Source organism: Pipistrellus hanaki, assembly GCF_964339955.1.
Source record: "Pipistrellus hanaki genome assembly, chromosome: 9".
In the NCBI taxonomy this organism is placed as follows: Eukaryota; Metazoa; Chordata; class Mammalia; order Chiroptera; family Vespertilionidae; genus Pipistrellus; species Pipistrellus hanaki.
The window spans coordinates 27054246-27115193 of record NC_140511.1 but is presented as its reverse complement, the minus strand read 5'-3'; the positions used below and the strand labels follow the sequence as shown (position 1 = coordinate 27115193).

The window sequence follows — 60948 nt, the reverse complement described above, 5'->3', positions numbered from 1 at the left end:
GATGCTCAGCTACTAAGACACATTGGCCAGGCAAGAAACCCTGTCTCTTTAACATAAAGCAAGTGTTCCATAAAGTCAGTGACCAGAGCTTAGACTTGGTTCTAAAGTTTGCCGTTCCCTGGTTGCAAGTCCATTTCTAGGAATGTATCCTGTAGACGGATTTCACAAAGCACAGATTCACAAAGTTCATTGTGTAAGGACAATTGAAGGCGTGACAAAGTGAACTCTAGTAGAGGAGCCCCAGATGCAGGCACTCATGTTTCCTCTAAATGTGGAGCTCAAGTGGCTGAGTTTTTCTGCTCCTGATCTTCTGACTTCCCTTGCTTCAGAACCAGAAAAACTCCCATGTTACACTATTTTCATTTCCCTATTTACTAATCATGAAACATTTACTGTAAAACAGACTGTTTGACTGGAAACTTGATAGATGAGAGAGAAGTTTGAGATGTAAAAGTAATATACAGTCTGAAAAATTTCCTGGTAACTTAGTGAGTATACCAAGGAGATGAGGCCAGTGGCAGAACCTTCTTTCACCCTAACCTACTCATGCTTCTCTTTTAACTGTCTTTACAAGTTCTTCCCATCCAAATCCCTTTGGACCGAGGAGGCAGTATCAGACAACTGTGATCTGTGTTTGGTCTTTGAGAAAGCCTAATGGAAATCATATACTTATCCTCTGAAGTTTCACCAGCAGATTTGTTTGCCAGAACCCTCATCAAATCAAAGTGATACCCTGATTTTCTCATGTTAACCAGAAATTCTAACTGGCACTTCTGTATTGTTGGTGAATAAAAACAAAACTGAATTATTTAATAGGTGTGCTTTGTTTAGTAAGAAGAAATCCTTTCAAACCATGAGGTACCTGAGGGAATAATAATACTTGTAGCATTTTTAGGAATCCAATGGTCTGAACAACCACTGGTCGGCTGCTGCAAAGGAATTTAACCTACCTGTGTGTGTACTTTATAAGATCAAATCCATAGCTAAAACTTTAGACTTATTCTATATTAGAAATGCTCTTTCTCCCTTTCCCAAAAGTCAATCTTTGATAAACCAATATTATAAAACATTGACTCTGAATTCCCTGAAAGAGGAAGGGATTCATAGAAGGTAGAGTTGAACATACACACACACACACACACACACACACACACACACACACACACGCCTAAGCAACTATTACAATGGAACGATAGAAACGAGGAGTCACTATGACATGTACCAACCACCAGAGGGCAGGCGCTTAATGGAGGAGCTGCCCCCTGGTGGTCAGTGTACTCCCACAGGGGGAGCACCACTCAGCCAGGAGCCAGGCTCACGGCTGGCGAGGGCAACTGTGGCAGCAGGAGACTCTCCCAACTCCAGAGCAGCACTACTGAGCAGTGGCAGCAGTGTAGTGGGTGGGGAAGAGCATGAGCAGCGTGGCACCTGGCCCGGGTTCAGGGTTCTCCCTCCCTGGCCACCTGCTGCTTGATGCACTGCTACATCCCTCGGGGGATATCCAACTACTGGTTTAGACCCAATCCCCACAGACCAGGCTGGGATTGGGCCTAAACTGGCAGTCGGACATCCCTCAAGAGGTCCCAGATTATGGGAGGGTGCAGGCCAGGTTGAGGGACACCCCCCGCCCACCCCAGTGCACAAATTTTGTGCACCAGGAATCTAGTTAGTTAATAAAAGGAAGCCGTCTTGATTGAGACAAGTCTGATGTAATAAATTGCCTAAGATATTTATTTTTAAATAAAAAGTACTATTTTAGTGAACAAACTATTATAATGTATCCATGCTATGAACTGCATTGTGCAGGCAATTAGAATGACATTTAGGCATAGGTAGAGACACACAAAATGATGCCCAAGAAACATTCTGGGGAAACAAGGAAGTTATAGGTAATATGTATAATAGAATCCCATTTGCCTAGTAAGAAAGCAAATTAAATACATATATTGTCTTATATGTTTAAGTAGACTGATACATTCATGTATGCATGAGCAAGTCTAGAAGGATTAACACAAGATGTTACTATTGTTCCCTCTGGGTAAGATTGAAGGAGGAGTATTTTTTACTTTATATATAGACTTCAGTATCATTTTAATTTTTTTTGGAGGGGGTGTCTTTTTTATTTGTTTATTAATCCTCACCCAAGGATTCCATTTATTTTTAGAGAGAGTAGAGGGGAGGAGGAGAGACACACACACAGAGAGAGAAACATCAATATGAGAGAAACATATAGATTGGTTGCCTCCCGTACACCCCTGACCAGGATGGGACTGAGCTCACGACCGAGGTTGTGACAAGAATTGAATCCAGGACCCTTCAGTCTGCAGGCCAACGCTCTATCTAATGAGCCAAACTGACTAGAGTAGTGTCATTTTAATTTTTAAAAAAATATATTTTATTGATTTCTTACAGAGAAGAATAGAGACTTAGAAACATCGACCAGCTGCCCCCTGCACACTCCCCACTGGGGATGTGCCCGCAACCAAGGTACATGCCCTTGACCGGAATCGAACCCGGGACTCTTCAGTCCACAGGCCGACGCTCTATGCAAAATCGGTTTTGGCATCATTTTAATTTTAAAGAAGGTTTTTTAGCACCTTTGTAATTTAACCAAACCGAAAACATGCACCTAATTTTTAAAAGGCAGTGGAAATAGTGAACTCAGTAACCTTATTTCAAGGATTGGAAAAGCTGACAGCAGGGACGGGCTTGGGTGTGCAGAGAGGTGCCCACACTGGCAGCCCATACCATTCTTTAGTAGAAGCTGTGTTTTGGATAGACCTGTGGTTACTGTTAGCATGTCTAGAGATGTTTCCCTGGAATTCGGGCAGAAGGAAACTATGCTGGCTATGTACTAAAAAGAGGGTTTGTTTCCAATGTGTAGTCAAGGAAACTGCATTTGAGTCACAGCCCTAGGATTTCACCCCATCATGTTTAGTTCCTGGTCTTGGTTACATGCCCTAGCATCGTATTCTGTCACTTCTCCACCAAGGTTATGGTTACCCAACCTTACCTGATATACTGTCAAGTATTAACCATCTCATGAGGGCTTCAAAGGACAGAGGTTTTCTGTCTCTGCCCTCCTTGCACACCCAGACTACCACGAAGTGAGAAAGGAAAACAACACAGTAGATCTTTTGCAGCATGGGGCTTAGGAATGATGACCTGCCACACAAAAATTCAAGTATAACTACAATTGGCCCTCCACCTATGTGGATTCCCAACCGTAGATGGAAAGTACAGTTTATTCTTGAACATCACTAGTTTGAACTGCATGGGGGCACTTACACACAGATTTTAAACCGGTGCTGTTTAAGAATCAACTGCATATTATTAAAAAGACCTAATGTGGATTCACCTTTGTATGCACACCAAGACCTAATACCTGACCTAACTGCAGTGTTAGCCTCCCCCAGGAGAGGACTTTTAAATGAATCAGTCTAGAACCTCGTGGTCATCACCAGTGGGGTAACCTGCCTGATAAAACCCCTGGATCCACTAGGAAAGGTAACTGCCTGAAACAATCCACTCTTATTTCTTGCCCCACTCTCTTTTTGCCTAAAAAAAAAAAACCCTTCCATTTTGTACAAGCCCTCTGATTGCCCTTCTAGTTACTACATGAATCTATAATAATAAAAGCTTAATATGCTAATTAGACCAGACAACCTTGTGGAAGAAGCCAGGGCTGGGTGGGAAGCCGGGTCCCAGGTGTCGGAGGGAAGCCTGTGGCAGCAGCAGGGGGGAAGGAAGACCTACTGTTGCACGGATTTCATGCATCGGGCCTCTACTTATTTAATAAAGCCTGTTAGATCAAATTCACTTGATGGAATTTTGTTCTTTAAGGACACCTTTTTGGTTTCTTAGATCACAATCTCTGAGAGGACATCCTATTGGCAAAGCATGTACGTTCTGTCGAGTGTCTTAGGCACTGCTGCACAAGGTGGTACAATGGTCTCATCCATGTTAGCCCTTTTCAGGAGCAGAAAGGACTCCATTGAGTTATGATTTGTATTCTGGAAGCAAAAACTTCAAATAGAAGGAAGAATGATGGTAATAATAAAGTGTTTTTCTGAATTGCTAAAGAATGTTTACCGTTAGAAATAATGTGATCCATTCCATTGTCATTTTATGCCACGAGAAATAAGCCAGCCAGAGAAAGACAAATATCATGATATCACTGATATGTGAAATCTACACTTGATCTTAGCCAAAAGGCTGAGAAGCGATTGATATGTGAAATCTAATGAACAAAATAAACTGACGAACAAAATAGGTCCAGAGACACAGAAGCATGGGACAGGCTGACAGATCTCCAAAAAGAGGGGATGGGAGGGGCTGTAAGAGAACATATAGGCTTATATGCATCACCCAGACAATAATGTGGTGACACTATCTACTGGTATTTAAAAAATGAATGACAGCCAAAACCGGTTTTGCTCAGTGGTTAGAGCATCTGTCTGCGGACTGAGGGGTCCCAGGTTTGATTCAAGGGCATGTACATTGGTTGCGGGCACATCCCCGGTGGGGGGTGTGCAGGAGGCAGCTGGTCAATATTTCTCTCTTTGTTGTTTCTAGCTTTCTGTTCTTCTCCCTTCCTCTCTGTAGAAAATCAATAAAATATATATTTTTAAAAATGAATGACAGGCTGCCTGCTTCAAATCACATGGTATATAGTTGGGGAGAAGGCAAAGCTGAAACAAGATTGGCCACACGTTGATAATTTTATTGAAGCTGGGTAATTCGTACATGGGAAGTCATTATAACTTTTCATTTTTGTGCATGTTTGAAATTTTTATAATAAGAGGTTTTTAAGCCTCTTCTCAGAAATAAGTAAACGAAAACAAATAAATAAAAATGTGCCAGACCCCTGACCTTAGCTGAGGGTTTTGCTTATGCAGCAGCTGATGGGACCCTGGCCCTGGGGCCTCTCTCCACAACAGTAGTCTCACACACAAAGGAGAACTTTATTTTCAGGTTTTATTTCCTTCTTTGAAACACCTTCACAGTTTGAAGCATAATAACTTTTAGCTTAACATTTACAGGGGCTAACCTCTCTGATGTTATATTTTCCTGTTTTTTTTTAAAAAATGGAAAAAAATGTCAGGCTCTATAATCAAAAACTTTCCACAGGAATGTTCAGGATGGAGGGAGCTTTAAAAGTGCAAAATAAAGAAATGGAAAGCCGAAGGGAAACCTTTCATGACATATTTGGGGGGTCAATGTAATGGACATCTGGGTTTGCCCCTGAGGCCTCTCACTGGGCATTCTTCCTCATTTCTCCTTTTATTATAAAGATTCCCACCTCTGGCTTCTGACGAACTGAGAGGCAGAGTTCTGAAAAGCAGGTGGTAAAAAAGGACTCAGACTTCAGCAGCTACCAGATCCAAACCGGTTTCCCGCTGATGGGCACAGTGTGTGAAAGGAGAAAGACACAAGCAGGTCCTAGACCCCCGTCCTCCCCAGTTCTTCACCCCGTGCCTCTCCAGGGCACTGGAGACTGGTACAAGGAACCTGTTCTGGCACAGGCCTGGCTCCTGTGCTGCCCGGGGAAAGGGCACAGGGGTGCCCGTCCACACGTGTGTGTGTGTGTGTGTGTGTGTGTGTGTGTGTGCGCGCGCGCAAGAGGTGGCCTGAGGTGGGAACTTCTGTCAAGAGCTAGAGCTACAAGTCACTTGTGCAGACCAATTACTCCCTGGCCTTTTGAGTCAGGTGGTGCCTTCGGAGCCCTTCTCTAGATCACTGGTAGCTCCTGTCTGAATATTGCTAAAGATTTCTTCTCGCAACCCTGGGTTCATTACTCAAGGAAACATGACATACTAACTTGTGCAGACAATTCCTTATTCTGCCACATGGGAAGTAGAAAAGATGTGGATGTTGAGGACATGAAGTGGGGGGTAAGAGAAGGGAATATTATTTTCTTTTTTTTAAAAAAACACATTTTATTGATTTTTCACAGAGAGGAAGAGAGAGGGACAGATAGTTAGAAACATTGATAAGAGAGAAACATCGATCAGCTGCCTCTTGCACACCCCCTACTGGGGATGTGCCTGCAACCAAGGTACATGCCCTTGACCAGAATTGAACCTGGGACATTTCAGTCCGCAAGCCGATGCTCTATCCACTGAGCCAAACTGGTTTTGGCAGGGAATATTATTTTCTTTCTTTCTGTCTTTCTTTCTTTCTTTCTTTCTTTTTTTCTTTCTTCTTTTCTTTAGCTTAAGAGGAAGGGAGAGGAGGAGAGAGAGATAGAAACATCAATGAGAGAGCACCGACATCGATCGGCTGCCTCCTGCATGCCCCCTGATGGGGATCAAGCCTGCAACCTGGACATGTGCCCCAAGCGGGCATTGAACTAGTGATCCCTTGGTGCATGGGATGATGCTCACCCAACTGAACCGCACCGGCTGGGCAGAAGGGAATATTCTTACTCTGCTTTGCATGGGCGAGTTTGCAGCTAAAGCCTGGGGACTCAGCTAATAACTCCAGCCTCCACCAATAATTGAGATGGCACCTTTGGTCTGTAGCTAAGAATACTGGAGAGAGACAAGATAATGGGGAATAAATGCAGACCTGCTTTAGAGCTTGCCCATGGAAGCTGGGATGGAGAAACTTACAGGTAAACATGCTCACCCACACCTGAGAGAATAAGGCCAAAGCCAGCTGAGATCCAGTCCCCCATTTCACCTGGAGCCCAACACCCCAGGGCATTTTATCCATTTCCAGGACTCAGTATGGTTCTGTCTGCTTTCAAAGCGCCGAAGAATCCTCATGCTGACTTCCTGTTGTGCCACCCGTTCACAGGCCCGGCTTTCACACAGCCGGGCAGGAGGCCCCTTCAGGCCACATGCTGCCCACAGTGAACATTGCGCTCCTCGCACCGGCCGCAGTCGGGGCCACAGGAGGGAAAATTCATTAATGTTGGACCAAGACAGGAAAAGAAAGATAATTTTCTTCTATTTCCTTGTTCCCAATGCTGGTCCCTCAAGAACAAATGAAATGCTTCCCCCTAAAGTTCCAGGCCATGGGGGTGCTTGCCCTTCTCTGAACAACTCCCTAAAGCACAGCAGCACCCCTCGGTCTCATCCGACCTCTGTCTTGGGCAGCAGATGGTCTAAAAGCCTCCTGTTTTCTCACAGCAGCTCCCACAGCAGAGGATTGGCGGGCAGAGCAGAGGAGACAGGAGCACAGACAGCCTGCTGGCTGCACATCTGACCTCGAGTAGTCTGGCCTCCAACGGCTCTCCTGGGCTGAGCAGTGCACAGTGAGCAAGCAGCCAGTGCCTGCCCCATGCCTTTGCCCACATGTTAGCGCAGCTCTGGGCTGCGGCCACGCAAAGCACTCTTCTCCTTGACTTTCATGCACATACAAGAACTGACTTGGGCCAATCCAGAGTCCTCAACTCCTCAAGTCCACTCTGTCCACACCGGCAGGCCCATCAGGAATGGGTGGCTGCGGCAGGACAACAGGAGGCTCTCACCATGGATTGGTATGCTTGCCCTTCCACTGGAAAACAGTTTTCCTCTTGAGGTAGGAATGTCATTGGGCTCAGCCTTGGCTAACACTCAACATCCTGCAGCTCAATCTCCTCCGTTGTGCTCTCTGCAAAGCAAAAGACAAGCTAATGAGTTGCAAATTAGCCATAAGGTGAGTTATTTTTGTTTGTTTGTTTGTTTGTTTTGGTGAGAACAAGCTAACATGGGCTACCTCCAGCCATAAAAGCATGAACTGATTATCACAAGGCCAGAGAATTACCTTTGAGCTTGTGTCTCCTCTTCCTCTGGAATTTATATGCACACTTATTACAAACCCACATGAGGCTAATTAACACTGCGGCCACAGCACCGAGAAAAGCGAGGAAGACAGCAACGAAGTGGAGGTCTTCATAGAGGAGCTCTGTGGATGGAATGGGGGACGAGGAAGAGGAGGGGGAAGATAAGTCTTCTTTAATGCCATGAAGTCGGCCTCCCACACACAGGGCCCCTGGAGCCATCTTACCGGACACGTGCAGCATGATGGTGCCAAACTGGCTGCTCCCCAGGCGCTCGGTCACCGTGATGACGTAGTAGCCGGAGTCCCCCACGCCCACACTGAACAGCTGGATGGAGCCATTGTCAAAGGTGCAGACTCTGTCCCTGTGGCTTTGGGAGATGTTGGCCTGAGTCCCCGGCTTCCACTCCACGATCTTCTTCTGCACCCCCCAGGGGGATGTGTACTTCCATTCGATGGTGGGGATGCCAGGGCAGGAGTACTCCACAGAGAGCAGGATGTCTTCTTGCACCGTGGCATTGATGGCAGGCTGGGGGATGTACAGTGACACACCCTGACCTGCGGGATGGAGTGCTAGATGTGGGGCAACTTATATGGACTTCCAGTGGAGTGAACTTCTATAATCCATTGATTGATTTATCAAATATTTATTGAATGCCTATTACATGCCAAGCTCTCTCTTAAGTTCTGGTGCTAATGCTACAATGGTGAGTGTTATAGACTGAATGTTTATTAACCCCCTCCCTCCCCCCAAATTTCTATATTGAAACACTCACCCGCAATATGTTGTATTTGGAGTTGGGGCCTCAAAGGAAGTAACTAAGGTGAAATGAGGTCATACGGGTATGGCCCGGACCCAATAGGATTAAGGTCTTTATAAAAGGAGACACTAGAGAGTTCGTACCCTCTCCCTGCAGGGGCACACATGGAGGAAAGACCACTTGAAAACACGGCAGGAAGGCAGCTGTCTACATGCCAGGAAGAGAGCTCTTACCAGGAACCAAACCCTGCCAGCACCTTGATCTTTCCAGCTTCCAGAACTGTGAGAAAGTAAATTTCTGTTGTGTAAGCCCTCCTGTTTGTGTGTTTTGTTCTGGCAGCCTGAGCTGACAGACAGTGAACAAGACGCAAGGTTACCGTCTACCGCTCCCTGGCGCTTTCATCCTGTAAGGGAGACGTATAAGGGCTGAATGAACCAACGAGAGCATCTGAGAGAATGATAAGTGCTTTAAGGACAGGGAAACAGGGCATGGTGGCCAGTGGGGATGGAGTGGTACACACCCTTACACAGAACGGCCACGGAGGTTCTCACCAAAGAGCTTTTGACTGAGACCTAAGGGAGAAAAGGAGGCAGCCGGATAAAGACACGGGGAAGCACATTTCAGGCAGAGGGAATGACGACAAAGGCTATGAGGTGAGAGTGAGCATTGCTGTGTTTGAGGGACAGACATAGGCCAGTATGCTAGAACACAGAAAGCCCTGAGCGGAGCTTACGAGATAAGGTTGGAGAGATGGGCAGGACCCATGAGATCAAGGTCAAGGTCAAGGTGAAGTTTTTTACTCAAGGGTGATGGGAGGCCATCGAAGAATTAATTGGAAGGGTGACATTCTCCATTCATCTTAAGAATGTTTGCTGTGGAAAACATCTGGGGGAGAAGGGACCAGAATAGAAGCAGGAAGAGCAGTCAGGTGGCTATGCACAGGACTGGATAAAAGATGGAGATGTTGCCCTGTTTGGTTTGGCTCAGTGGATAGAGTGTCAGCCTGGGGACTGGAGGGTCCCAGGTTCGATTCCAGTCAAGGGCACATGCCCAGTTTGTGGGCTTGATCCCCAGTAAGGGGCATGCAGGAGGCAGCGGTCCATGATTTTCTTTCTTAGTGGATGCTTCTATCTCTCTCTCCCTCTCCCTTCCTCTCTAAAATCAAGAGAGAGAGAGAGAGAGAGGGAGAGAGAGAGAGAGAGAGAGAGAGAGAGAGAGAGAGAGAGAGAGAGAGATGTAGCCTTGGAGAGAGTGAAGAGTCTGATTTAGAGGATATGGAAGATGAGGGGACATGCTGATGACTTTGATGTGAGGATGGGTGAGGCCAAAAAATCATCAAGCAGAGATTTCTGCATGAAATGGATATATTGATAGTAGTGCCATTGACTAAGGTAACATGTATGTATGTTGTTATACTGCATGAAGTAGGTACCCGGCATAGGCCTATGCTAACTGCTTTACACACATTCTCTCAGCCTCATACAACCTATTGCGAGTCTATCAAGGATTTACATGTAAGAATCCTCAGGTTCCACAGGACTAGTCCAAGTTCACTCTGCAAGGCTGAGGGTCACACAAAGACTGCCGACTCCAAAACTGACATATTTATCTTGTATGCTCAAAGGTAAGTGGTTGGAGGGAGATGCCTCAGAATGTGACAAATGCCCCCATGCTGAGAGGAGAAGTCAGGGCTGGCTGGAGACCACAGAATGAATAGGGCACGATTCAAGCTTGAAGGCCATCCCTTGGTTTCCACCTCCACTTCCTGTTTAGCCCTCTCACTCTTTGGGTGCCCAGCTGCCCTGGGGCCCCTGCTGTGGCTCTAGGTAACCACGCCTGTTACTTTTCCAAGCCTTTCTCATTGTCCTCTCCCATCCCCAGCATATCACATTGGTGCTGCTCTCCTCAGACCTGGCTAGGTGACTGATAATCTGATAAATTCCATGCTGAAAAATTGAAATAATGGCTTTCAAGTGTTATAGCTATCAAATTACAGAAATGCATTTTCTCTCCAACTCTATTTAAAAAATGTTAAGCTCACAGAAAGGTTGAAAGACAAGCACAATCCATATCTATATACCTTCTCCTAGACTCACCAATTATCAACACTTTGCTATAATACATTTGCTTTTTCTCTCTTTTTCTCAGGAAGAAAACAGAGGCCAAATTCCAGCACAGCCCGTGGAGGGCAGGAATTATGTGTTTTCTTCGTCTCTGTTGCCCTCCTGAACCCAGCATAATGTCTAACATGGTTATTGACTAATAAATGTTTGCTGAGGAAATGGGTAAGTGACTGACCAAATATTTATAGAAGCAAGAAGAAGGATGATCCATTGCTTATAGGACTGTTGCTGTTTGGGTAGTTTAAAAATTAGGCACATCTGGCCCTGGCCAGGTAACTCAGTTGGGTAGAGTGTCATCCTGATATGCCAAGATTGCTGGTTTGATCTCGGGTCAGGGCACATACAAGAATTAACCAATGAATGCATAAAGAAATGGATAACAAATTGATGTCTGCCTGTCTGTCTCTCTCCTCTCTCTTTATCTCTCTCTCTAAAATCAATCAATCAATAAAAAGTTAGATACATCTAAAAGCTAAGAAACATTGGAAAGAACTACAGTCAAGGGTTTTCTATGCCTGTAACTATATATGTTTTACTTACTAGTGGCCTGGTGCATAAATTCGTGCACATTGAAAGGAAATTAGAAGAAATATTTTAATATCGCTATTCACCCTTTCTAATAGAAGTATCAACCACATTCACGATTGACAATGACAGTTTGAAACACATGTGTGTGACTGGCACCAGTGAGAGCTTTATATGTATCATGCATGCGTGAGTCAACTTAGCTTTTTACATATATAAAATAAACTTGCTTAATTACACCTGCTTTCGGATTTAGCTAAACTTTTTCCAGCCCAGTGAAGCACTTCAACTTCTCTTTCAGGTAATTGTCAGCAACACAGCAGTAAATATCAACATGAAGCAGCTTATTATTGTAGATCACACAGGGAGAACAAAGCATAAAATATTTAGCTGCAGCAGTGTTTGACTATATTCTGTGCAGTGAGAAAAACTGAAGTCATTTTCAAGGTCCACCATTTATTACTTCTTTTCAGTCGGGTCAAGTTTCTAAGCTTTCTAAATCTCCAATTTCTGGCTAATGAAAAGTAATAGGATTCTACCGAGTCTCCTATCTACCTACTCCAGGACTTCTGTGAGATCAAATGAGATGAGGCTCAGGAAAATGCTTCACAGATATTTGGTTAAAGTGTGAAATCTTTGCACCTGGCTATAAAGCAAGTTGTGCTTTATATCTGGACTGAAGAAACTGCAAGGAGGCTAGTTGTCCCTAGGGAGAGGAAGCCAGGTGTTGCTACGTGACATCATTATTTGGCACCACAGCCACCATTTTGAGGCTCGGCTTGGCTGGGAGCTGCATTTTGTGCCATGGGGTCTCAGGAGTGTTGGCTGTGATTTGGTGAGGTGTCGCTCCGGGTGGTGGCAGGGCCTGTGTCCCACTTGGGGGGATCTGAGTGTTGGTTTGTCAATGGCAGGCCCGTGGTACTTGCCAGTGCGCATCACAGCAGCTCCTGCGTTGAGTGCCTGCCCCCTGGTGGTCAGTGTGTGTCACAGTGACTAGTCAGATGGCCAGACACTTAGCATATTAGCCATATATATCACGAAATTCGTGCATGGGGAAGGGGGGGGCATGTCTCCCTCAGTTCAGTCTACACCCACTTCAATCAGTTCCCCTTGGGGGGACATCCCTCTTACAATCCTGGACCACTGGCTCCTAATCGCTCACCTGCCTACCTGCCTGGTTGCCCCTAACTGGCCGCTCACTGTCTCCGCATGCCAGCCTGATTGTCCCTAACTGCCCCCAGCTGCTGGCCAGATCACCCCCAACTATCCTCTCCCTGCCAGCCTGGTCACCCCTTATTGTTCCCCCGCCAGTCTGGTCATCCCCAACTGCCCCCCTCTGTCGGCCTGGTTACCCCTAACTGCCCCCCTCTGCCAACCTGGTTGCCCCTAACTGCCCCTCTGCCAGCCTGGTTGCTCCCATCTGTCCCCCTATTCTAGCCTGATTGCCCCTAACTAACCCTCCTGCTGGCTTGGTCACCCCATGAGCCTGCTTATTTAGTAGTTTGGTTAGCCCTCACTAACCACTCTGCCAGCCTGGTCATAGGCAGCCACCTTATGAGGACGTGAGGGTCAATTTGCATATCCTCTTTATTATATAGGATATATAGAGAGATAGATAGACATAGATTATGTGCTTTACAACCCTTATCTCTTTTATTTTTTACATGTGAGTCAGCAACATGCCTACATAGCTAGGAAATGGCAAAGGTGGGATTTGAATGCAGTTTCTGTATATGATACAAAAACCGGTGTTTTTCCCACTCTACTTGGTGACTATCTTTATTTATCTATCTATATTTTCTGATTTCTCTGACCACAAATATGAGCATTTGGAATAGTGATTACTGTAAGATCTGGAGAGCCATATTTAGAATGAGTGACACCCTGCATCATCACATATGTGTATTTCATATCCATCCTTGGTTAACCATGCTGACCATTATTTGAGCCTTTCAATTACTTTGGCTCAAGAAACAGGAAAACTGAAAAACAAACAAAAATAAAACAAGCCCAAATTTCTCAGATGTTGTTGTAAAAAATAAAATAAAATAAAATAAAATAAAATAAAATACAAAAGCATTCACTTTAAAATGGAGCTGCGAGGCCATGCCAGAGGAACTCAGGCCTCAAGCCTTTGGGGGGCTAAAACAGGGCAAAATAACCTTTGGTGGGGGCCTAAAGCAACATTGTGCCCAAAGAGCAGTTTGCAAAGATAACAAGAGGCAGATATTGTGACTACCAGACTGGACAGAAGAGTACAGACTGAAAATGAAAAACATTCTTTAGAATTAACATCACTATGTTAGCCTTCTTACACCAATAGAAATGCCTTCTTTCACCAAAACTGGTTTGGCTCAGTGGATAGAGTGTCGGCCTGCAGACTGAAGGGCCCGGGTTCGATTCCGGTCAAGGGCATGTGCCTTGGTTGCGGGCACATCCCCATTAGGGGGTGTGTAAGAGGCAGCTGATCGGTGATTCGCTCTCATTGGTGTTTCTAACTCTCTATCCCTCTCCCTTTCTCTCTGTGGAACATCAATAAAATATATTTAAAAAAGAAAGAAAAAGAAATGCCTTCTTTCTATTGATATAATTGTGCCCCTTCCCTTTCTCATACCCCTTTCCTTTGTCTTCTAATCAGAACACTATTTAAAATTTTTTAAATTTTATTTCTTTTTTCTACACTACATTTTTTTAAATATATATTTTATTGATTTTTTACAGAGAGGAAGAGAGAGGGATGGAGAGCCAGAAACATCGATGAGAGAGAATCATCGATCAGCTGCCTCTTGCACACCCCCTAATGGGGATGTGCCTGCAACCAAGGTACATGCCCTTGACCGGAATCGAGCTCGGGACCCTTCAGTCCGCAGGCCGACTCTCTATCCATTGAGCCAAACCGGTTTCGGCTCAGAACAATATTTAGATTTCTGCCTGAATTAGTGCATCCTGAATAGCTCCTCTTTTTTTTTTTTTTTTTTTTTTTTTAAATCTCAAATAAGCACTGTTGCTTTTCACTCTTGGCCTTTTATTTTTAAGTTAACACTGATACAGCTGTAAACTGACCAACTAGTTCACTTTGGCTTCTGTCTTTTCTCTTGATCAGAAAAACCTCCTTCTAATCAGACAAACTAACCAGGTATTTAAACAGGTTTTAGGTATAACAAGTTTCTCCTCCTGTCAATCTACCACACATAATTAGAAATAAATGATCCATAGCAAAGATGGAAAACTAACAAGTTCTAAGAGTTAAAGGCAAACTGCTTGTCAACTGTTTAAAAGTTGAATTAATGAGTAACCACCTGTGCACCTCATACTAAAACTGTTCCAGAACAAGTCCAGAGAAACTCAGTGACTAGACCAACATTCAGAGCTGGCTCAAACGTTCTACTCAAGGAGGTTGGTTCAATAAATCAGGTTCTACTTATACGGTGGATGCCAGGCAGCCACGGGCAGGAGACGCTTTGTAAGAACAAGGAAAGATGTCTATGATATGTTCCCAAGTTACAAAATAAATTTATAGCCCAGGCAGTGTGACTCAGTTGGTTGAGTGTCATTCCATGCACCAAGAGGTCGCCAGTTCAATTCCCGGTAGGGCACATGGCCAGATTGTAAACTAGATCCCCAATAGGGGGTTTGCAGGAGGCAGCCAATCAATGTTTCTCTCCCTCTCCCTTCCCCTCTCTCTCTCAAAAAAAAAATAAATAAATAAATTAAAGCATATTAAAACATAACTTTATAAAACAGCATAATATGATCTTATTTATATTTGTGTAAATATTTGCTAATATGTAGAAAAATATTGCAGTAATATATGCTAAACTGTTAACAGGAATTTCTCCTTAGAGATTGGATGACAACAAAATTTAATTTTGTTTTTATAGATTTATACATTTATATAATCTTTAACTTTTCATAGTTACTCATTGAATAAATTAAAAAAATTAATGTGTTATGCTCAGTGAAATAAGCCAGTCAGAGAAAGATAAGTATCACAGGATCTCACTCATATGTGGAATCTAATGAAGAAAATAAACTGATGAACAAAATAGATCCAGAGATATAGAAGCATGGAACAGACTGTCCATCCTCAGAGGGAAGGTGGAGAAGGGTGGAAGGGTGGGAGGAGATCAACCAAAGACCTTGTTTGCAAATATATATAACCCATGGACACGGACAATAGGGTGGTGAAGGCCTGGGGTGGAAGGTGGAGGGTCTGGCTAGAAGAGTTCAATGTGGGGAGGGAGGACAAAAGGGACATCAATAATTTTTTCGACAATGAAGATTTAAAAAATATTTTTTAAGTTCTCCGGGTTAGAACAAACAATCTCATTGGCAAAGTTTAAAGAAAAGATCAGTGTAAAACTTTACCTTACTTCTCATTATTTAGAAGTTTTGGGATGTTTTTGCCAGAAATATACCGAAGGAACCTAACTCTTATTTGTATCAATTAGCCTAGGGCAGTGGTCAGCAAGCTCATTAGTCAACAGAGCGGCAAACCTCGGCTCTCAAGCCTAGGGTTCAATGGGTTTGGTCATAACATTGTTTTGTTTTAAAGTCTCAGTTTCCAAGAATCTATTGACATGGTGAGAACTTATACTCAAAATGGTTCCTTATTTCTTTTCTTACAAATAAATTACAGAGGTAGAGCTTTGTTGCTTTTAAAAACATATTATTTGACCCAGCAATCCTTCTCCTGGGTATCTACCCCAAAAACTCAAAATCATGTATTCACAAAGATATATGCACCTCCATGTTCACTGCAGCATTATTCACAGCCAAGACATGGAAACAACCTAAGTGTCCCACAATAGAGGACTGGATCAAGATGTGGTATATACACACAATGGAGGCCTACTCAGCCATAAGAAAGGATGAAGTAGCACCATTTGCAACAACATGGATGGACCTTGAGAACATGATGCTGAGCAAAAGATGTCAGCCAGGAAAAACTAACAACTACATGATTTCACACATATGTGGGATATAAAACAGAAATCTGTGAACACAGACAGTGGTGTGGTGACTGCTGCCAGAGGGAAGGGGTTGGGGGACGAAGGGGTCCTAATGTAAGGTGACAGGAGCAGATCTGACTTTGGGTGGTGGGCACACTTTGGTGCAAGATCCAAATCTGGTAACCCAGAAACCCACACCTGAAACCTATAGGTACATGTTGACCAGTGTCACCCCAATTTAATAAATAAATATTACAAATAAATAAAAATGTATTATTTAAAAAGGATATATTTCATGGGGGATAGGAATGGGGGTGATGAGGACAAATATGTGATTCCTTAATCAATAAAGAAATTTAAAAAAAGAGGATTTATTTCCTGATCACATCAAAGGTCCATACTGTTCAGAACACAGTTCCGGTGGACAAGAGTATCAGCTAATGGTGACAGGTACATTGCCCACGTGGCCTCTGAGTTTAAGGAGTCGTGGAGGAGACACCTAATCAGGACATTTTTCACCCTTATCTGGAAGGCCATTTATTTACCCAGCCCTGAGATTATCAGATATAGCTGAGAACCAGGAAATAAGTATCTCTTTGATGCTGTCTTCATCCTTATCGAGCCTGGGAGCAGTTAAGCCAGGAGTCAGAAAGCTAGGGCTCAGGAGTGGGTAGTGGAGTGATGAATCACCCTACAAAAGCGTTATTTCCGTTGGCAGTGAGGTGTGGTGGAGACACCTGAGGCGGGCGGGACCCACAGAGGTTCAGCCATGGTGTCTCCTTCTGTGAGACCCGTAGAAAGCGCCTTCACTTCCCAGAGCCTCAGGGTCTTCCACTTAGAACGAGGAAAAACCGGGAGGAAGGCTGTGAGGATGAGGGACACGTGGAAGGCCCAGCAAGGATGAGCACTGAGTGCTGACCCAGGATCTGCAGCCCCACCACTCGCCCTTCTCACAATAGTTCTGTGTTGCTGGCCAGTGTGACCAACCTTTCTGGTTTGCTTGGGGCTGAGGGGTTTCCTAGAAGGTGAAGAGTGTCAGTGCTAAAATCAGGAGAGTCGTGGTCAAACCAGAACAATTGAGACTCAAAGGAATGTCCAAGAGCCAAGAGTGAACTCCAAGGTGTACAGCAGCTGATTTCTAAGGCACCCAACGCTCTCAGCATGGTGGCTGTAGGACAGTGGGCTCTGGGTAAGCTGAGGGTGGACAAAAGCCATTCCTCCCTTAACTCTGGCTCTGAACACACCTCCCATGGGTCAGCACTCCCACTGCCAGCCCATCTTAGTGGGGACCTCCCACATTTCCTCCACAGCCTGCTCCCAAGTTATTCTGAGTATTATTATCATCCCCATTTTACTGAGGACAATTCCAGTCTGCAGGAGTTTGGGAAGAGGCAAGACACTCATCTAAGCAGAGGCTGGAAGAATAAGATGTTAAAAGCATGGAAAAGAAACTCACTACACACTGATTCATTTGCCTCTCAGCATAACCATTATTGCTTATCTCATTTTCGGTTCTTGTAAGTGTATTTCTAGTATCACATGATCTCACTCATCTAGGGGAAATAATGAACAACATAAACTGATGAACAAAACAGACCTGAAGACAGAGAAACATCAATCAGACTGTCAAACCTCAGAGGGAAGGTAGAAAAGGGTGGGGGTAAGAGGGAAGAGATCAACCAAAGGACTTGTATTCATGAACATAAGCCTAACCAGTGGTCACGGACAACAGAGGGGTGGGAGTGTGTGTGTGTGTGTGTGTGTGGGGGGTGTTTTGGATGGGAATGGGGGGATGAGTACAAATATGTGATACCTTGATCAATAAAGAAATTTTTTAAAAAATAAATAAAAGCATGGGAAAGGGAGGAAGCACAATCCCAGCAGCGAGAAAAGTATACCCACCCCAGGGAGCCACGGCAGGTCCTCAGGTTTGGGGCCTGCTGACTAAGAAGTGCAGGTTGGCTGTAGTGGGAGGAACTGACAGGTTTGGGATCCTTCCAGTTCTCCCTCGGGCAGGGAGAACACAGAGTGATGTTTGAATAGAGGAATGTAGGATCGAACATGGCTCCCAGAGGGGCAATCTGGCAGCAGAATTCGTTATCATTTACACACACATCACCCACACTGCACCATGTGTGTTTGTCCTGTGCACCTTCCGGAGAACCCCTGGCTGGAGCCCAAACCATTGGGAACAGCCGGGTGTGGCCGTTCCTGAGCCTGACCTGGGGAGCAGAGAGGGAGCAGCAGGAAGTGCACATCTGTGCGGTAGGCCGTGAGATTTTGCTTGGGGAACTCATTTCCAATCCAGCTCAGAAACCCAGTGCCTAGCACAAGGCCTAGCACTTTGTAGGTGGTCACAATATACTTATAATCCTTGTGGGACATTTGGCCCCGTGCAAAATGTCCAGAGACACCTGGTCCACACCAAAAGCTGCTTGCTATTTGATCCTGTACCAAAAGGTCCAGGAGAGACAGTTGGTCTGTAGTTAACATTAATATAAATCTGCTGGAACCGGTTTGGCTCAGTGGATAGAGCGTCGGCCTGCAGACTGAAAGGTCCGGGGTTCGATTCTGGTCAGGGGCATGTACCTTGGTTGTGGGCACATCCCCAGTGGGGAATGTGCAGGAGGCAGCTGATTGATGTTTCTCTTTCATCGATGTTTCTAACTCTCTATCCTTCTCTCTTCCTCTCTGTGAAAACTCAATAAAATATATTTTTTTAAAAAATAATATAAATCCTGCCCTTCTGCAAGATTTGAACCCTGACCCATATATCTAATCCCATGTACCAGGACCAGTTAGGCTACCGAGGTGAGAAGGGTTATGACTGGCAATATAGCCACAACAGAATTATTGGAGCAATAAAACATAATGGTATTTTTCTTTAAAAATCATACAAACCAAACATAGAAATAAACATTATGGGTCCTTGGAACCCAGGGGCATTTTCTAAATGTGGACATTTTTGACAGGACCAAATGCTGGATAACTGTATGAAGAAATGAATGAATGAATGAATGAATATATGTATGTCCTGCCTGTCAAACTGCTGCCTATTTGGAGAGGTCAGGAAGGGAGGATCTATTTTGAGCTGAAGGAGTAATGGTTCTGGCTGAGGGAGGTGCTGGCAAGACCCCTTTCCCAGCCTCAAGTCTGCAGAGAGCTAAATAACTAGGAGTGGAATCGGCACAGTTTTACAAAACTAAAATATCCCTGTCCCTGCCTCATTCCTGCAGTTCTTAAAACAAATGAGCTTGGAATTCTGGAAAATCGGCTGTGTAGGAGGCCTCACAGCAACCCCAAATAATGGCCCTTGGGTTTAAATGCCATGAATAGTGCCGATGACCGACACTCGCACATATTTCACAGGGTACCTATCCCTCCAATTAGCTCAGGTATCTAATTCCCCACACCCACCAGCCTGATTACTCAGAGACCAAAGTTCAGCTCATCTCCAAGGGAGCTTCCCCATGATCTTTCTGTTTAACGGCCTTGGAAAGTCAAACCCAAACAACATGGACAGAGACAATTGTAGATAGAGGCTGGCAAGCTGCTCCCCTAATCAGGTTCCTATATTTGTAGCCCAACCAGAAAAATCACTCCAAAATAGCAATAGCCACCATTTCCATTGGTAGCGCCTGCTAGGTACTGGATGTCACACACTATTATCACAGCTCAGTGAAACCAGGCCGGGGAAGTTGAATGACTTGCTATCAGACTGGTAAAGAGGAAGCAGGTTGATAACACTGTGTGGTCAGTTGTGTGCAGAAGTTATACTCACACAGGACTGTGGGGATTGTAAATGGGTGTGACCTGCTGAGAGGGCAATATGATGAAATCTAGAGAATTATTTAAATAGCACTCACCTCTTGACCCAAAATTCCACTTAAAGGAACTTATACTACTAGTAGTAATAAAGGCATATAGATGCAGAGATATAAGTGAGTGTTGTCACTGAAGCATGGTAGTCAATTATAGTAAAAGGCTGGGGCAATCCATGTGTTCACCGGTGAAGGAAAACTGTTGGACTCTCGCTACTTGGAGACAGCACAGACCCCACAGGGTAAGGGCTCTGTCTCACAAGACTGCCCCCTACTTCAGACGCCAATCACAAGTCCTGGTCTCTCCTACTTCTGACCAACCGGCTACACATTAGGGATTCCCATCACTCACTCCTCAGGTTTGATAACTTGCTAGAACAGCTCCCAGAACTCAGGATAGCACTTTCCTTACTATCACCAATTTCCTATAAAGGATACAACTCAGGAATAGGATGGGGTAAGGCACATGGGAAGTGGGGGGAGCCTCCATGCCTTCTTTGGGTGTATTTCCCTCCCAGGACCTTGATGTGTTCACCAATCCAGAAGCTCTCTGAACCCCTTCAATTTTTTATTTTATTATTATTATTATTATTATTATTATTATTATTATTATGCAGGGAGGTAGAGTGGAGGGGTTGCAGGGGAGAGCGGGAGATTCCATTACAGAGGCATGATTGAATAACATCACTGGCCATGGTGACTAACTCAAGTCCCAGTCCCTCTCATTTTGGGGGGGCTCTGCAGGTCGAGGGGGGTGGAAGGCTGAAAGTTTCTACCCATGGTCAGTTCCTCTGCCAGCCAGCCCTCAACTTCCAATGTCTCCTCATTAACAAACCAAAACCCATTCTTATCACTGCTGGTGATTCCAAGGGTTTTTAAAAGCTTTGTGTCGGGAACTGGGCACTCACACCAAATATTATAACCGAAGATGTTCCTGTCACTCGGGAAATTCTAGGGTTTCCAGTGCTCTGTCTCAAGAACTAGGAGCAGGGACCATCTACTTCTTCTTTTTTTAAAAAAATTTTAATTTATTTTTATTGAATTCAAAAAGGAAGGGAGAGGGAGGGAAAGAGAGAAACATCAATGATGAAAAAGACATCATTGCTCAGCTGCCTTCTGCACGCCCCTACTGGGGATCAACATAGGCATGTGCCCTTGACTAGAATCGAACCCGGGACCCTTCAGTCGCAGGCCAACTCTCTAGCCACTGAGCCAAACCAGCTAGAGCCTATCTACTTCTTATAATTGCTCATAACCAGTTAAATAAATGATCAATATTTGTACTTTGAATTATCGACGTTCATACTTTAGTTCATATTACAGAGACATTAAAAAATGAGGCAGGCCTATATGCATTGGTATTAGATAGCCTCAAAAATAATAAAAAGGCACAGGGCAGACTATTTCCTTTTGAGTAAAGTAATGAATGTATATACACACACACACTTATCCGTGGAAACACACAGAATGCCTCTCTGCACACACTAAGAACCAGGAGCTGTGGCTGTCTTTGGGGAGGAGACTGGGTGCCTGGGGTGGAGGGAAGCCTTGTATTTTCTCTAGACCCTTTTGAACATTTGGAATATTTTAGGAAGTTTGTGACTGACTTAAAAAAAAAAAAACAGCACAATCCTAACAATAAATGCATGCCAACATTGGGTCTGAGTCCCGGCTTCTTCTTGTTTGAAAATATTGTGATTCGCATTTACGCCATAAAGCACTTTCCAAACATACCTTGACCTGTGAAGCAGGCAGGAGACTTGGGTTAAGAAATAATGCTTTTTGCTTCACAGGGACTTGCTTATTGGTTCACTGAGAAAACTATTTCCAGTTTATTATAAAGAAAACAGCTCAGGAGCAGCCCAATGGAAGAGATGCATAGGGCAAGCGCGGAAACTGAGACTCAGAGGCATAATGAAAGTGCCTAAGTCCTTGCCCAGTAGAAAATCAAAACTGAAACTGGAACTCAACTCTCTTTTCCCTGCTCCACAGTTGCCTCCAGTAAGATTATAGAGGTGAAGTTTTTCACTTATTTTGTTTCCCCAAAGCGCACATTGCTCCATGGTGGTAAAGACTTGGGAGATATATGGGGTAAGAGAAGCAAGAGTCTAGACCCGGGCTTTCCAATACAGTAGCTGCTAGGCACGCATAGCTGTTGAGCACGTGAAATTGCCTAGTCCAAACTGAATGTGCTCCAAGTGTAAAATACACGTCCTATCTTGAAAGCTTAGTACTTAGGATGTAAACTAGCTCATTAATAATCTTTACATTGATTATACATTGAAATGGTAATTTTGGGGTATATATAGGGTTAAACAAAATACATTGTTAAAATGAGAACGTGAAAAGAAACAGATGAAGTTAATGTGGCCACTAGAAAATTTAAAATTACATAAGTGGCTTGCAGGTGTGGCTCGCACTATATTGCTATTGGATAACACCGGTTTAGACTTTCACTCCTGCACCCTTTTGGAAAAAAAGGTATTTATATAGATCCTGTTCCTTCGAGGGTATTCCACTTTCTCCCCTTCTCAACAATGTGAGCACTCTGCCCCCCAGTTCCAGCATTCCCATGGACAATCCATCCAGCACCCTCTTCTACAAGAACATTCTCGCTCCACCTATCTTGGCCTCCAGTAAAGCAGCCTGCTCTGACCACAACCTTCTCTCTTCCCTGTTAACTGTTCAACCTCCCCCCTCTGGCCTCCTCCAGCCTTCTACCGGAAGATTCCTTTGCTTTTCCCAATCCTCACCCCTCCCTCCCTATCCAGCCTTGGTTCCATCAATTCTTTAATCTCCATTGACCTCTGATTTTTCATCAGATTTAGCAGGTAAATTCCCAGCCCTGGATCGACCACTCTCTTTTTTCTCTCTGCCCAACCTGAGCAGTCAACGCTGCAGAAGCATGTCCCATGGCAGACACTCTCCAGAACAACAAAGCCCACTGTTTCCAGTGCACCTTCAATCACTCCTTTAAAAAAAAAAAAAAAAAAAAAAAAAAAAAAAATATATATATATATATATATATATATATATATATATATATATATATATATATTGATTTTTCACAGAGAAGAAGGGAGAGGAATAGAAAGCTAGAAAAGTCAATGAGAGAGAAATATGGACCAGTTGCCTCCTGCACACCCCCTACCAGGGATGTGCTCACAACCAATGTACATGCCCTTGACCGGAATCAAACCTGGGACCTTTCAGTCCTCGGACCAACACTCTATCAAATGAGGCAAACCGGTTTTGGCTCCAGTGCACCTTCAGATCACCAAAATTCAATACTCCCAATCTTACTATGTTTTTTTCACATAAATTTACTCGTATTTGTCTCCACAATTACTAAGCCAAGACCCCTCCCATTTCTTTGGACCTACAAATTCCTCCTTGTTCTCAGTAGATGACCTTCACTTCCTGGGACACTGCTGACCAATGTCACCTGCTTGAAACATCCTGTGGCTTCTGGGCCCCCGTACTCACCTGGTGTTCTTCCCAGCTCCTCTCTGATGGTAGAGTGGACACTTAGCAGGCGTTGTGAGAAGTCTGCTCCACCCTTCTCCTTAGGTGCCAGGAAAGCAGGCCTACCGGCCTGTGGGAGCAAAGGGTGGCAGAGGAGGGCAAGATGCTGCCCGGGGAAGCCCTGGGAGAGCCACGTGCATGCTCTGTGGAGCCAAAAGACCCAGGTTCTATTTTGGCTGCACACATCCTAGGGGTGTGATTGGGCAAATCCCTTGACCTCTCTGGCCCACCCTTTTCTCATTTGCAATTAGGGATTACCGTGGTGTGCTGTCAATGATAATAAAAACACAAACCAAAAAAACATGTGGGTGAAAGACAGGAACAATTTCAGGGGCCAGAAGCGCTCCCTCCCCCGATTTCTCACCCAGAAGAAGCCCCAATGCCAGGTCATGAGATTTGAATTCAGCCTCGCTCCATTCAGTGAGCATTTGGGAATGGAAGCGAAGGGGATTAACATCTGCGGGGCACCGACTCAGTGTCACCTGCTCCACATGGAAGTCCATTATTAGTTAATGTGATGCCCATCCAGCTCAGCTCAATCTTTTCTCAGAGCCCCTGCAGAGTGGGCCTTCAGAACCAAGGGACAGGTGAGGTGAGCTAAGTAATTTTGTTTGCTCCCTCCGTCTTCTCGAATGCTGGGACACAGTGTTTCTCCTTTAGCTGCATCAGAATCACCTGGAGCCCTTGTTCAAACACAGTTGCTGGGCCTTAGCCTCGGTTTCTAATTCACTGGTTCTGAATGAGATCAGGCCCCTGCTGGAAGGAGCAGGCAAGCAGGCATCATGCCCCTAGATCTGACTAACCGGCCTCCAGCTGTGTGTGACATGACAGCTCACTCAAACTTGGCTGTCAGGTTGAATTATAGTCTACCTGACATGCAGAAATAATTCTGCTTCAAGATCACTGGAATTCCACCCCACGTATGCAGAAGGTTTGGTTAATGGTGGGAGGAAGAGCACCTCTGGTGTTCTGCTTCTGGGCGTGGCTCCTAAAAGATGTGACCCTGCCCCGCAGTGAGCCTGGGGCAGGGATGATACATTCGTACACGAGGGCAAACAGTCCATGGAGCCTCACGTAGGGTCCCCTGGCCCCGGCCTGGTGCTGAGGGACCCACTTCTCCCTCCTGATTCTTTGGCAAGGCTGCTCCCCGCATCAGGTTCCTAAAAAGCGTACCCCAAAACCACTTTGTTTGGCGGGTACATTTATAAGTTAGTCTGCAAGTTCAAGGATCTATCAGAGCAACTATTCCCACACCTTCCACCTAGGATCCAAGACCTTCCCAAGCCACATTCCTTTAACTGTTAGATGACTTATTAGATTGGATAGGAAGAAATTGGCATAAGTTGAAAAACCTGGTATTACTAGAGAATTGTCACCCTGCTACTGGCCCAAAGGGAGGGAAGATGGCCACACTAGGTGCTCATTATTTCCTGCAGGGAAAGAAAGAACTCTCTCTTTCCCTGCTCACCTGGCCACCCCCTACTTTGCCTTCAAGACTTCTTCTTCAAGAAGCTTCTTCCCAACTCCAAACTGAGCTTACTGCCTTCCGCAGTGCTCCCAGGGCATCTGACCTCCCTCCATGCCAATATTTCCCAATCTTCTCTCATGATGAGAATCACCTGGTGGAATTGTTTGGGAAACACTGCTCTATGCCATGTGACCCCCACTGCAGGGACCATGCTGAGTATCGCTGGCTCCTGGCTTGGTGTGTCTCACACAGCAGATGCTCAGGAACTATTTATCGAACCAAACAAAACTTCAACGCAAAGCAATCTTGTCTCCTGTCCTGATCCTGGTGGGGAAGTATCTATAGTAGGGGTAGAAAATGTCTGGCCCACAGGCAGTACAAGGCCCACAAAATCATTTGGTTTGGCCTTGCCAAGGCATTAGGGGTGAATTAATGAAATATTTGAGCAAATACAGCAGGCTAATTTTTAAGTAGATAATTTTGCATGGCCCTCGAACGATGTTATAAATCTCCAAATGGCCCTTGGTAGAAAAAGCGTTCCCCATCCCTGATCTATGGGTTTGTCAGGGTAAAACCACAAATAAGACACAGGTGAGACTCTACTGCACACGGTGATGGCGGCCTGAGAACATAAGGGGGAGAAACAAGCTGTTTCCATACGATGAGCCTAAAAGAGGATCGCAGAAATGGCCCAGTCCGAGAGCTCTGTGCCTGTGGCCACACATTAAATGCGAAACAAAGGAGTGCTGGGTCCTACCCAGCGATTTAACTGTCTTGATAGATCATGGGATCTGTAGGTGTTACCTCCCTCCCAGGTGGGTCTAACATGCAGCCTTGGCTGAGAAGCACTGAGCCAGCCCACCCTTTTTGTCCTGTGTACTAAGGGAAGGGAGGTGTCCTGATATACAGGGCTTACCACCAGCACTGGGAACAGTTCCCCAGGCCCTTCCCCTTCTGCCGGCTGAGGTTCCTCAGGAAGCCCCAGAGCAGCTGAGCTGCCCCCGCCCCTGAGATAAACCCCAGCAGGGGGAAGACCAATGTGCTTCCGGGACCCCACCTTAGCAAGGAATGTGCTGTGCGCGCTCTACAGTCCAGTGTGTCGATTCCCCTTTGCCCACAGGGCTGACGGGTGCCTTCCCAGCCCAGCAAACCAGTTATGGGAAAAAATCATTCTCCAACTTTGAACCTGCCAATCCTGCCTCTCTCCTACTCCCATTTTGGCTGGATAAGTAAATAATTCCCTGGCCCAAGCCCATTTTCCGGGAAAAAGCCATATATGGGCAGTCCAGGGCCTGAGAGCACTGGACTACAGGAAGTGCAGTGTCCGTGGGGTACCAGTGAAATCCCAGGTAACGCCTGCTAAGGCATCACCCGCTTCCCCTTATTTTGTTTATTATGTCCAGGCTCAGCCAGGCCGCAAGATAAATAGTGCACCTTTTTTTTTCTTTCTTTCCTTTTTGAGCACTTGCAGTATGTCTAGCATGTGCTTCTCCACCCAGTCCTGCTGAATACACTTAGTCATCCTTCAAGACTCAGCCTCTCTCCATTCAGAACTGATAGCTCCCAGCTGTTCCCTTCCTCCCCAGACCCAGACTGAGCCCCCTCTCTGTTCCTCTGCTGTCTTGGGCACCGGGCTGGGAGCCACTCAGTGAGGCCAGCTCCCCCTGGTAAAGTGGGGATGCTAAAGGACACTCATATGTGTATTCACGCATGTGGATGAGTATGTGTGGATGTTGGGGTAGCAGGCTGCTTCTCAGAAGCTGGGGTTGGAACACAAGAAGCAAGCTGACAAGGACCCAGGCCATTCACTAAACTTCCCTGCTTTCGTCTCTGATCACCTGCTTCTAAATGAGAGGGAGCACCAGACACTCACAGCCCTGACGGCTAACTTACCATGCTGAGAGGTGAGAAAGGAAATGAACAAGGATCCTAGAAAGGCACTCAGCTTGGCCTGCTGCAGGAGGCCTGCCAGCTTTCTGAGTGGACAAGCTTTTAAATCAGTCATAGTCAGCTCAGGCTGCTATAACAAAATACCAAAGAAGGGGGTGCTTAAACAACAGACATCTATTTCTCACAGTTCTGGAGGCTGGGAAGTCCAAGGTTAATGTACCCACAGACTCAGTTCTTGGTGAGGGCTCTCTTTCTACTTGCAGACAGCCACGTTCCTAATGTATCACATGATGGAGGGGCAGACGCTAGCATCTTCCTCTTTTTTTTTTATAAGGACACTAAATCCTATCATGGAAGTTCCACCCCCATAATCTCATCTACACCTCATTATCTTCCAAAGGCCCCACCTCCAAATCCAGCACATCCTGGGGGGTTAGGACTTCAACAAAGGAATTTCAGGGGGGCACCAACATGCAGTCCATAGCAGTCCATGTATAGGGAAAATGCTTCAGAGGCAGGGCTGTCTGTGAGTTCGTGTTTGTGGGGTGTGCTTTAACAGAACTTCAGTGTAAGTGACGAACATCACACTTTCTGGGTGGCAGTGTTTGACAGAGGCTGAAAAGGCAGAAAATGCAGGGAGCTGGTGAGAGGGAGCCCGCTGCATCACCAAGGCTGGCCCCGAAGCACTGGCCTCTGTCAGGCACGTGTACACCTACTCAGTGACTTTTAAGGTCGGAAGCCTGACTGGCACTTGGTACATGCCAGGGACCCAGAGCCGGAAAGTGCCTGCCGCCTGCACTGTTGTTCCGGAGTAGCTGTTCATTTCCTTTCTCACCTCTCAGCATGGTAAGTTAGCCGTCAGGGCTGTGAGTGTCTGGTGCTCCCTCTCATTTAGAAGCAGGTGATCAGAGACTAACACAGGGAAGTTTAGAGAATGGCCTGGGTCCTTGTCAGCTTGCTTCTTGCGTTCCGGAGTAGCTGTTCCGGAGCCAGATACTGAGTGGAGATTTGCAAAACTTGTACCTGTCCTCCAGGTTTCCCACGTGCTTCCTTTGTCTAGGACACCCTGTCTTCTCTGGTGCCCCTGTACATCTGTGTCATGTCTCAGCAGGAGTAGCTCCCTTTGGGGGAAGGGGGCTCTCCTAGTCTGATTTTGAGTCTCCTAGGGCTCGCCATCCCAAGCTGGCTTTCCTGATTCCTTGCCTGTGGACAAGACTGTGATCCATGCTACCTCCAGTACCCACCGTGGCCTGCGTTTTGCAGGTGGGCAGTGCTCTGAATGAGTGAGTGAATAAATGAATTCTACATGGTGGTGAATGGCAGGCCCTTGGCAGTCAGGGAGAGCTGTACAGATGTGGCCTGAGAACGGCGGCTGGAAGTATTAATATGTGGTGGAGGGTTGAAAAACAATGGAAAAGGTCCTGCAACTCCACCCGACGGACTCCCAGCAGTGCTTTCTTGCCCCACAGACAGCTAGGTGCACACGTCTTATGCCTGTTTTTTTCCCCTGGGCTTCTGAGTTCTGCAGCTTCTAAAGCTGATCACTAGCCAGAGAGGCATGAAGGTCTTACAGTGTTTCCCAAAATGTGGTATGCGTACCCCCAGGGGTACGGGAAGAGTTTGGTGGGGGTACGCGTTGCACTGGAGTTTGGTGGGGATATGCACTGCACCGTGCTTAGCTGCGCCTAATTCTACGTTCTCATGAGTACGAGGGGTACTTAGCGTTACGAAAATTATAGAAGGGGTACACATATGTCAAAAGTTTGGGAAACACTGGTCTAGAAAGTGCTCAATTGCCCAGTTTTGAATCCTGGCGGTACCCCCGGCTAGATGGGGACTTTGTGCAAGTAACAGCCACCTCTCTGTGCCCTGGTGTCCTCACTGGTGAAACAGGGATCAGAGCTGCAGCACTTATCTCTTAAGGTGCCCAGGGGACTAAATGCCAGAAGGCTTGTCAAGTCTGAGGGATGGCGAATGCCTCGGGGCTTCACAAGTGCTGGCTCTACCTTCCTGCTTCTCCCCGCGCTCCAGTGGCCCTGCCCCGGTCACTCTTTACACCTCAGCTGACTAATCTGTAAAATTGAAACGATAATAACGCTAATGATTAAACCAGAGAGTCAGGCTGCCTTTTCATTCTGCAGTTTGTGCCTGGGCGAGTTGGTGGGGTTGTGCATTGCCTTCAATCAGATTCATGGAGGGGGCGGAGGGGGGGGGGGAAGAGACACGGACGGGACGGGGACGGACGGGTCGTCCAGTGCCTACACTCCGCTCGCAGCTGAGAGGCTAGACCACCTGCATTCAGGCCCAGCACCCAACCCGAGCCCCCAGCACCCCTTTGCACGAGGGGGGTGGGGGTGGGGAGGAGGAGTCCCAGCAGCAGGGGCGGGGCCCGTGCGCCCTTGAGGTCTCCGGTGGCAGCGCAGGGGGCGGGCTGGTTATTCCAGGAAAAAGAAATGAAGCCGGACGGCTTCCGGCTCCGATAACGCGGCTATAACTCCCCAGCATTGTCCCAGGGGCTGCCCGGGGGACTCCGCGCTGCCCGGGTCCCTCCGGCCCCGGTGGGCGCCAGCCCCAGGCCGCGCCCCAGCCCCCAGGAAAGGGAAAGGGCCTGCCGGGGTGCAGAGGGCCGGCGGCCGGGCAGCCCAGACACCCAACCCTCCCTCCCTCGCCCCGCCCCGAGCTTACTCTGCAGACAGCAGGCTGCGGCCAGGCGGAGGGCGAGGAGTCCCAGGGAGATGCCGCGGTGCTTCCTGCTCCGGCTCCGTAGGGGCCTCATGGGCGAGCCCGGGGGACGCGCCGGGCACGGGCTTCCCCGCGCGGCCGGCTGAGCGCCGCCGCCCCTGCCCGCCCGGCCGCCTCCCTCCGCGCCTCCTGCGCCTGCCAGTCCTCGGGGCCAGACGCCGGTGAGCTAGCTGATTGTGCTCTGGTTGAACCAGTTCCCTAGGATTTGGAAAGAGAGAGGACAGGGAGAGGGACGGAGAGAGAATGGGAGGGGAGGAAGGGGGAGGGAAGAAGGGAGAGAGAGAGAAAATATGCACACACTTAGAAGTAAATACTGGCGCACAAGGAGCAGTCTCCTTCCGTTCACACCCAGTGGACTGGTATCGATTCAAGATTCAGCTGGATGCGGGGCGGTGGGAAGAAGGGAAAGGACTAGCTGTGGCCTGGGCACCAAGAGGGAGCATATAATGGCTCCGCGGGAAAGGAGAAGGCTTTTAGGAAACCGAAATGACCACCTGAGGGCAGAGGAGTGAGAGGAGGGGAGCAAGGGAGCCCACAGGCTGGCTGCTCTGGGTGGAGCCTTTGGGCAGTGATGATACTCATCCAAACCCATTTATATCCACCATCCACCCATTTATCCATCCATCATTCATCCACCATCTACCACTCAAACTTCCACTGCCCACCCACCCATCATCCATTTATCTACCTCCCATTATTCATTCATTCATTCATTCATTCATTCAAGAAGAGTTCACTGAGAGTCTTTCTCCTTATTTGCCCAGGGCCTGACACATAGTAGATGGAGAATGCTGGTGGAATGAAGCACTATGCTGGCATAGTGTTGGGGATACAGATATGAGCAAGATAGGAATGGCCTGTAGCCAGTTTAGTTCAGTGGATAGAGCGTTGGCCTGCTGACCGAAGGGTACTGGGTTCAATTCCAGTCAAGGGCACGTATCTCTGTTGCAGGCTCCTCTCTGGCTGGGCCTGGTAAGGGCTTGAGCAGGAGGCAACCAATGGATGTGTTTCTCTCACATTGACGTTTCCCTCAGTCTTTCCCTCTCCCACTCCTTCTACAAAACAATGGAAAAATATCCTTGGGCAAGGATTAAAAAACAAAACAAAACAAAACCACAAGATTCGGTATGGACACCTTTTTAGAAATCCTAGCAGAGGGTGGGGCTGGAAAAGTGAGCAGCTGCTGTACAGTGCATATGTCACTTTGATAAAAGAGACCAGAATGCTAAGGGGACTCAGAGCAAGAGAACTTAATCCTAGGGGAGAGGGAAGGAGACAGAGTGGGAGAGGAATTAGGGTTGGTCCCAGATAGTCAAGAAATTCTATTCCAGTATGTTAAAACTAGATTTTCTAGCCTTCCTTACAGCAGGGGGCAGCAGTGTGATCTAATGCGGTTCAATGATGTTTCAGGGAAGCCTCCTCAGGGTGTTTCTAGGTAGATTTTTCTTTTCCTGAAAATGGTGATGGATAAGGCTAGGTCTGCTGCCCCCTTTCTTCCTGCTTTGAAGACAATGATAATGTTTAGATTGTGGTACCTATCTTGCATCCATGCATTTGCATGGATGAGGACAGATGCCATCATGCCAAGTAAGGTGGTGGAACAGAAAGGTGGAAAGATGGAAGAGCATGGAAGTCCAGCACACTTTCCTAGCTCCTTCTTCTGGTTCCTAAGGGGAATTCTTTGCCAATTCTGTGAATTCGAAATGAGGCTGACAATAGTGGTACCCTGCTGACAGCCGCAGGGTGTATTGTGAGGCAGTTTGACCAATCAGAGTACACTCTTCACCAGCCAAGGTGTTTGTTCAAGGATGGCCTGGTCTTCCCTAGAAATCTCATGAGGCTGTTGTTGGGACTTCTAAAATCAGAGGATATGAGGAGCCATCTTCACTGTCATATGGAGAGGCCCTAAATTAAGAAAGAAGCTGAGATGACACAAACAGCTGGGAACTGAGAAGAGTGGTGGAGCCCCAATGACATTGTGTCTCTGGGATTCTACACTTGCCTTTCCCAGTTATGATCAAATAAGTATCCTCTTTTGTCTTGGGAAATTTAAGTTGTATTTCTATGACATAAAATTGAGAAAGTCCTGATTAATATAGGTGATCTTTCTGACATTTCTCTGTTGTTGTTTTTTAAAATACATTTTTATTGATTTCAGAGAGGAAAGGAGAGGGAGAGATAGACACATCAATGATGAGAATCATTGGTTGGCTGCCTCCTGCACGCCCAACACTGGGGATTTAGCCTGAAACCTGGGCCCTGACTGGGAATTGAACCGTAACCTCCTGGTTTATAGGTCGATACTCAACTACTGAACCACACCATGTTTTTTTTTTCTTTTTTTTTTTTTTCTGTGTGTGTGTGTGTGTGTTTAACTTGAGATGATCTTTGTCATTTTCTTTTTCAATCCAGCCAAGGATATGCTTAGAGAGAGGAAAGGAGAAAGAGAGAAAGGAGCGGGGGGTATTAATCAGTTGTCTTCTATAGGATCAAACCTACAGTCCAGGTATGTGCCCTGACTGAGAATTGAACCAGCAACCTTTTGGTGCAACCAACTGAGCTACCCTGGCTGGGTGACATTTTTCTCTTTTCTTTATTCCATGGGAGGGGATTCAGGAACCACTTGTATCCATTTGTTTATTCCTCACATTTTTTATTAAATCTGCCCCTGTACCAGGCCTGCAGCTCCAAAGATAAATCACTCATGGCCCCTCGTCCCAAGAAGCTCACAAATAAATGGAGATAGAATGATCCAAATTGAGAAAGGCCTTCAGGTACACGGCCCTTCCTGCTGAGGCCGAGGAAGAGGAAATGGGCTGTATTGCTCACTGTCACATACCTGGCACCTGGCACAGGGTAGGTGCTTAGTAACTGTTCGTTAAAGAAATATATGAATGAGAGACTTAAGAGAGAAGAAAGAACTTCAATGAGATAAAGAGCTACTGAAGGCCAGCTAGATTGGCTCAGAGATACTACCAGCTCTCTGGACCTCTGAGGGGTTGGATTGTGTCAGAAACGGTCAACCCTGTCTGCACGTTAGAAAAAAAAAGCACCATGCCTTGGGCCTCTCTCCAGTTCAATTGAATTAGATTATTGGGGTGGCATTAGAGTTTTTCAAAATCTCTCTAAATGATCTCATGTGCAGCTATGATGGAAAACCACCACTCTAGATTAGTTAGAAGCGTCTTGTGGTCATGCCGATGACATTTAGATCTGAGCTTATCAGATCCTTTCTTTAGAGTAGGATTCCATAGAAGGGAGTGTTAGACACACACACCACCACCCCCTCTCCCCCCCTAGAGCAAGGACGATGGGCCGGGTACAGAAACTTATCAGGAAAAAAGCCCCAGATGCCTAAGCAAGGGGCAAAACTGGGAAAACAAGAACCTTGCCTCCAGGGTAACCTCTCCTCCCCTACCATATCACTGGTCATGCAGTTTGGACCCCTGATCTTTTATATTGCTGGTCAGGTGATTTAACTTCCCTGACCTTTTTCTCTCTAAAGATAAGTCGAGGCCTCAGTTGTATTTCAGCTCCAGGCTCCAAAAGCAGCAAAACCAGACAAGTAGTGCCAAGAGCTACATTGACGAATGGACCTCTGCCCTAGCTCCGACCAATCAGTGGAGTCCACGACCCTGAAAGAGCACACCTGGAGAGCTAATGAATGATCTATTAAGACCCTCCCCTGAGACCTCCCCTAAGATTTCCACCTTGCAGAGAGAGATAAGCTCAGGACATAGGATCAGTTGGAGCTCTGTCTCCAAGGAGCACACTGGTGCCATTCTCCCACCGTCATGTATTCCACAATCTCTAACGGACCCATGAGACTTGCAACCAGGGGAGCAATGGGCAGTGTCAGCTCATCGGGGGCTTACCCCGGGAACCTATCTCCAAGGCCCCCCTTTCTGTGTGTAGCCCTTCATTTGGGTAGTCCTACCTCCCATCCCCTTTTCTTAAAGAAATTCAATTTTCTTTAATCACCATTTGAGATGGCTATTTACCCACCAACTTTAACCTTTCAGGGAGAACTTAAGAGTTTTAGTTGCCCCTTTTCCCTCGCTTCCTCCCTCTCCCACTTCCTATCTTCCTTCTTCCTCCTCCTTTCTTTATTCTTTCCCCTTCCTTCCTTTCTCTTTCAACAGGTATTAATTACCTGCAGGGTTCCAGGCATGGCACTAGTCTGACTGAAGCAGAGAGGAGAGAGTAGGAAGGAAGACTAGACAAGTAAGTTGGGGCTAAGAGTTGAGGGATGTATGTACGAAGTGCTGAGGATGCTTGTGTTTGCTAAAAGGATAATAGCTCAAGATTCACACTTGACCCGAAATGTTGGCTTCTCCTCTGCAATCTTCGGCATATATCACAGCCCTCTGTTCTTTGGTACAGTGGAACCTCAGTTCTCAAATGTAATTTATTCTAGAAGGCTGTTTGAGAAGTGATTAGTTTGAAAACCAAATAACTTTTTTCCCATTAGAAATGACGTAAATGGAATGAGTCCGTTCTAGAACCCCAAATGATTCCCTGGTTTAACCTTTCTTATATACAGTACATGTCTAATGGGCTGTTTAACCTATACATAAACCTTCTTAAATTTATCAAACCACCCCTACTAGCCTTAAAGGAATCTCTTCAGCACTGGTTCCAGGGGTATCTTCCAGATCAGTATGTAGCATCTTTGCTTTTTCCCATATGAAAGGCTGTTACAGGCTAACTGCCTTTTTTTTTTTTTTTTTTTTTTTTAATATATTTTATTGATTTTTTTTTACAGAGAGGAAGGGAGAGGAATAGAGAGTTAGAAACATCAATCAGCTGCCTCCTGCACACCTACTGGGGATGTGCTCACAACCAAGGCACATGCCCTTGACCGGAATTGAACCAGGGACCTTTCAGTCCACAGGCCGATGCTCTATCCACTGAGCAAAACCGATTTCAGTGGCTATCTGCTTTTTATTAATCCAAACCAACAACAGTTTTTCTACCTATTCAATTGTCCCAGTCATTGTTTGTTTCTCACCCTTAGCAACATTAGCTCTCCTGAAGTGCACTCATGATAGCCTCTTTATGTGTAAAATTGTGCTAATGTGGATTTTGCCAGTGACAAAAGCATTCTCTCTTTTGTTTGTTGCAGAGAGATGCTTTTTAAAAAATATATAAATATTTTTATTGATTTCAGAAAGGGAGGAAGGAAGAGGGAAAGAGAGATAAGAACATCCACGATGGGGGAGATTCATGGATAGGCCGCCTCCTGCAAGTCCCTCACTGGGGATCGAGCCCACAACCCGGGCATGTGCCCTTGACTGGAATCAAACCTGAGACCTCTATCCACTGAGCCAAACCAGATAGGCAGCCACTTTTTGTCATGCTGAGGTATCAACCTAAAAAGGTTTTCAGATCAAAAACCAAAGCTTGGTTGGACAACTGAAACATTTTAAAAAAAAAAAGATAACTTGGTCAAGAACCGAATTGTTTGATGGCAGACATTCGAGAAATGAGGTTCGACTATAACTCTTCTCACTAATCAACCATTCTGGGGGGGAAAAACAAAAACAACAACAACAAAAAAAAAAAAAAAAAAAAAGAAAGAAAGAAAAAAAAGAAAGGAGCTCTGGCTGGTTTGGCTTAATGGATAGAGCATCAGCCTGTGGAATGAAGGGTTCCATTCTGGTCAAGGACACATATCTTAGTTACAGGATCCTCCCCAGCCAGGTCCCTGGTTGGGGTGCATGCAGGAGGCAACCAATTGATGTGCTTCTCTCACATTGATGTTTCTCTTTGTCTTTCCCTCTCTCTTTCCCTCTCTCTAGAACAGGGGTCCTCAAACTTTTTAAAGTGGGGGCCAGATCATGGTCCCTCAGAGAGCTGGAGGGCTGGACTATATGAACTACTAATTCCTACTGTAACACCTCGGCTGCGCTCACTGCCCAAAAAACCTGGCGGGCCGGATCAGACTCCTCTGCGGGCCGCATGTGGCCCGCGGGCCGTAGTTTGAAGACCCCTGCAAGATCATGGAAAAATATCCTAGGGTAAGGATTAACAAAAATAACCCACTGTTAGGTCAAGGGAAGGGGGGTGGGAGGGGAAGGAGAGTCCAGAGCAGATGCATGTAGCCGAAAGGTAGATGGTGACACAGATACCTGGCGCCTTCCTAGACCCCAGCTGTGGCAGAAATTCCACACCCTCACGTCCTCCGCCCTCCCTTTTGGCGCAAACTTCCTTGGCCCATCCTCTGACCAGCGAATTAAAACCTCCTCCTTTTAAGCAGCCAGGCCCGGAGCAGCCGGGTCTGGTGCAGCCAGGCCCGAAGCAGTGGCTGCCAGGCTGGGAGCGGCCAGGTCAGGAGCAGCAGCTGCCAGGCTGGGAGCGGCCAGGCCCGGAGCAGCAGCTGCCAGGCTGGGAGCAGCCAGGCCCGGAGCAGCCGGGTCTTGTGCGGCCAGGCCCGGAGCAGCGGCTGACAGGCTGGGAGCGGCCAGGCCCGAAGCAGCCGGGACCGGAGCAACCGGGCCCAGAGCAGCCGGGTCGGGTGTGGCCAGGCCTGTAGCAGCAACAGCCAAGTCCAGAGCAACTAGGTCGGGAGCGGCAGTGACCAGACCCGGAGCAGCTGGTTGTGGAATGAACCAGAGCAACAGAGGCCAGGCCCGGAGCAGCCAGGCCCGAAACAGCTCGCTCCTCGCCTGTCCCTGCCCACGGCTGCCTCTCAGACATGACTGGAAACTTCTGCGGGAACTTGAGGGTCTGCTGAATCAAGTGATGAAGGCTTAGATCTGGATGTGTTGAGTTAGTATAGTGCTGGGGTGTTGATCTGTGAGTGCCTTGGGTGGGGCCTGGATGAGGCTGGTTGACCTATTTGGAAATGTCTTTTGTGTGAAGTGTATCATTGGACATGTGGAGGTATTATTGATATGAGAAAATGCTAAGTAACAGATTTACTATCTGAAAAGGGATTTACTATCAGGGAAAGGGAGGGAGGAAGAGACTGAACATAAACTGTGCACCTATGGATGAGGACAATGGGGGATGGGGAGGGGGCAGAGGGTGGGGTGGGAACCTGGTGGAGGGGGGAAGAAATGAGGAACCTTTGTAATAATATGAACAATAAAGATTGATTTAAAAAAAAATAAAAAAATAAAAAATAAAACCTCCTCCTTTTAATCAGCAGGCCGGACTCTGTTTTTTTTTTCTCCTGCTTTGAGAATCTCTCACCCACCACCCACCAGTATTTATTTTCTCAAGACCTTCACTTCCAAGATAAGCAAATGATGTATTTATAGAGTCCTGGCTTTACGACCGCCATACATCTTCATACAGCTCTCATTATCAAGGACAGTTCCTAACTTTATGCTAGTCCATCATTCCTATAAGTACATATGAATCTATGCTGGTGTTTGGTTCTGCAAAATTGATAACCACCTTCAGATGACATAGAGTAGTGTCTTTTTGTGGATTATGTGATTATGGGTAATTAAAAAAGTAAGTATAAGTTACATACAATAGAATGCACAGATTCTAAGTGGTAAAGTGAGAGAGTAGAAGAGAGGGGAGAAAAAAAGAAAGCGAAGTGGTGACAAGGAAGGGAAGATAGGATAGGATGGGAGAAGAAGGGCATGAGGAAAGGAACCACCCACCCAGCAGACAGCCTAGGAATGGCCCAGAACTGGACAGAAATGTATTTGCCATGAAATTCGTGTCTGCTCTTGGTTGGCTGATGTCCAGGAAAGCTGAGCTGGGATGAGAGCATCCCTCATTAATAGCACAGGCCCCAGCAGCCCTAATGGCCATTGAGCTTTGTGCACTGCAAAGGGACTGGCAAGGGCACATGTTGGTTGGGCAGGTGCTAGGCTGTGCTTACAGAGATGGCACCTCCCTGGGCCAATTTGGGGTCTGATGCCAGGCCAGGGCCTAGAGACCGCTGAGACATCTGGAAGGTAAGGAGTATTGTTTTGGGGGGATGATGAAAACATGATCAGCCCAGTTGCCTCACCAAGCCTGGGTGACAGGAGCCCCTATGGCTATCGTTAATGGCCAGAGAGAAGCAGCTTCTGGCAGCTGTGTTACTTGACAAGGGGCCAGTTTGGATTCATTTGTCCAGTCAACAGACACTGAGCCTTGCCTGGATCCCGTCTGTCCTCAAAAGGCTCAGTCTAGTCAGTAGGTGAATCACTGATCAGACTGAAATTTGTCCTACAAGGGATTAACCGTATAGCTCCTTTCAAATGTCAGGGGCTCAATAAAGATTTGTTGAATGAATGAGCAAATAAATGTTCAACCTGTGTATCTAGTAGCACAGAAGAAGAAAGGTTACTTATGGACAATCCTTTGCAGAGGATTGGATGCATGATCTCCGCCCAGTTCAGTTTTATTAAATTGGGCTGATTACATTTCACTGCAGAGAAAAATGCAGTACTCTCTAGGGAAGTAGACCTCTAAGCTGCTGTCACTCACTGGTCCGTTAATATGAACTTATTCATGTTGTCCATTTTTGCTGATATTTACAAATCACATTAACTCCCTTAAAACTCGTATCCATCCTGTGAGATGGGCAGAACCGGCACCATCCTCTGCATTTATTTATTTATTTTTAAAAATATATTTTATTGATTTTTATACCGAGAGGAAAGGAAAGGGAGAGAAACATCAATCAGCTGCCTCCTGCACACCCCCATCTGGGGATGTGCCTGTAACCAAGGTACATGCCCTTGGCCAGAATTGAACCTGGGACCCTTGAGTTCACAGGCTGATGCTCTATCCACTGAGCCAAACCGGTCAGAGCGTTCCTCTTGCATTTACAGATAAAGAAGTGAGGGCCAGCCAGGTGGGGTGCTTTGCCCTATTGAAGTACTAAAGCCACATCAGGAAGCAAGGCTCCTGCTGCCAATCCAGCTGTCATTGCACACTTCCTATGGCCATCCTCATGCTCAGTAAGGCTCCTGGAGGGGCCTCTGGAACTGGGGTTTTGGGGGGAAGGATTAATGGTGGGAGCCATGTGCTGGCACTAATGTGGCTTTATATAAATTACTTCATTTAACTGTCACTCGCCCTTATGTGATGGGAGTTATTATTCCCATTTTGAATGAAAGAAATACTGGATTTTCTATTTTTTATTTAACATTTTCTATGAGGAACCATAATTCAGTCAGCAGATCTCAGTTCTCACTTAATTTGCTTTTTATGGGCTTTCAATTCAGAAATTAGTATAAGTCCTAATAAACGATAAAACATTTTCTTATATCTGACAAAAACTTGATGGCACATATTTGTATTTTTGGTGCCTGTTACAATGTTTTGGGCAATAAATATTGCTGAGCAAATGCATTTTTCTTTTATTAACAAGCTAGAACCCTTTCCTCTGAAGTTAAATATTTAATACCTTGAAGGTCCACCAGATGGCATTCCAAGACTGCCTCGTTTAGGTAATACTTGCTGAAAAAAGAATTCTGGGCCCAGGGACAAGGCACTGAAATACTATTTTTGGTTTAAAAGAAAGAAATGGGAGACAGAAGAGAAAACACCTTCGATCTTAGCACTCTGCATCAACAGTGGAGCCATAGCGTGAGATCTCCTGTGGTTTTACTTAGGCATTTATGAAACTTCTTCATTTTCTTTTTTTTATTTTTAATTTTTATTTATTTATTTATTTATTTTTATTGATTTTATACAGAGAGGAAGGGAGAGAGATAGAGAGTTAGAAACATCGATGAGAGAGAGTCATCGATCAGCTGCCTCCTGCACAACCCCTACTGGAGATATTCCCGCAACCAAGGTACATGCCCCTGACCGGAATCGAACCCGGGACCCTTCAGTCCCCAAGCCGACGCTCTATCTATTGAGCCAAACCTGTCCCGGCGAAACTTCTTCATTTTCTAGCTGCTATAGGTCAGGGGCTCTCCTAATTTCCTTTGTACTCAATACAAGGTCCAGTGTATAATAGGAACCTGATGTATTCTTGTTGATCTGAGGTGACTAGTTCTATCTGAAAGCTGACCTTTACAACATTTTCCTGAATTAGGCTTCTTCTTCTGATCACTTCTTGGTTGATGGCATTGGCTGCTCTGGCATCATGGTTGAATCCTCAGAGCCACCCTGCTGCCCAGCAATCTCTCCATGAGTCTCTGGTGGGCATCCAGTCCCATTTTATAGAGTAACTGTGTCAAATGTGCAGTTCTCTCCTCATTGCTTCCTTTATTCCCTTTCAGGAGATGCCCCTTACTACTCCAACCCATGGATAAAGTAAAACATCTGTGGAGACTCCCTCAGCTTCCTAACTCTGCACCTTTGAACTTCCTCCTATTCCTATCTATCCTCTTCAGCTCACCTTCTGTGATGCTAGAAGAGGCACCTTTTATTTTGAACAAGTTCTATCTAACTACACTGTTCTATTCTTTCATTTGTTCATTTATATACACATTCTTCAAACACGTATTATTACTGTGTGCTAGATTCTGGGAATGCAATGGTGAGTAAAACTGGCAAGATCTCATAGGAGAGACAACTAGTTATTAATTGAGTATCCAAACCTCTAGATGAAGTGAGGTCAACATTTTCATTCTACGCTGAGAATATGCTAAGAAAATATGACTTTTAGTTTGCTATAACTGATATGTCTTCCTCACAACCAGTTGTAGTGCCTCAAGAATCAGAATAAACATACCTGGGCAGGCCATTCCCTCTAATAGAGTCACCTGCACCTCCGGGGGGAGGGCCCTGCTTGACCCCCTAAGAAGGGTTCTGCTGGGCACTGTGGCAGGAAGGCCACCGTCACGCCAGTGACTCTGACTTCTTATATTATGCTGCCCTTGTGTCTGTGGTTCAGCTCTCCCATTGCCTGGGTCAAAGAAGATTCTGGGAACAAGTGGAAGCAGGTCCAGTGGATGTTCAGGCCAAGTTCATGTCCAGGGTTAATTATCTGAAGAGGCCAAAGAAGAGAGTCTAAAAGACACAGTTGAGGCAGGGCTACCATATGGGAAATGGAGGGATAAAATTATATGAGGCTGGGTAGCATAGTTAGTTAGAGTATCATCCCAATGCAATTGTGGGTTCAATCTGCAGTCAGGAGACATACAAGCAATAACCAATGAATGCTTGTGGGACAACAAATCAATGTTTCTCTCTCTCTCCCTCTCTCCTCCTCCTCCCTCCTTTCCTCTCTCTCTCTCTCCCTCTCTCTCTCTCTCTCTCTCTCACTCTCTCTCTCTCAAATCAGTAATTAATGATTACTAAAATCAGTAATAGCTGATGTGGCTCAGTGATTGAGCGTCAACTTATAAACTAGAAGTTTACTGTTCAATTCCTGGTCAGGGCACATACCTGGGTTGTGGGCTCGGTCCCCAGTATGGGGCATGCAGAAGGCAGCCCATTAATGATTCTCTCTCATCATTGATGTTTCTCTCTCTCTCTCTCCCTCCCCCTTCTTCTCAGAAATCAATAAAAAAATATATTTTAAAAACCAATAATTAAAAAAATAGTGGTATGAAAACAAGACGGACACCATGCATATTAAGAGTACATGTACCTGTTTTGACTATGGGAGAGAATATTTGAAATTGAGAAGAATTAAGAAAATTCTGGCTTTACAGCATTTTTGCTATAAATGGGTCACCATAAGACTATTTAACAGTGTGAGGAGCCCTCAGTTTTCTTTCTGTTTCAGACTATTGCCTTTTTCCAGTTTCACGGTATTTTCTATTACCTTCTATGTTTCATTCACATGTCTCTTGACTTTAGGTCTCAAAGATGTCCTATTTGGAGTATTGCAAAACCTTCGACACCTGGAGGCATCGCGGAATGAGCTTGCTGAAGTTTCTCATTATGTACCTCTTCAGACACACTGGGGCTAGTAATGATCCTCCTAATAATAATTCTCAGGCTTCCTTGCTGTTAGGGTTCTCTGTCTGTGACCTAGGTGCGCCTTCTGAGACTTGGATGACAGGGTGACATTCTTCACAATGTAGGGTAACTGTAAGGTGGTGGCGAGGTAGAGACACTGGGTCTTTCTGGATGCTGTCGTGGAGCGTCTATTCTGGCTCCAGAGATGCCAAGTGGCCGGCAACAGCAGGAGTGGGGTTTCTACTAGAATTGTCTCATGGTGCAGTTGCCCTACATTTGCAGCAGCCAAACTTAATTCCATGTCTGCAATAAATTCTGTAAATCATACTGTAACAAATCCTTGCAGGCTTAACCTAGCTGGAACGGAGATCTGAGTCAGTCTCTGTGTCTAGCCCAGATTCTGACTTCTAGACCCCTGAACCCAATGCCCACTGGGTGCTGGGCATGCATCTCAAAGTTAACATGTCCCCACTCTCCATCCATACCTGGACCTCTACCCAAGCTTCCAAAAGACAAATTATTTCAAAAATACAAACTTGATGTGCTTTTCCACACTTGCCATCCCCTAATGGCATCCTTTGGTAAAATTTCTTATTTTGGTGCTTACTATTCACTCCTCCCTCACACACACTGGGTATCTTCCATATAGAGCTCCTTACATTCCTCACACTCATGCTGTCTCTCACCTCTGGACCCCATACCTCTGTCACTTCCTGTCTGCATCCCTCTGCATCCCTCTGTCACTTCCTGTCTGCATCCATCTGTTCTCATGCTCTTCTTTTGGGCTCTCCCTGAGTCCCCAAGACTTGATTAGATATCCCTGCAATGTGCTCCTGTGGTGTGGGCAATGGGGAAGGGAAGGCAAGAAGCAAAGACACATTTTGAGAAGATGGAGCCTTGGTCACCTGAGAAGGCAGAATATTGTTCAGATACACTTTATTTTTTTCTTTATCAATTAAGGTATTACACACGTGTCCTTATCCCCCAATGCCCCCCAACCTCTACACTCATGCCCTCACCCCCCTGGTGTCTGTGTCCATTGGTTAGACTTCTATGCATGCATACAAATCCTTTGGTTGATCTCTCCCCCTTACCCTCACCCTCCCCTGCCTTCCCTCTGAGGTTTGTCGGTCTGATCGATGCTTCTCTGTCTGTGTAGGTGCACTTTAAAACCCAACTCTGTGACTCTGTTGAAAGGAGAATCTTGTTCAGAGCCCAGGGCAGACGAGTCGTAGCCTAGGTTGTGTCCTGATGACTGGCCACATCTATCCTAAGGGACGATGCACAAAGCTGGCACCTTATTTATGCCTTCCATAATTGGGCCACGTTGCTCTTTGTAAGAGCCTGGGCTAAGAGAGATCAGTTCCATTGGTCCTTAGAGGGGCATCACTGTGGCCTCTTGGATGCTGCCTCAGAGTCCAGTTCTTTGGGAAGAAGAGCTGACAAGCACAGGGTAGCCTCAGCCCTGACTTGGGCGCCTGGGATTGGTCGGTCTGCTGCTGACTTATGTGTGGCCTCAGATTATTTACTCCTCCCTCCTGGTAGTCCTTTATTCGCCTATAAAATGGCTATAATAGTTTTTACCTGCCTCAGAGGTGCATTGGGAGGTATAATTAATGGTGGTTAAAATATTTTGAGAGGCATAGATGAAAGGCTCTATATAAGTTCACATCGTTATTATGATTAATGGTATTTTTCTTCCTCGAACACACTGGGAGACAGCTCTCTTAATTTAAGCCATTTAACCACATCTCAGCTCCCGGTTCAGACAAGAGGCAGTACAGCCTCCAGGCTGACCACACAAGAAAACTTTAATACTTTGGAAATGTAGAGACATCCCCAAAGTGATTTAAGTCTTTTACTCACTCTCTTTTGAGATTCCTCCAAAGTGATGTGATCATGAATGATCTGTTTAATTCAAAGCATTTCAGCAAGTGTGAAAGGAGAAAAAAAATATATACTCATAATTGTTAATTAATGTGCATGGATTAACTTGGCACCAGCCCAACCATCTTCCAGATCACGGACATAACCCAGGCATCAGCGAGCCAGCCAGGGACCGATTTCCCAAGGTAGGATTCCAAGTGACTCATTAGGGGGCTAAGACCCTGTTGGGTGTTTGGGTTCCTGGGAGTTGGGATCCCTGCTCTCAAAAAAAGGGAACTGCTTTGTGATTCCCACCCAGCCCCTCCAGCCCCATCCTGTGGAGCACATGTTACGTGTAGGTTGTGAGTAAAAGCGATGGCTTCTCTAGTGGCCTGTGAGAGGCACACGCCAGCCTGGGCAGCCAGGCCGGGATTCTCATTCCTACCGGCTTGTAATTAGCTGGGTGACCTTGGCCAGGTTACACAAACATTCTGTGCTCCCTGAGGACACCACGTGTCCCTCATAAGGTGAACAGGGTACGGAGAGAGAGAAGTTACCATATGTGAAACACCATAGAGCCTGGCACACAATTGGTGCTCAACACGCTGTCCCTTTCCTTTTCCTCAGTGGGCCTGCAAGGGCTGCATCCGCTTCTACAAAGCAGCTGGGCAAATGCCCAGGGTGTCTGACCACCAGGGAGGCTTCCGGGAGAGGCTGGGTCCTGCCACTGCCTCACTTGGGCGATGTCATGATTACATACCTCCCAACCCAGTAACCAGTGGGCAGAAGCCTCCTGTACTCAGGTAGGAGGACCTGGGGCAGCTCCTGCAGTGGCCCTTAGATCCTCTGATTCCAGACTCTTCTAACCAACTGCTGTAGCATTCATGACGCTAATTGAAATGGAAGGCACGGAGGAGTTGGGGAGGGGTGAGGATTAGCCAAGTGTTTTTAAATTATTATTTTAACAGACTTGTAAACGTCTAACATTTATTTATATGCATGTATTCTGACCTGGACTCCATATGTGTGGGCTTATGAGGACATGGCAAGGTGGCATTAGTTACATTTGTATCCCAACCCATGGTTCCTTTTTTTCTTGATCAGAACATGCCCTGGAGTAGGGAGCTCAGGTATGAATATCAAACCTGAAGAGGGACGTAGACAAAATTGGAGTGAGTTTGGAGGTGATGCTCAGCTGGGAAAAGGACACAGAGCTGAGAGCTGGAGGGAAGGAAGGTTCAGGGAAGACATGATCACTGTCTTCAAGTGTCTGAAGGTGAAACCCAGGGGCCAAAGGCTGCAGAGAGAGAGAGAGCTCTTGGCTCATTAGAAGGAAGATCTTTCTAACTGTCTGGCTGTCTGACATAGATCAGACCACCTTGAGGACGAGTTTTCATCAACTAATGTCTCAATAGATAATTGACAGGCCTTGATCAGAGGATTTAGGCACTGGGGAGGAGCATTGACCTAAATTAGGTCTCTTTCAAATGTCCAGAATGTATGCCTTTTGTTTCTAAAATTTGTCTAAATTAGCAATCCATGTATAGAACATATGGCAGCTTTCTATTAACCAGAATATTTGCTTAGTGGGAGTGTCTGTCTTTGGCAATGCTTTGTAATATAAGGTTTGCTGTAATTTTTTAAGTTCTGGGAACATAGCTAAATACTACTAAAAATATGAGCATAAGCTTTAGTATTAAGCTACTTTGCTAGGAAAAACAAAACAAAACCCAAAGAAATAACACTGAAATCAGTAGAGAAGATTACTGTCCATACTGTGGGTGAGCCTCATTCAATCAGTTGAAGGCCTTGGCCTCGACCTGTAACTCTTCTCTGGGTCTCCAGCCTGCCAGCCTACTCTGCAGAGTTTGGACTTGACCAAGCCTCCATTATCTTGTGAGCCAATTTTCTATATATATCCTGTTGGTTCTGTTTCTTTGAGAACCTCACTTAATACAGCACACATGGGGACGTGCCCACACATGTAATCCTTATTATTGTCAGAAATTTGAAAGCACATTTAGTCAACACAGTTTTAAATCTCCATTCCAGCCCTGGGCTGGAGGGGGGTGGCAGGTGGCAGTGTGTCATCTGTCGTGGTGTTATTTGGACTGAGCTCACTGAACATGAGTCAAAGGAAGAAAGTTAGTCCTGGGGGAGGGGAAGTGGCAGGGGCACATCCCTGATGACAAAAGGGTAGGCACTAGTTTAGTGTTTTTCTTCCAACAAATGACGTACCTCTTTATTTTCCATGTTTGGAGACTCAGCACTTTCGGCTTCAAAGGTGCCTGCAAAAGGTAATTAATATCCTTACGACAGCCCTGGGAGGCAGAGGGTGTTATTTCCATTTTATGTCTGTTAAGACTGAGGTAGTAAGATTCTGACACATCTGAAGATGTGAATACGGACCTAACTTGGACTCCCTGGCACCTGGGTCTGTGCTTCCTACCAGGCCTTGCTTCCTTCTAAAGAGATGCATAATTGGAAGATCAAAAGTACTTTCATCCTATATAATAAAACCCTAATATGCAAATTGACTGAATGGAGGAGTGACCAGTCGCTATGATGCACACTGACCACCAGGAGCAGATGCTCAATGCAGAAGCTGCCCCCTGGTGGTTAGTGCGCTCCCCAGGATGAACACTGCTCAGCCAGAAGCGGGGCTCATGGCTGGCCAGCACAGTGGTGGTAGTGGGAGCCTCTCCCACCTCCACAGTAGCACTGAGGAGCAGTGAGCCTAGTGGTAAGGAGCGAGTAGGTGGGCAGTAAGGAATGAGGGGTCCCAGACTGTGAGAACCCCAGACTGCAAGAAGGATGTCTGACTGCTGGCTTAGGCCTGATCCCCAGGTAGACATTGCCTGAGTGGTTCCAGACTGCGAGAGGGCACAGGCTGGGCTGCAGGACCTCCCACAGTACGTGAATGTCGTGCACCAGGCTTCTAGTTAATAATACCTACCATGTATTGGAAGCTACCATGTGGCAAGTGCTGTATAAAATACTCTGCATACATATATCACCTCATTCAATTCCCCACAACTGCATGTAGCTGATGAGATTACCATTCATATTTCACAGATGAGAAATTAAGATTTAGGAAGGTTAAGATATCTGTTCAAGGTAGCTCATCTGGGAAATGAGAGTGAAAGGGTTTGAACTTAGTCTCATTTTCTCCACATCCCACACCTGCACCACCACATCCTAAGGCCTTGTATGAATCCTGAGGAGCAGCTAGAAAACAAGAGTTTGGAGACCAGCGAGTCTGAGCATCCAGAGATTCTGAGCACCATTGATTGTAAACAACACGAGGGCAAGGACCAGGGCTTGTTTGTTCACTACTGCAGCCCCTGTGTTTAGCACAGACCTGACACCCAGTAGGTACTTAGTAAATACTTGTGGGAGAGAAAAAGAATAGCAGAATGCTTTGGGAACTTTTTGCAGAAATGCCTTAAAAATAAATAAGGCAGCTTATTCTTGTTCTATAAGATATTGCAAATAGTATTTTGGTGCCCCAAGAAAGGAGGCAACCCCATAGACATCTATAAAGGTTAATGTGGGAAGTGGTATGGTAAGCAAGGACCCGTGGATGTGGTTTATGATGCTAGTGGCTTCTTCTGGTCGGTGTTCTGTTTGAAGAACTGGGCCGAGCAGAGGTGCCTGTGCAAATGCCTTACGGGTTTCATGGCACCTTCATAGGCGCCTAAGAGAAGAACCCGGAGGTCTGGGGACCAGGTTTAAGATGAATGTGCTCTGTACAAAAAGAGACCCAAAAGAGAAATAGTATTGGGATTCAAGATGTCATGCCAGCTCAGCCAGCATGGCTCAGTGGTTGAGCATCAACCTATGAACCAGGAGGCCATAGTTCGATTCCCTGTCAGGGCACATGTCCAAATAGCAGGCTCAATCCCCAGTAGGGGAAGTGCAGAAGGTAGCCAATCAATGATTCTCTCATCATTGATGTTTCTATTTCTCTCTCCCTCTCCCTTCTTCACCCTCTAAAAGTCAATAAAAAACATTTTTTTTTTTTTAAAAAAAGGATGTCATGCCAGCAGGATGAGCTGATGTCCATTCCAGCAGCAATCTGTGACAAGGGCTTGACTCTTTCTACAGTGCTTCTCCTCAAGTCCTGTCCATTAGAGCAGATCTGGGCTGTGCTTGTCCTTCTCTCACCTTAGAATCTATAAGCTTCTCTCTCATTACATTATTCCTTTCTAAGAGATGGTGGAGAAAAGGTCTATCTGTTACTGGCTCAACCATATTATCTGACAAGGTAGGGCTGAGTTGAAAACAATTTTTTAATTAGTTATATATTATAATTAATGATATATTTAAATCAATGAATGTTTTTTATTGTGGTAAAATATACATAACAAAAATTTACCATTGTAGCCATTTTAAGTGTACGATTCAGTGACAGTAAGTACATTCACATTGTTGCACAACTGTCATCACCATCTCTCTTCAGAACTTTTTCATGTTTTTATAATGAAAGGCTGTTAGATTTTGCAAAATGATGACAAAAATCTATCTATTGAGATATCATGTGGCTTTCCCCCTTTATTTCATTTTACTTTAAAAAAATTTTAAAAATAAAGGTGTTTATTTTTATTACATTTTTGTTAATCCTCACCTGAGGATATTTTTTCTATTGATTTTTAGAGAGAGTGGAAAAGAGGAGAAGAGACAGAGGGAAACATTGATGTGACAGAGACACATCGATTGGTTGCTTTCCGCTAGCGCCTGACCAGGGCTGGAGATCAAGTCTGCAACTGAGGCACATGCCCTTGACCAGATTTGAACCCAGGACCCTTCAGTTTTTGGGCTGACACTCTATCCACTGAGCTGAACCTGCTAGGGCTCCCATTTATTTTATTATTGTATATTACATCGGTTGATTTTTAGAAGTGAGCCCAGCCTTGCACTCCTGGAATATGTCCTCCTTGGTGATGGTGTATTGCCCTTTTTCCATGTTTCTGGAGTTGGCCAGTGCTCTTTCATCTGCTACAATTGTACCTCACAGGCCCCTTCTCTTCCTCAAAGCAAAGGTCTAGATCTCACCTCTGATCTTAACCACTACTGAATGGTAAATGCTAATCTGTAAGCCAAACACCATTCAGTACATCATCCTGAAGCAAACTTATAGATGTAGTCATAGGAGAAAAATAGCTGGTTCCTCAAGGGACCCTCAGATCTTGGTGAGACCAGCCACAAGGACAGCTCGGAGGAAGCTCTGGGATGCTGCTGCTATTCTTCTGGTGTGTGGGAGAGGCAGTTGGTGAATTGCCTGTGACCTCAATGAGCTGATGTATCAGGTCTCCCACCACCACCCTATTTTCAAATATTTTTGCTGTCTGGCATCAAACCATACGTCCAAACTTTTAGCCTAGAAAATATGGCTTCTCTTGTCATTAGAGCCAAGCCACCCAGATCTCAAGCCCAAATGCCAGCACCATCTGGACTGTGGACCATCACCTATGGCTACAACTTGAGAGAGGTTTGGCTCAAAGCAGATAGATATTCCTCCACCTCAGACTCTCGATTTTCCCACTTTTTAGTGTGGTTTGCATTTTAAACACTACAAAAAAATGCAAGAAAAAAGACTCTGAAACCGGAGGGATGAAAATTTATTATAGCCAGTAGCTGGCGGCATATTAAGTACCCTAATTATAGCACATGGCCCAAAATGTACCCGCAGTAAAGGAAAAATAGTCAGTAAATCATGTTGAAGCAAACTTATAGATGTAATCATAGGAGAAAAATAGCTTTAGGTTTGGAATTAAATCAAATTGAGCCCTCTGAGTTTATGGCTCTCTGCACTAAGCACCATTATTATGTATTATTGTTATAGATCAAGGCAGGAGGATATAAATCCTGAGTCCTCTGAGGAATTTATGGGCCTTAAGGCTGTCATGCCAGCCCTGGTGCCTCTTCATGCCTCTTGGAGCGTCCACCAGGCTGGTTTTATTTCTCTTCCTGGTGAACTTTGAAGGTGGGCTTCACATCTAGGCATTACATGGTAATTCGAATACATTTCTCCACTCAACAGTCTTGAGCTGATCCTGTCCCAGTTCTTAAAGAAAAAAATCCAAATGGCTACAGGAGGTCCAAGACTTGCCATGCCCAGTGTGATGTGAGATGTGGGCAAAGCTGGAATTTCAGGTTTCCTGCCTCTTGCTAGGTAGTAAGCTTGGGAGATGTATCTTTAAAAATAAATAAATAAATAAATAAATAAATAAATAAATAAATAAAAATATATATGTATATTTAGAAACATCGATGAGAGAGAGTCATTGATTAGCTGCCTCTTGCACACTCCCTACTGGGGATGTGCCTGCAACCAAGGTACATGCCCTTGACTGGAATTGAACCTGGGACCTTTCAGTCCGCAGACTGATGCTCTATCCATTGAGCCAAACCAGTTTCGGCGGGAGATGTATCTTAATTAGAGTCAGAACTTCTGTTTTTTGTTGTTGTTTTTTTCTCCAGGAACTTGAACTTGCCTCTCTGAGTTGTCGTGACGATTAAATGAATGCATTTAAGGGATTTAGCAAGAAGTTGGGCACACAGGTGGCGCTCAGTAAAGGTTGATTCATTTTTTCCTTCAGTTGAGGCAAGAACCCAGAAAAGAGTCAACAGCACATGGTGGCTATGGGATTGCAGCCATGAAGCCAGGAACAGCCATGTCAAGAAGACGTTAAGAGCCAGAGGGCCTGGGGTCAGTGCTGGCTCTGTTACTTACTAGTCATGTGGCTTAATACAGGGCACCTAAACCCTCTGAGCCTCAATACCTTCATTTAAAAAATATATATTTTATTGATTTTTTTACAGAGAGGAAGAGAGAGGGACAGAGAATTAGAAACATCAATCAGCTGCCTCCTGTACACCCCCTACTGGGGATGTGCCCCGAAACCAAGGTACATGCCCTTGACCGGAATCAAACCTGGGACCCTTGAGTCTGCAGGCCAATGCTCTATCCATTGAGCCAAAATGGTTAGGGCTCAATACTCTCATTTTAATAAAAAAGGTGATGATAATATCTGAGGCTGAGGCATTTCTTTGCTCGCTACTGTTTCAATACTTATACGTGAGAGTTTGAGCTTCATGCCTAGACCAACCAAGTCTTCCAAACTTTTGCTTTTCCCATTCTGCTCTCTCCAAAGTACTCTTTGCACCTCTCTGCCTGGATGACTAGGGCATGGCCAGATTGTGATGCTGACCACAAGTCCCTTGGTTGTGGCACAGTGACCCATTCTTTATGCTATGGTGGCTACCAGCGTGGGATCTTGGTCAGTCATTCAGTATGGGCTCTGTCAGTTACAGTTGGTGACCTTGGTACATGACTTTATCTGTGACTCCTTGTTTCCTCATATATAAAAAGGGACCGATGATATCTAATACTTGCTTCAGAGAGTTATGGTGAACTTTAATATTGGTTAATATTTGTTAAGCATTTACTCTCAGTACGTTAGTGCTAAGCATTATGTTAAATATTTTGCACAAGTTTCCTCATCTAATTCTCACAACTATGAAATGGGTAATATTATTAAGTCTTCCAATGAAAAGGTGAGGAAACTGCCAAAACCGGTTTGGCTCAGTGGTAGAGCATTGGTTTCCGGACTAAAAGGTCCCGGGTTCGATTCTGGTCAGGGGCATGTACCTTGGTTGCAGGCACATCCCTGGTAGGGGGTGTGCAAGAGGCAGCTGGTCGATGTTTCTCTCTCATCAACATTTCTAGCCCTCTATCTCTCTCCCTTCATCTTTTTAAAAAATCAATAAAATATATATTAAAAAAAAAAAAGAAAGAAAAGGTGAGGAAACTGAAGCTCCAAGAATAATTAATCTTGTTCAAGGTCACATAGTTTATTATATGACAAAGTTGAATCAATGCCCACATTTTTCTGAGATAACCTCTTAGGTAATAAGAAGACATGTCTAAAGCATTGATAACACAATCGGTGTTCAAAACAAGCTACTTGCTATGATAAATAGAATATGTGAAGTGCGGTGAGATTGATACTTTAGCTTTTGAGGATGACCGAATGCCCTGAAGACTAGAAGTCAGAAGGCCCACCTCAATCTCTGCATTCTCTCTTGCTGTATCTGCTGCCCTGTTAGGAATCCCCTCATACTCCTAGGACTGGGAGAAGGCCACTCTGCATCAACACAGCTGCTTCCTCATAAAGATGGCACCTGGCTCACTCCTGAAGGGATGAGTGAAAGAATGAACAAAGCAGGATGGTTAATGAATCAGACCCTATTGGAGAGAGGTGATTGAGTGAGACTGGGCTGGAAGAGGTAGGGTTAGAGTTTATGGCTAATGCTGGGTTTTCCACCCACTGCCTATGGAATGGGGCTGAGCCTAATGAATGTTTGCAAAGGGTCTTTGAAATTTCTGGGATGAAAGGCTATGCTCCATTTTTAAAGAAGCTTTTCTAGCTCTCATTGATCTATTTGTCTGTTGTTGGGGATGGAGGGTAATTAAATAATCTGTGAACATCAAAGATGTATTACGTCACTGTGTATCCTTACTGCTTAACCAAGTGTCCCCTGTGTCTAAGCAGAGCTCTATATTAATCTGTTTTCATGAGAAAAGATGTGAGCCACCTTTCATTCAGCCGATTCCCTTTTCTGTTAAATGTGTATGCAGTTCTCAGGTGCCATGCATGATTATGGGGATTGCTTGAGGGATAGAGGTGGTAAAAGGGAGAGGAATGGAGCATTCTTCTTTTCCCTCTTTTGCATGTCAATCAGAGTCTATAATGGTCAACACATGGGAGTTTCTGGCACTAGGGGAATGTGTGTATGTTGGTGTTGGGGTGTATAATGAAAACCAAATGCAGAGCAAAAATACAGTTCTCTAAAGAAAGCAGAACTTGTTGCTACAGGGAAAGCCTTCTTGAAGGGCCTGTGAAACTGAGCTATGCGTTTGGGCCAAGCTGTATTCTCTGGAAACCAGGCCTGGGAACACCTCTCAGGCAATGCCTTTCAGAAGCCATGACACTTACTCCCTCAAGATAGGCCTCAGGTTAGATTAATTATGACTTTTAATTAATTAACTAATTAATTATTATTATTATTATTATTATTATTATTTTTTTTTTTTTTTACTGTTTCCACTGGCTAAGCCATGCCATTGTTGATGGAACTCTGGATGTCCTATGCCTTAATTTATGGAAGTTCTCGGATTTTCTTTATCACCAACATTCGTGGGGCTCTCCATTACCCTTAGTTTGTCGTTTGGGTTTGTCAAGCCAACTAGCATTTCCTCCTTGCAGGATTGCAAACAAGATGCTACCTGTATTCAAGCAGGTGAGAGGATTGGGCTGGTTGGGTGTAATGGTGTGGGGCTACAGGTGAGCTGTCCCTGCTTGGGATGAGTATGGAGCAATTTCTAAAATTTCCCCCAGAAGGTCTACACCACCGGCCAATCTGATAAATGAATTCATGCAGGGACATCTGGTGTGGTAGGCAGAGCCCTGCATTTTAAATGAGAAGATTTGGGTATAAATAATAGCTCAACTACCTATAAAGTTGTGTGTTAACTGACCAGCTCTCTAAGCCTTGCTTTCTTCACTCAGTGACATGAGTATATTCATCTCTCTCTCTATTACTGTTGTTTTGGGATCAATGGGATGATGAATGTGAAAGGTAAGGGGCCATATGGAGGAACAGACTTGTGAATGGTGTTCAAAGAGGGCAGGGAACTAACCAACATGCCAGGGCACAAGCACATTTAAATTCTATTTTTCTAGAGAAAATACTCTTTCCTTCATTATCAAACTCTGAGGAACTCTGTTTCAGGTGACTCTCAAGTCACAAAGCTAAGAATCCAATGCCCAGAATAATGTGACATTTTATAGACACTCAGACATTCTTCACTGGGTGACAGAATAACTGGGCACCCCAAGGAATGTTCTTGTGTAGATACCTTCTGAGTATTGTGGGGAGCATTTATTTACTGGGCTTAAGAGCACAGCTTTAAATATAGGCACTCAGATATCATAAAAAATAAAGGAAACTCAAGAGTTCTCAAGAAAGAATTATCAAAATCCTGCATTATGTATTACAGATTTCAAACCCAGAACTGTTTCTAGTAATTTCAAAATAACTGAGTGTCTCGCAGCTTCAAATCTACTTGTCCATACTGGGCTCTAGGGCAGGGACTCAGCAAATCCCTTTCTCTTTTGTCAGTTGCTCCCCAGTAGTGCCAGAATGGGGGTGCTAGAAGAAGGCTGGAGGAGGAAAAGGGGAGTAGAGTTGGCCTATTGGTGAGACTTAGGTGCCTCTCAGCATCATCTCAGCAACGTTCCTCTGTACCTTGGCACAGCCAGTTTGTTCCAAATGCAGCAGGTGAATCCAATTTGCTATTTTCTCATGTTCCCAGAATGAGTCTTGTGACAATACCCATCCCTGCCTGACCTGGGTCATCAGCTCCAGTTGGCCAGTGTCTCCTCCTCAGAGGTCTGGATCCCAGTCCCATTGGACTCCTCCTCCAAGCTTCTAAGTTTTAGTCATTCCACCCTCTTCCCTTTGTTTCCCAGCTCTCCAGATGGGGGCTGTGTCCTGCCCTCTGTGATACCTTAGAGTCCTCTCTCTGCCTTCACAGTTTTTCCAGATTGAGCCAACCCTTTTTTATATCAAATTATCTCTCTTCAAATCACCGGTGTGGCAGCTGGCATGGTGGACTGCACTCTGACCCATACTCTGATTCTTGAAAACCCTGAGAGCTCTAATGAGAAGTTGCTCCCTCCATGGGGTTAGTGGGTCCTGAGTGATCACCTTTCTAGCCAGAAGGCACAGGGCAATGTACGAGGAGGCACGGCCTGTTCCAGAACATCTGGAGAGGTCGCATTCTTGGGAGTGAGGAGCAGACCTTTTAGTGGATATCTTACAAATATCTCTTTCTCATTGTTTAGAACTTTTTCCTCTAGGCTTTTCAAATACAAGGCTGGAAGAGACCTCAAGGACCACTTAGTTTAAACTCTTAATTTTATCAATGAAGAAACCAGGTCCAGAGAGATTGATAGCTGCTTGAATTCAGTTAATTAAAACTGTCGTCTGGGCTGGGCCGCATGTCTCTGGATGCTCATTCCTGTGCATTAGTCACATCACGCTGAACTTAGTTATCAGCTCACCTTGGCCTTGTGTGGGCTGATTCCTGATCAGATTGCTCTCCGACCCATGTGGGCGTGGGGGGTGGTGGCACTTTCTGGAGTTATTAGGCATAGGGTATGGCTCTCTGGGGCTGCGTTGTGACATGTATGTTGGAATTTTTCTGGGAACTTCATATCATGGATGTCACTGAGAAATGACATTTTGACGATGGGGAAGGTATATACATTTGCTTTGCTGGCTTCTTGCCTTCTAAATGTCCAAGTCCCCCAAGCCTTAGGCTTTGAACCTTTTCCATAGCTACACTCACTCTCTAGGTGACCTTATCTAGTTTGACTTTCAGTTCATTCTGTTTTCCAGATTCATATCTTCAATTTTGCAGACACATATAATCAACTGCCTATGTGACATCTCCCCAGGGACACCAGCAGGAAACTCAGACTTGACATACCCGAAACCAGACTTTATCTTGCCGCAGTCCCTAAGCCTGCTTCTCCCGCAGTGTTCTCCATCTCTCTAAATGGTACTACAATTCACCTTGCTGTTCAGGTCGAAAAGTCTTAGAATCATCCTTGATTTTTCTTTCCTTCATCTCCACATATAATTTATCTGCAAGCCCCATAGGTTCCATTCTCTCTCATCATTGATGCTTCTATCTCTCTCTCCCTCTCCCTTCCTCTCTGACATCAATAAAAACATATTTTAAGAAAAAGAAAAGAAAAAAGGAACTGTTGTGGTGGCTCCAGAGCTCATGTTGTACACAGGGGTTGGACTCTAGTCTTCTAGAATATTAAGTAATTAAGGGACAAGTTCCCATTTTTCTCCCAGAACAGTTGAACTCAGAGAGCTTGGTTTGGCTTGTGGGAGGGTCACCTGAAGCCAACCAATCTCCCCTGAGCATGGAGGACATGAGTCAGGCCTTCTGGGCTGGCAGCTGGGCCAGTTTGTGTTTCCTCTAAACTTTGCTTGCTTTGTTTCTGCCTCGTCACACAATGCCACTGGATTAGAATTATGAGAATGACTGTGGTAGGTGGGTGCCAGCGTGATGCATGACAACCTCCAAATTGGAAGGAATGCTCCCTGTAAGCTAAGTTTAGGGCACATATGGCTCATCAGGAGGCTCAGAAAATGCCAGTATGCAGAGATTTATCGGCAGCCTCTCCGTAAGGCAAAGCAGATGGCTGTTTTCTCGGAGGGACTAATAAGAAGAAAATGACTTCCCAGCATTTACCACTCACCAACAAGGTAGATTTTGAAGATCAAAGTGATAAAAAGTGTTTGTATTTTCTAGATCAGTGGTCGGCAAACTGTGGCTCTCGAGCCACATGCTGCTGTTTGGCTCTTCCACAAAATACCATGTGCAGGCGCACACTTACAGTGCGATTGAAACTTCGTGGCCCATGCGTAGAAGTCGGTTTTTGGCTCTCAAAAGCAATTTCAATCCTTGTGCTGTTGATATTTGGCTCTGTTGACTGACAAGTTTGCAGACCACTGTTCTAGGTCATCTCTACCTAATAGGAATGCAAATTTATTTTAAGTTTTAAAAAAGCTGTGGTACATTTGTGATGGGACAAACAATGGGTCCATGCTGCCTGTTACTACTCAGGCCAATGAAGGAAGGACAGAGTTGAATCATATATGAGCATTTATTCCAATACTGCCCACAGAATGGGAGAGCAGCAGGTCAGCCACAGAAATCTGCTCTGCAGCCCCCCAGAAGCCAGCTGCTTATATAAGTAGAACTACAAAGGAAGAGTAGGCAAAAGGGCAGTTACAGATATGCAAAAGGACTAGGGGCCTTCAAAGGGCTTAGTGATATGCAAGGGCTGGGAAATAGCCAAAGGGAGTGCCAGATGGGCAGTTAACAGGTAAGCAGGCTGGAGGTTTGCAAAGGCCTGCAGGTATGCAAAAGGCTGGGGGATCTTCAAAGGGCTGAAAACTGGTGAAAGAGAGGAAGATAAAAAAGAAGGAAGCTGTTTTTAAATTTAAAAAAATTTTTGCTATATTTTTATTGATTTCAGAGAAGAAGAAGAAGAAGAAGAAGAAGAAGAAGAAGAAGAAGAAGAAGAAAGAGAGAGAGAGAGAGAGAGAGAGAGAGAGAGAGAGAGAGAGAGAGAGAGAGAGAAACATTAATAATGAGAAAGAATCATTGATTGGCTGCCTCCTGCATGCCCCACACTGGAGATCAAGCTTGCAACCCAGGTATGTGCCCTTGATCAGAATCAAACCCCAGGACCCTTCAATTTGCAGGCTGAGGCTTTATTCACTGAGCCAAACTAGTTAGGGCCGGTTCATAGTTCTTAACTCATATCACTGTGAGAAACAACTTTAGAGTACAGTATTTATTGTACACACAATTCCATTTTTCTTTTTTAAAGACTAGTTTATTGATTTTTAAAGACAGGAAGGGAAAAGAGAGAAACATCAATATGAGAGCCCTAACATTCATCAGCTGCCTCCTTCCCCCCAAAACTGGGGATTGAGCCAGCAACCTGGGCACGTGCTCTGAATGGGAATCAAACCAGCAACTTCTTGGTGCGTGGGACAATGCCCAACCAACTGAGCTACACTGGCCAGGGCAATTCTCTTTTTCTTTAGCCCTATAGTTTCTAGTCAACACAACTTTTTCCTTTTTTTTTTTTTTCTTAGTTTATCTTTATTCTCTTCCCCCTATTCCTTTTAACGTAACCCCCTTTTAAAATTATTTTCTGCCCATCTGGCTTAGGAAAAATGCCAGGTGTTGGTTTGTCAATGAAGTTTGTCTCAAGTCAGTGTAGACCTGCAAGAACATTTTGCTAAATAAATGAGTTCTCTAGATGGTTTTTGTAAAATGGTAAAATCAATTTTCCACATATATTTACAACTAGAGGCCTGGTGTATGAAAATTTGTGCACTCAGAGGGGGAGGGGGCCCCTCAGCCTGGCCTGCCCCCTCTCACAGTCCAGGACTCCTCAGGGAATGTCCACCTGCCAGCTTAGGCCCACTCCCCTGGGTGATTGGGCCTAAGCTGGCAGTCAGACATCCCTCTGGAAGCCCGAGAGCCCTCAGGGGATGTCCAACTGATGGCTTAGGCCCACTCCCCAGAGGGAGAGGCCTAAGCTGCAGTTGGACATCCTTAGTGACTTAGGATGAGGCTCCTGTCATTGCCGCTGCATTGCAGCCATCAGCCTGGCTTGTGGCTAAGCAGAGCTCCCCCTGTGGGAGTGCACTGATCACCAGGGGGTAGCACCTCCATTGAGCACCTGCTTCCTGGGGGTCAGTATGCATCATAGTAACTGGTCATCCTGGTGGTTTAACCCTTAGGTTCAATTTACATATTACCCTTTTATTATATAGGATTATACAAGTCAGCCTTGCTTTTTCTGGAAAATGTGGAAATCGTTATACTATAGCAAGGTGTAAGGTGCAAAATGGAAAGACTTCCTAAACTCACTAAGGAGAGCTACTTCCTCCACATTTCCAATAACATGTATCACTTTATGTCACCTGTATCCTGTAGTTAAAAACAGTTTTTAACCCCTAAAATGAGTCTGGGGGAGGGGAGAAATGTCAGTCAACTGCGATCTGGAAAAAAACGTAGTTTCTCTTGAGAGAGTAAGGGATTGAAAAAGATGAAATGTGCTTGAAGACAGAGATTGAAGTGAAAATCACCACCTTCCCGTGTCTGCCTTACATCTGGGTGGTTGTGCTCTGCGATTTCCCCTTTGTTTAAACCTTTTCTCCCAGAACACCCCACCCTCTTTCTCCAGGCGCGTTCGCTTTGCACGCTGTAGGAACTCAAGAAATACTGGTCATGTATTTGAAAAGTACACCTAAGCCAGCCTTGAAAATAATTCATTTTTCCTTAATTTCAGAGAGCTATTTTTATTTGGCAATAAACACTTTCTTCGGTGTGTGAATCATGAATCATTTTATGGTCAGCCCTCATTTCACATGCTGATGGTGCTCTTCCCATCTCCAAAGCCCTTGATGGGGCGAGTGAGCTGAGCCTTGTGTCCTGCACGCATCCACATTCTGGGGCCTCACCCAAGGGCTGCTCGGTGCCTCCTCCGCCCACGTTATTGGCCACGGGAGGTACTTCGGTGTCTTTAACAGCAAATCCCTCTTAAAGGAAGAACGCCAAGAGGGACTTTTTGCCAGAGGCAGAAAACCTTTCTCCTTTGCTTCCAATCCATCACTTTATACAAGGGGTGTTTTAACAGGGACTAGCTAATAAAACCTTTTTGCTTTAAATTTGTTTTTCTTCCCAGGGGAACAGAAATTGGGCCATATACAGCCATTCTGTCTGGTGGACTGACTGTCCTAAAGACATCCCCTCCCTAAGCCCAGTTTCCTTTCAGGGTGACCCCCTCGCAGCATTGTCAGGCTAGGCTGGTGCAGTGCTTGGGGCTTAGTCCATCTCTCGTCTGGGTTGTATGTCTGTCTTCGTATCAGTGGGAGAACTACAGGGAGGCTGAAGAAACAGCCTGGTTAGCAGGGCACTCAGGCATTGGTGACACCGGCAGGGCCACCCTGGTCATGGGCAGGTTGTTTCTGCACAAGGCAGGTGACTTTGTGTGTGTGTGTGTGTGTGTGTGTGTGTGTGTGTGTGTGGTGGGGTCGAGGGAGGAATGGAGGGGGGTAAGGGTTTGTGGGTGTGCTTCCTTGCACCCTGGGCCGGGACTGTGTATTATATGAATTTTCTAAGGCTGCTATAACAAGCTACTACCAACTGGGTGACTTAAAACAACAGCAATCTATTCTCTCAGAGTTCTGGAGGCTAGCAGTCCAAATTCAAGATGTCAGCCAGGTTCCGAAGGCTCAGAGGGAGAATCTGGCCCATGACTCTCTCCCCGCTTCCGGTGGTTGCCTGGAATCCTTGGCATTCCTTGGCTTGTGGCAGCTCCAGTCTCTGCCTTGCTCCTCACATGATCTCTTCTCTGTGTGCGTGTTTCTTCTCTTTTTATAAAGACACTGGCCACATTGGACTTAGGGTCCAACCTAAGTCAGTATGATTTCATTTTAACTAACTACATCTTCAAAGAGCTTATTTCCAAACTAGATCACATTCTGAGGTTCCTGTTAAATATAAAAGTTGAAAAGGGATATTAGAAACATTGATGAGAGAGAAACATTGATCAGCTGTTTCTTTACATCAACCCGGAGGAGAAGACGCCTTTTCAAAATTTGCCATTGGTTCTGCCTGCTTGCCGCACTGTATCCTCTGCTTTTTCTCTCATTTGAACAAAGGTGTAATACGGGCTAGCAGGGCCCGGGTAACGTGGAAGCAGTCAGCTATGCAAGATCCATTAGTGTGCAAGCCTCCTCAACCAGGGACCCTGTCTGATGCCTTTTTGGGAACGGTCAGAGCTTGTATGGTAGATATTGAATTCTCAAAAATGTATATTGCAAAGACAGTAAAGGAGCTTTAAAATAAAACTTCTGATTCCCGCGGTTACACCAAACTTAAGAAACAAAAGCAAAGACAAAAAACAAGTGAGTAGTTCTTAACCCATTTCATTCCATATGTTTCTGCTTCTCTGGTGGTTTGGAAAACCCTCTTGGACTGTCATGGATTAAGTGAAGTAGGTTCTCTCTTATCACTGAGTCATACAGTGTTTCTCAAAGTGTGCTCCATGGAATATTAGCCCCATAAAAAGTGTTCAGGAGAAAAGGGCTTTGTGGTCAGATAAGACCAGAAAATTGTGCATTTGCTATTCTCTTCCTGGAGATAAGGCACACTGGCTCTGTAAGGGTTCTGACAAGTCCTGCAGCAGAGAAGCCTATTATACTTTGTTTAATCCAGTGCATCTCAAGTTAATTTGAACACAGACCCCCTCACCATCCCCCCACTTTTTTTTTGGTAAATGAATAACAACTAGTTAGTGTCTAAGAAATAATCTATGAGTTTACGGCAATACCACCCTGAACATGCCCGATCTCATCTGATCTCGGAAGCTAAGCAGGGTTGGGCCTGGTTAGTACTTGGATGGGAGAAATAATCTATGAGATCCACAGGAAAGTGGTCTAGAAGACTATAAATGTTGAAATTAGGCTCAAATTCAAAACTTAGATTCATTGACTTCAGACAAGCAACGGACCCTCTCTGAGCCTGAGATTCCTTATCTTCAATATGGCATTATAATGCCACTTGCTTTATTTTTATTTTTTAAAAGTATATTTTATTGATTTTTTTACAGAGAGGAAGGGAAAGGGATAGTGAGTTAGAAACATTGATGAGAGAGAAACATTGATCAGCTGTTTCTTTACACACCCCCTACTGGGGATGTGCCCACAACCAAAGTACATGCCCTTGACCGGAATCTAACTGGGACCCTTCAGTCCGTGGGCAGACATTCTATCCACTGAGCCGAACCAGTTAGGGTGCCACTTGCTTTATAGTAGGGGTGTCGAACTCAATCAGAGAAGGGTCCAAAATCTAAAATCCAGCCTAAATCGTGGGCCGAATGGTTTACTGAACAGTCATAAACTGACAATGTCATAAACTGACAGCGGAGTGCAGTGATGACAGCGCGGTGCGGGCCACATTGCAAGGCCTGGCGGGCTGAATTTGGCCCGAGGGCCTTGTGTTTGACACATGTG

General features: G+C 45.4%; 1 protein-coding gene across 1 annotated transcript; it reads right to left on the bottom strand.

The window, feature by feature from the left end:
• Positions 1–4637: 4637 nt before the first annotated feature.
• On the bottom strand, positions 4638–29740 carry VSTM5 (V-set and transmembrane domain containing 5). The gene is made up of 4 exons (XM_084895427.1): positions 29518–29740; positions 7996–8325; positions 7753–7893; positions 4638–7599 (listed from the first exon to the last, which is right to left on the bottom strand). Exons 1-4 carry the CDS (start codon positions 29606–29608, stop codon positions 7556–7558), a joined length of 606 nt encoding a protein of 201 aa, XP_084751553.1. The 5' UTR covers positions 29609–29740; the 3' UTR covers positions 4638–7555.
• Positions 29741–60948: the final 31208 nt, after the last annotated feature.

Bases quoted from the DNA above. Each gene is read 5' to 3' on its own strand.
- VSTM5 (XM_084895427.1), bottom strand. From the start codon at position 29,608: ATGAGGCCCCTACGGAGCCGGAGCAGGAAGCACCGCGGCATCTCCCTG. The intron at 8,326-29,517 runs GTAAGCTCGGGG...TCCATCCCGCAG, and splicing joins CGCAGCCTGCTGTCTGCAGA to GTCAGGGTGTGTCACTGTAC. The intron at 7,600-7,752 runs GTAATTCTCTGG...TTTGCTTTGCAG, and splicing joins GAGGAGACACAAGCTCAAAG to AGAGCACAACGGAGGAGATT.